The 63,506-nt window shown below is 42.0% G+C and overlaps 1 protein-coding gene across 6 annotated transcripts; it reads left to right on the forward strand.

Moving 5' to 3' along the window:
* Positions 1-12,597: 12,597 nt before the first annotated feature.
* On the forward strand, positions 12,598-58,815 carry esrrb (estrogen-related receptor beta). 6 transcript variants are annotated; one of them, XM_035994616.1, is made up of 9 exons: positions 16,533-16,578; positions 20,040-20,139; positions 20,398-20,466; positions 30,104-30,513; positions 36,492-36,617; positions 42,668-42,778; positions 43,322-43,483; positions 52,262-52,531; positions 55,546-58,815. In XM_035994616.1, exons 4-9 carry the CDS (start codon positions 30,117-30,119, stop codon positions 55,788-55,790), a joined length of 1,311 nt encoding a protein of 436 aa, XP_035850509.1. In that variant the 5' UTR covers positions 16,533-16,578; positions 20,040-20,139; positions 20,398-20,466; positions 30,104-30,116; the 3' UTR covers positions 55,791-58,815. The 6 variants fall into 6 exon arrangements, with proteins under 6 accessions (XP_035850511.1, XP_035850510.1, XP_035850508.1 ...); XM_035994617.1 differs by lacking the exons at positions 16,533-16,578; positions 20,040-20,139 and adding an exon at positions 12,602-12,885; XM_035994614.1 differs by lacking the exon at positions 20,040-20,139 and having other exon boundaries at positions 15,929-16,578.
* Positions 58,816-63,506: the final 4,691 nt, after the last annotated feature.

Below are 63,506 nucleotides of genomic sequence, written 5' to 3' on the forward strand. Positions count from 1 at the left end.
TGAGACAAGCTGGCCAGCCCACTGACCTCTGGGTAAAATCTCTAGCTGCGTTGGGCAGGCAGCCGGTGTGGTCCAACGATGGGGCACGAATGACTGAAGCAATAGGCTGTGATTAGCTGACACGGCGGCTAGGTTTTGCAAGCTGTCCTATTCTTGGGCATGGGTGGACAAAGGGGCAGAGCAGCTAAAATGAGAATGAATGTATTGATCCTGCTGCCGTTATGAGAATGACACGCACAAGCTATTTTTACATGATGGGGAACACATTGCTGGCGAAGGCAATCTGTCGGTGACGTAGGTAAGCTCCTGAAAGAAAGATGGACCCAATGGGTGGAAGAAAGATGCAGGCTTGACTTAAGGGACTAGTTTGCCTTTTGGGGAAGTTTGTTTTCTTGTCAAGAGTTAAAGGGGCAAAGATCAATACCACTCTCATGTCTGTACAGTAAACATGTAGCGAGAGCCAGCAGCTGTTTAGCTTAGTTGAACATAAAGACTGAACACAGCTAGCCTGCTCTGTACAAAGATACCAAAATCCATACCAGCACCTCTGAAGCTCACCAATTAACACATCATATCTCTTTGTTGTTTCCTTTAAAAACGTGTACAAAATAAAAAGTTGTGGTTGTATGGTGGTTATGTGCTGTACTATTTCTTGGCCGGGCGCAGTAATATCCTCTAGTCTTCGCTAGTTACCTGACAACCTCTGGTTGCACAGCCCAGAAATAGTCTCGCAGATAAACTCCACAATGTGTCATTTTTTAGAGGTGTTGGTAGCTAGATTTTGTTATCTTTGGATAGAGCTAGGTTAGCTGTTTCCCCCAGTCTCTGTGCTAAGCTAAGCTACCCGGCAGCTGGCGGTAGCTTTATATTTACAGTACAGACATGAGACTGGTGGTATCTTCTCATCTAATTTACGGCAAGAAGGCAAATAAGCGTATTTCCCAAAAATTTCCAAAATGTGCTCACACTGCTAAACAATGCAAAGCTTGAATTGTTTTTTTGGTAAATCACCATTCAGTATGAGCACATAACAATGAATCAATGTAATTATTTAATAATTTTACAGCAGCAGTATATGAATGACGCTAGATGGGCGATGTCACCCTGTCACAGTGCAACAAAGCTGTCCTCTCCCCTCTCTCCTCGCTGCCCTTTAGTGCCCATGGGAAGTGAGCTGGTCCTATTGAAATGCTGCAGCCTGCAAACAGCAAGAGTTCAGAGCAGGCTTATTCTCACTCACGCCACTCACTGAACTCCTCCACTCTTTTTGCATAAAGTAATTGCTGTCAGGGAGTGTGCACTGCAGAGAGTTGCTTGGGCTCCACAAGCACAGAGGGTGAGATTAGGGAATAAAAGAGCTAAGTCAGTGCTACTTAGGCACTCCCAGATCCTGCGTCTGTCATTGTGCTGCTATGGATGAGGGCTGACAGTGATGAATATTGGCCAAAAGTTGGTATTCCACATGATGATTTTCCCTAATGAGAATTGATGAATGCGGGAGGGAGGGACTCAGGATTGTGTGATGAGAGGAGGGACCACTCATTAGAAGCCAGTCATGCTAAGTTGAGCCGCTTTAAGGTGGGCAGGACTGCTGGGCTGAGCTATGCCACTCCAGCAGTTCTTCCATAAACGTCAGCTGATATCATTGATCAATACTGCCTCACACAGAAGAGTGTCAAATGAGATATATCCAAAGGAGGAACAAAATCAATAAGTAAACTCCTCCCTGTGCACGAATAGCATTTAGCAATACTGTCCACATAGCAGAGCATTTATTAGTTGTGTGTCAGCTTCCACATATCTTATCAGAGATCTATAGCAATCTCTAAAATCCATATGTATAAAGTTGTTGTAAACACCTGGGTGTGGGACAGTCACAGGCCTCTGCTGTCCTAGCTGCAGCCACATCAGCCTGGGAAGGGGAGCAGGGCCGCTGGTCTAGCAGATGGCAGTGTGGGCTTTGAAAAGCCATGGCCCTGAACGAGCCTCAGGCAGCCTCAGAGGCCAGCACTCAGCCAAAGCTCCACATGTGGCAAGCCAGGAAGGACATTAGATGGATAATAGTTAATAGTGAACCAGGTCATTTACTATCATGTGCGTACTTTATGGAGCACAACCCTTCTGCACACACTAGTGTGTGCAGAAGGGGCCGGGGCTAAGAGGTGTAACTTTTTTAGATAAAAGTTAAATGATCATGCAGGGCCATTTGCATGCCGTCACATTCTTGGATAAACATTGTGCAATAACTTCAGGTCATTTAATAGCTTGTTGTTGGGTTAATGAGAAAGCATATTAGTGGACATGGTCTTTCAGTCATATGACTGACCACAGAATATGGCCTTGCTCATTTCAACATTTTCCACCCTAGATGTTATTGTACCTCTCCTTTACAGGGCCTAGGGCCATGTGATGTGTCACTCCACTATAGTTAAGTACAGATGAAGAGATAGCCTCTTTAATATCCAGGAGCTCATTTCACAGTGGCTGGCAGGTCACAGCATGATGACAGCTAAACAAGCCAGTCTACAGGATGGAACATAAGCCTCACAGAGCATGTGGCCTGCACTCTCCTGCGTGTACAGAGGATACCAAACACTCAAGATGGATTGTTTTTACATACAGTTAGTGGTGAAGGCATACGTGCATTTGTTGTTTGCTTTGGTAAACATGTTTGAATGAAGATGCATCCAATTGCTAAAAATGCAGTTTTTGAAGTGCAACTGGCCTCCACCAGCCACAACATTTTGAGTTTCTCTGTGTATAACTTCACTGTTAAAGACAGTCAGAATGTTTCTCCTCCTTAGCCCCAGTGACAGACTTTGTCATTGGCAGATGCAAAGCAGGATAATAGGACACATGCTGTAATAGGATTGCCTTGTCTTCATTTTCTCTCAAAAGTGAATTAGGATATCTCTTTTCGTCACAAAGTGAAATAATGTATCCAAAAGGTGCATTCGAAACCATTTAACCTCCTTCTGCTGTATTTATAATTGGATTTTAACTGCAGGTTCCTTCAAACATCTAGCCGTCACCATCTCCAATATTGGATTTTTCAAATACTTCTATTCATGAAGCCCTCTCTTTATTCCCTTCCTGTTGAAATGACATGATTTTTAATCAGCCAATGCACAAAATGTCTGACTGCACTGGAGTCATTAAACCTAGCTCTACACAGAGACATGCACACATCCCACTGACTGCATTGCCTATTAGAGAGATGGAAGATTATGGCCTAAATGAAGCCATTAGTTACGCAAACCTAATGATCATCTTATTTGTATGTATAAATCTGATCCATTTCCCTTGCTCAAGTCAAATATTGCTTCCCTCAAATGATTTCGGAGGAATTGAGTAAAAACAACAGCAGCATCAACAACAAAAACAACATCAGGAGCCATAATGAAAGGAGTGGAGGCAAAGGCACTCAGGCGATTGCATCCATTACCCCTCTCCTCTATATGTACCCCTTCATAGGGATTACCCCTGGTTCCAGAGAGGTTGATTATTAGGCGTTCGCAAAGGTTTCGTTTGAATCGCCCCAGTTAAACGAGAAATTGCAGGCTGAGGAGAGAGGCTAATAACAGTTATTAACCCCGTGCGGGCGGCAGTGTAAAAGAGCGCCACAATAACGAGGTGCACCACCAAGGTTTGAAGCGCAGCGCAGCTAGCACACCCTGAGGAGAAGCTAACTTATTAAAATAATGAATTAGCCGACCAGATTACTGCAGCCTGCGGCAAAGGCAATTATCCCCCTCCAAATCCCTGGACAGGGCTCCCTAGCGCCACCATAAAACAAGTGCTCAGAAAGCAGGAGCCCTCTGCTCCACACAAATGAATAGGCTGTTAATTAGGATCTCTCCCGCTGCGGGTAGCCTTCCCACTGCCATAACAGAAACCACTTCTCTACGACAGGGAGAGGAGGAGGGGAAAAAATAATGGGATGATACTGAATGAGTGTGATTACAAAAAGATAGTGAAATATGTAAAGAGTGAGTAAAGAGTTTCAGTAGCATGAAAAAACGCATGGAATGACAACGCAAGAGCTATTTTGACTGATAGACAGCAGTAATCGTTGGTGGCCCGAACTTAAAGGGGTGTGTGAGGCCTCTTTGGAAACAGCATTTAATCCCAGCGCTGCGTCTCTGCTAAACGTTTGATGGCTTTATTGTACAAGGTCAGGTCCAGTGAGCCAGTTTGGCCTGAGAATCAGTGCCTTCCTTCGGTAACTAAATCTCAACATTAGATATGTTTTAAACAACAGAAATTCTCAGACAAAATCTGTGCACTAATTAGCTGTCTTGAAATCCCAAACATTTTCAAAACTTATGAAAATCACCTACAACAGCTAGGATTCCCTTAAAGTAAAAGTTAAAGTCTTCCTCCTGACGTAGAGGGGTTATCGGTCCTAGCATGTAGAAACAGTCGGACAAGGATAGAAGTGAAGTAGGCCAATGGCCACCCTAAAAAAGAGCTCGCTGTACTTCATGACATATATACAGCCCCTAATGGTTATAAATACTAAAGTATCACATGGTTGACATCATGAACCAAATCTGGCCACCTTCTGCTATCACCTTCCAACTGCACATCAGTAGAAATCACAAAGTTTTGAAGGCTGGACTCACCTTGTCCTGCATAGAGATACTTACTCTACACAGAACAGAGAGATAACTGTCAAAGTGGAAACTGTGCCAAAGGGATAACTGCTACACATGTTATAGTCCAGCTACACATTTAGATGTTCTATTTTGCATTACAGTTACAGAATGAGAAAAGGCCATGTAAATACTTGATCAGAAGTCTCTTTTTTCACTATGGGTAAGGATTAACTAGTTACATCTGGTCTACATTTGAATGCTTCAACCAACTTGGGAAGTTTATTTCCAAGCAGCTATATGCAGTGAGATTACTATTGATTCCCTATGGATTTTTATGTTGTTGTTTTTTTGAGGAGTATTACAACCTGTTTCGCAAGAAACAAAATTGCTTTGTTATGTAAATGTGTTTATGGGTAAATTATTCCACTAATTTTAATTAGAAAGGACTGCTATATTTACATTAGAGTGAACTGAATTTCCACAACATCATACAGTGCTGTATTTACTGTATATAGTCATTTGAAAAAGAAACATTAGTGTTAATAGTTTCTAAAGCATACTCTTTATGGTGTGATTTGCTCCCAAGAGGATGATTATATGGTCACACAGATATGCAGGGCACGAAACAAGACATTATGCCAGTGTACTGTATGAATATGCCTGCAAGGCTTGACATGAATGCAATTTCATGTAATTTGAATGCCTTTCAAGAGGCAAGGACTCTTTTGAACTGTCTTAAAAAGCTCATCCACCATAGTAGCTGCCAGTGGCCCTGGGTACAGAGGAGTCATGTCGACAGGCCCAATTAATGATGGGGCGTCTGAGAGGGAATGAATGAGGAGCTTTGAGAGGATTCCTCCACCTTAAATCCCCCTGTGCTGCTGCTCCCAGACTGCCTGTGAAGAACAATCAAACGGCAGCAACCCCCTCCTATTTATCACTTTAAGACATTAGCCAGACATGGGCCTGAATATTAACCAGCTCCTTTTCCAGGAGAGTTCCACACCAAAGGCTGCGTGTGGCAACATACATTTTTAATCACAGGGGAAAACGAGGCCTCTCAATCGCTCTCATCCATTACTGTGTGCTTAACTCTCCGTATTTTTTCTCCGGGTCTCTCAAAACAGGAAACAAGCTGTCATTGTTGTTGCTCTTTCCTTGCGGTTATTGGTTTTATTTTGATATTGTTTAACAACATTTTATCAAAACTGCAACAATCATGAATTTATACTGTAATCTATTCTGCGGTTTCTCAGTGGATCCCAGTTACTCCTTATCTAGTGCAAATTGTTTGTAAAGCAGAATCGAACTCTGTCAGTGACTATCTTGACTATGCTGACAGAGTTCATTTCCCTGGGTTTACTGTGTGTCTTCCTGCGCAGGACAACTGGGCTGAGGCAGTGGAGCGTGAGCCAGGCTTCCAGAGCTTAATTGGAGTCATGTTCTCCAGAGCCTGGAGCTGCTCCTCTCCCTGCACGGGCCTCTCTGGTGCTGGGCCTGTGGTGGGAGCAGGAAGGGTAGGGCACAGGTACCAGGCATGCAGGGAGATGATCTGTTCACCCCACCCTCTCCCTCTGGGTCCCTCCACTGTGACACATGGCACCCTGGTGACAAGGTCACTCCACTGTTGTGGCACCACAGGGGGAGCTGGCCTTATTATCAGGAGAGAGGACATCTTTAAGAAGAATCTAAAGGAGAATCTGATCTCCAATCACATTTATTCACGCAAGACAAGGTTTTTGATATCCAGGAGCTTTCTTTCTAAGTTTGTCAAGGGTAAAAATACTTAAAATGATTTATGAGCACAACCCAAATTATATTTTCCATTTTGATAAAAAAATGTCATAGTGGATCTTTTTTTTTTTTTTTTTTTTTTTTAAATGTATACTTTATTAGAGATAGTATAATGGGGAGACCCATAAGATACATTACACTAACCTTTCAGTTAATATAACTTATAGTATCCAATCACTTCTGAGACTGTGTCAGAGAGGTATGGATTAAACATTATGGTAATTTTAAAATGCAAGCTAGTACAACAAGATGACAATGTTGTTGTATTGGCTTGCATTTAAGGTGTCTACTACCTATACAAAAGGTACTTTTTTGCAATGAGACACAAAAGAGCTGCATCAACACATGACTGACACTTTTAACAAAACTGAACAATTTTAAGCTTCACTAAAATAATATTTATTGCAGGGCTCCTGCATTTAAGAACATTATATTGTACAAGTGTTGCTGTTATTGTTCACTCCCTGTTTTATTATAATTTATAACTTGGATGGAAAGGGAATGGTAGGCGCTAATGTGACAAAGGTCAAAACCTGAACACATAATCATACAAGCTCTCTACAGTATAAGCACCACAGCTAACGGTGTACCAAGTAAGCCCAAGAGTGTGTTCAAAGACTTTTATTTTGAAATGCTTTAGTGTTTTATCTTCATTTTGTTAGGAGGACTATAATAAAATGATATTAGTAGTTTGCAACACAGAAATACATTGAAATGTCTAACAAATCAGAAATCCAACCTGCAGTGAAACAATTAATACGGTCAAGGCATGATCATTATTCTAAAAAATAAGATGTTTATAAGACAAGCAATGCACCAGATTTTTGGTTAAGAAGTTAAAAAGCTTTCTTAGCAATATTATTTCAGCTTATGACCCATATGTTAAGGTAACCATTTATTCATCACTGTTTAGTGAGGAAATCACAAAAATTGGTTAAATGAGGTACACCATGCATGGGTTGGCACTGCACTGCCTGCATTTATCAATCTCAATCACTCTCACAGTGTAAGAAAGTCAACACTAAGGAAAGTCATTTTGTGCCCAATGAAAGTTTTCCTTTAGAAATTTTGCCTTCCATTAAGAATCAAATTAAGCTCTGGATCAGTGCTTTTTTTTAAAAGTCCACCCCCTCAAAATACACACACTTCTAATTTGTGATTTATTATGTTCTTGATGTGTTAGGAGCATTGGTGTGCTGTTGAGTGAGAGGCGGTTTATCCACTCAACAGTGTACTGTGTGCGTGGTGTGATGTGATGTGATGTGATGTGATGTGTGTGTGTGTGTGTGTGTGTGTGTGTGTTTGCCAGTGCATATGTGTAACAGAGGGAGGTGAAGCAGCGTATGCAGCCATCTCTCACTGCTGTGGGTCAGCCCTCGAATGTGACAGCAGGTGACCAGTGTCAGACAGGAAAGGTCACAGGCCTGCAGTCTGCACTCTCTCCCAGTTTACACAGACTTAAAAAAAAAAATCCTGCAGACAACCAGGCAAAATCTGACTCTATAAAACAGATCATCTGCCTTGCCTCTCACGCTGTCATGGTACCATTCTGAGTTTTGGATCATGGTTAAATATTCACTTAGCTGTTTGCCTCTTTGCCTGATGCGTTTTCTCTGTCCCGCTCTCCTCTCCCACTATTTCACTTTCTTTATTGCACTTTTTTTCTCCAGAACTTAGACAGCACATAGCCTTTCTTCTTGGGTCGTCTGTCTGCATGGACCCTGATGACAGTGAAGTCTGGAGGCAGTGTTTTTGAACATCTTTCAGCCTGGCTACTCTCTGTGGGAGTCCTCTGACTTGAAGGTACGTTATTTGTCTAATGTGTGATGCACATTTGACATTCACCTGTGTGTGTGTGTGTGTGTGTGTGTGTGTGTGTGTGTGTGTGTGCGTGCGTGCGTGCGTGCGTGCGTGCGTGCGTGCGTGCGTGCGTGCGTGCGCGTGCGTGCGTGCGTGCGTGTGTGTGTGTGTGTGTGTGTGTGTGTGTGTGCTTGTGTGTATGTCTGGACCTTATTCTTGTGTTCACAGGCCCATTATTTAAATAGATAAAATGCATTCCTTTTTAATCTCTGTATCGCCTAAGGGGTGTTTTTCCTTGAATGCAGTATGCTTTCCCTCATTAGTGGTAAGCATGTTTTAATTTCTTATTATAGACTATCACACAAATACATGCAAATGTTTTTTTGTTTTGTTTTTTGTCATAGCTAGGTAGCCAATTTTTTGTTTTTCTGGTTAAATTGTTTGTTGTTTTGGTTTTTTATTTTTCAGGGAGAATAAAATATGCCGGAGGAAGATTAGCTATGAAGTTTTACGTATCGGAAACCTTTGTACTAGCACCTCCATTGTGGGAAAAGGGCATTGATAGGAAGGCAGATATAGCTGATCAATAAGTAGTGCAGTTTTCTCCCCAGGCCTTCTTTCATATCTCTCTCTTGTTTGTGTTTTGAAAGGGTCGGGGGTAGAGTCTGGTAAAGTGGTGGCGTGGGTGGGCTTGTGCCCCTTTATCAATCAGGATTTTAATTACACACGTCTAGGGCGACAGCTAGATTAGAAACCAATCGACGCTATCGGCCACAAAATCTAATTACTGTTTATTGACAGATAAGGGCAGGCCCCCTTCACTTTTCCAAATAAGATAAACCTCCCCCCTCGTACACAATGAAGAGCAGCTCATACTGTCCATGAAAGACTCTATGATAAGTAAACCCCACCAGAGAATTCCTCAATGCTTATGGAGGGACGTTACCTCTATGGACTTCTCTGTTATAGATGACACAGGATCAGTGTAAGGGAGCCAAATTACACCTCTCCTTCAAACTGCATCAGCTTTGTAATAGTAGAATCCTTTTGCTAATACAGTACATGTGTGCTGAGGATTTTTTATACTCTCAGTGAAGCTCAACTCGGTAACCTTTAACCTCATGTTTAATAAACTCTTGTTACTCCCTGTTTTTGAAAGTTACTCATAAATCAATGGGGTCTTAATGAAGAGTAATGAGTGACCCTTAACCCACAGGTGAACCATTCTGTCTCCTGTAGACACACATCTCCCCTGAGGACAGTACATCCTTGCCCGCCTCGATGTCCTCCTCTCTCTGAGCTAGAAACTGCCCCCAAAACCCCCCAAACTATCACCCTCACCCATATCAGCCGTTTTATAGCCTCCGTCACCCTGCAATGCACTTTGCCTTTAAAGCCGAGAATCTGCCTCAGGTAAATATGGAGTAAATGATTAGATTATTGTTCTTTCATTTGGCTATGTAGTAATGGCTGGATTATAAACATTGCAGAGTATAGATTTCCTGTCACATTCTATGAATCAGACATCCTTATCTCATTTCCAGACTGCCGCTCCACCCAGCGCTGCCATCTCCCAGCCAGGGAGTCTGGAAGAGCATGGGGAAGCCATAGACAAGAGTGCACACACACAGACACATGCAGACATAAACATAAACAGACAGACAACCAGACACAGTCACACACACATATGGGTTAGAGGGAGAGTGAGAGAGAGAGAGAGAGAGAGAGAGAGAGAGAGACTGTTGTCACCCAGCACAGAACAGGCACTCCAAAGTCCATTCGAAGATTTCAAAAACCACTTAGGCCCCCTGTCCATATTTGTTAAGCAAGTAAATCTAAGGGCTACGGCGCACTGAATTCAAAGAGAGAGAAGAGACAGCAATGTAGAGAGCATGAGAGAGAGGGGGAAAGATGTCTCCTAAATGAAATTTAGGCGAGGGTGGGATGGAGGGTGGCTGACAGCAGGTGGAGGGAGAGAGGCTTTGGACCCTCTGATTTGGTTTGAATCGCGCAAAGAATAATGTTTGGGGTTGAATTATGCAGCATTTTTTGACCGGGGCTGGAGATTGATGCCTGATTCATCTGATGCTTGGACGTCATATCAGTAGTTGGGTCTGATATGTTTCATGTTTTTCTCTCTCTGCCTGCCTCTCTGCCTCTTCACTGAATTTCTTTTCACTGGATTACCAACACTGTAATTGGGTTAGGGAGCTGTGTGGACCAGTAACCGCCGCACAAGCATGCTTTTTGTTGGAATCTATCAAAACTCACCGCAGAACTATGGGAAGTCAACAAAACAACTAACACGCAAAACCAGTATTACAAAAATGTAGGGTACACGTATACCCCCATTTAAGCGGTGACATTGATTCTAAAGCTAAAAGCAACAAACAAAAATTTTAATAAGTCTGAGCTTTCATTCTTTTTAATTTAAAAATGCCATTACAGTGCATTACAGTTTAGCAATCAAACTACAATAGCAGGCAGGAGAGATTATAGGCCACATTGACGTTGGCCATTATCATAAATTATTTGGTGGTGACATTCAAAAAAACGTAAGAAAGCCCCATGAAATTATATTTGATGGGGATAATCAGTCCATAAATCAGTTGATTTCAATACTCAAGTATATGAATATGTTTTTGTGGACAATATTGCATTTGCAGAGACAAGTAACTAGTGCAACTCTTCTGTACGTATTGATTCAGATTTGTTAGGAGTAGGAGTAGAACTAACAATGACTGTTATTCGATTCATCTGCCACTTCTTGGTTAATCAACAAATTGTTTAGTCTATAAAATCTCAGAAAATAGTTAAAAATGTCCGTCACAATTTTCTGAAATCCAAAGAGATGTTTTTAAAGTGCTTGTTTTTCCCGACCAGCAGTCCTAAACCCCAAGATATCCTGTTTAGAATGATATAAAGCAAATAAAGGCAGCACATCTTTCCATTTGGGAGGCTGGAGCTAGGTTTTGTTTACATTTTTTAATAATGATGAATCAATTTTTAAAGAGGTACCGATTCATTTTCTCCCGCTCAAGTAATCGATTGATCGACTAATCGTTTAAGCTCTACTTTGAACTACGTTAAGCAAAAACCTTAAGTGTAGAAACTAAAGATTTTACAACTCCATAAAATCCCTCAATATCTCAATGACTTTACATATTACAGCCATCCTGTATGGATCCTGTATTACAGCCATCCTCATGGCTCCTACTTCTAAGAGAGGATTGTTTCTGTTAGCCAATAATAAATAAAAAAAAATCACATGTAAATTCATAAATGTATCGATATTTTCCTTCACAGTCTGGATAATATTTCTATGGGTTGTTGAGAGCCGCTTACTGGTAGTTAATACACCTAACAGAGGGAACTGAACAGGATCGCTGTTGTCATTCCTTAGTGCTGAAGCGCTGTGCCATTACATTTATAGATTTTCTCTTTGATGGGATAATTTGGTCTTTATATCTCTCACAAATGAAGTGATCCTCAGTGCTCCTTGCGCAGCTCAATGGGCAGGTCCCATTTTCAAATACAGTTAATTGCATTCGAAAAGAATCAATGATACTTTCACGGTGACAATATCATTCTTTTAATGTCACTTAATTTCCTTAGTGAAATGATTACATCAATAGCCTGGATCCCATTTCTATCTTTCAGCATGAATTAATCTATTAAGGACAATAATTACACGTTTGCAATGGATAGGTTTTTGTGCTCAGAAGTAAATGCAGTCGAGTCTCCATTGTGTGCCTGGTTGTTGGCACTGTCCTGACTGTCATTCATTCAGTTTATGAATTACACTATCACCCTGTGAAAATAAATAAAGGTACCTCTGCTGCAGCTCTATGGTGGCCCTGTTGTGAGATAGCCCTCCCTCTAGTGGAGATGACAGAGTTGGTTACTGCTGTCAGCTGGCTTCATGCTCTGGTCCACAGCTGAGGCAGTCAGTCAATGATGGAGAATGTACAATGTGTGGAGTAAAACCAGAAATTATATAGGCAATTAAAAATAAAACAATTACAATCACATTTCTTAAATTAAAAAAATGCTCCAGAAGTTGTAGGGTTAGGTGTACTGCTGAGAAAATGTATTTTAAAATTGTTTTTACATGTTGATGCTTCTCATATAGGCCTATGTGGTGTTTTTCCATAACACTCATTGGATCCCAAAATAGGGCCCGAGAACCACCAGGGGTCATGCAGAGGGGTACTGGGGACTAGTAAGTAGCCTAAGTTAAATTTCACTATAATGTAATAACACATGCATTGAGTGAGTTTTCTTACTGGTTGGTGTGCCTATAGGAATTCACGAAGCAGTGGAGTCTAATAATAACGGTCGAATAATAAATATGATCAAAATATGATATATTAATATTTTTTCACATAGGCCTACATCATTAAACAAAAAGTCGAAGTTGAAGTCACGAGACAAACAGGCGGAACGGTTTTATTGCCTAGTTCCTTGAATCACGTTTGACCCCGCTCACCCGAGTCCTGCTGCCGATGGAGGTGTTTGGTTTAGTCACAGGGCGCGTGCCGGAGGAGGAGTTGATAGTGTGGCTGTAGTGTGACAGTTAAACGGCGCGCTCAGACCCACAGAGCCACACCAGCACTACTACAACAACCTGGAGACACCACTACTACTGTTCGCTGTGCTCAGCCGGGGATGTGACATGACTTGTCCGAGGAAGGTACACTATACATTCATCAACCTAAGTTTATCTTCCTGTTACACATTCGAGGCACATTGTTTTGTTTTTTTCCAGATTTGTGTAGTGTTTTATTTTTATTTTTAAACATTGTTATGCTTCGACGCACCTGTAGCTACTGTAAATTACATCAGTGTGCACGCGGTTTGGCTAATTGAGGCATGTACAGTGCGCGCGGACCTGCTACACTGTACCTTTTCCTCTGGGAATGGTGACTGAATTACGTTATCGATTTGACCATTACTGTATGCATGAAAAGGTTAAATATGGCGACTTTACAACGTCTAGCTGTCTGTTTATCTGCAGGGAAATTGACGTAAAATTGTTAAATGCAAACCACTAATAAAGTATATTTATTTGTTAGTTCTTTTTGTCTCCCAGGCCAAACTTGTTTACACCAGACTTTCCTGACATTTTGTATAAAATTGACATGTCAATTAGAAAGTTCATTAAAGTAACATTTTCAGACCATCATGACGCTTCATCTTGCACGTGCAAGTTAATTTCAGCACTGTGCGAACTGGAAAACATTAGTTGGTGTTATGTTGAAGTTCTGCTGTATAAAAAAAAAAATAATTAAGGCAGTATCATTTTATGACACTAATCAAACAGACCATACTGCTTAAAGTTACTTTAGTCTGCTAATGTGACCTTCTGTAAAGTAACTTGTCTTCTTTATTGCACCATCCATACATGTAAACAAACATACACATGTGCACATGTGAGCTGTACAGGGTGAATAAATGCAGATTTGTCTGATGCCATAAAAAACAGAAATCCCAATCATTAAAACAAAAACATTAACATGTGAGATCAGATAATCAACTGAACCCTGCTCCTGGTTGTCATACTCCACTAACTTTGTCACACTATGTGTGATCGAGTGTTTGCCTAGTGCAGCTCTATTCTCTCTCTATTCTTTATTTGTATCAGATCCCTTCCTGTCAAACTGTCATATGCCGTGATTTTTTTTCACAACAGCTGATAAGAAGCAAGATAGCAGCAGCAGGGCTTTCATAGCTCACACTGCGTGACAAAAGTCTGTGTGGTGTCAGTCGAAAGCCTTGGGAGGCCAAGGGAAAATATGCAGAAATGTGATTTATCAAGTGAAGGCGTTTATCAATTTGAAAGACAGTACACAGGCGAGATAACAGGATAATATTGCAGTCTGTCATGAGAAAGGACCACCTCTTGTGATAACTAACTCTCTCAACTTAAATCATGCTGGATCAGCTATGGTACTACTAGAATTATGTCGTGATTTGTGCAGTGATTCGACTCAAAATGAAGGATGTTTGGTCAGTTGTCAGTTGTATCCCAAGTGCGATAGATTGGAGAGCGACCCCTTGATTAAATAGCTGAATTATTAGAATTCTGATGTATAAGGAAGTACAATATACAGTATACGTTGTGCCTTGTGAGGTGTTTGATTTTTTTTCTTTGTCCTGTATTTTGTGCAGTGTCTTATTGAAGTATAAGAGCTGTGTTTGCTAGTGATTTTATTCCTCTTTAAGGAATTAAACTGACAGGTGTTTGATTTGGCATCAATCTTAATTGGATTTTCATTTATTTAGTCATTTGTTTTTGTCACAAAAAGAGAGCAGATGCTGTGTGATCTGTGCCACTGTGGAGGCACTCTTGCTGCACATCAATAGGCCTGTGATGATCAATAGGGATTGCGTGATGTTTTTGCATTGATTATAGAAACGTGAGCCGATGAATGGAACTGGATTCCTCTCCAAGGGTTATACTGTTCCTGTTCAGCAGAGAAAACCAGAGAGCAGCTGAGCGACCTAACACACCTTAGATTGGTAGATCTCGACTCCTCCTCACTCACTCTTATTTTTACTGAAGTAACTGAAGACCGTTGTCAGCCACCTTGTGAGTTTTTGAGAAGTGGGCAAGCTGCTGATTCTTTCTGCTTGACTCAGCCAAGTGTCGGCCATTGTCGGACTGCTCATTTCTCCAATAAGATGCCATGGTAAGCTCTGTTCTTATAATGTGGGGATACAGTAACATGGAGACCCTCACTGGCTGTGAAATGGTATCTGCATTCTCGGCATTCTTACTGAGCTTGATCAACAGTGAAACACAGGCGGTTCTAAAGCTGGGGTTAGAGAAGACAGGGCTGGATTTGCCGCTGCTTTAGAAGCTGATGGACTTCCAGAATATGAGTTATGGCTTGAGATCATCTCTTACAGGCGGTGAAAGGTTCACAATGGTACCTCACATGTAACACCGGCAAATGGAGCTAGCGACACAGCTCAATAAATACATTTACTGTCCTTAGTGGTTTGAAAGCTATTGCTTTTTGAAAGTGAAGTGCTGCAAATGCACTTGCTTGCTGGAGCTTCTATAGTGTGGCTTAGGCTGGTGTCATATTTGACTTTATTATGTGTTATTTAACAGTACATGCTACATTTATATATCTTGCACAGAGTAAATTACAGTAAGTTTGTATTTTGTCATAGTCAAGTTCTGAGATGTCCGCTGCTTGGGAAAGTTATCTGTTGTGTGAAATCATTTTGCTTTGGCTTTCCTTTGGCTTTGTTTGATATCATTGCAATGCATAGTAATGGAAGCATACAGTACAAACAAGATGTAGAAACTGAGACAAAATGCTTTTATTTGCAAAGTCATCAAATAAAAAATACAGAAGGTTAATAAAAATGTAAAGATACTTTACAATTAAATACAATAAATGTCATTACAGAAATAAATAAATCGAGCTTTTTTTTTAATATATTCCACAAATGCTATAGTAGGTGCATGCACTGATACAGACGATCTCCTACTTCTATTTATTATCCCCATTTATGTTTCAATGGGAGTTTTGAGCATCCAGAATTTCACAACTATTTTTATTTAATTGAGACAGACACTTTGCGTGTTGACTGTTGTCCGAGTTGCGTTTCTGTTGTTCATGTGATAGGTTGTTTTGTCTGTGTGTGTGTGTGTGTCTGTCTGTCTGTGTGTGTGTGTGTGTGTGTGTGTGTGTGTGTGTGTGTGTGTGTGTGTGAGTATCTGTGCATAGCAGCGTGTGCGAGTGAGTGAGTGCGTTTGGATCCCTCCTCCCTGGTGCTCTGCCGGCCCCTCTGTCGCTTTAAGTCCTGCCCCTCGGAGCCAGCCAACAGCAGCTGTTCCATATTCATCAAGCCCTTAAGTCTTAAAGAGCCCTATCCCGACCATGGAAAGAGTCATTCTCCTCGCTCGCGCTCTCATGCTCTCTCCATCTTAACGCTCATCCCGCTGCTGCCTGCGCTTCTCTCTCACCCCCCTTTACCTTTCTGTCTATCTGTCCCTCCCCCCTTCACTCTATCCTCTCTCTCTCTCTCTCTCTCTCTCTCTCTCTCTCTCTTTAACATACACACACTTTCACTTACATGCACTCAGACACACTTTCTCTCCCATACATCTATACATAAACACGCACATACACAACACACATGCTCACGCACACACGCAAGTCTAACATACCTGTGCAGGCTGGGGGGAGCGGTGCTGGAGGGGGCTTTCGGCAGCGCTGTGTCTCTGAGGGTGCTGTGCCATCATTTGGGGAAGAAGCGGGTCTCAATTGTTTTCTCTTTCCTCTTCCTCTCATTCCTGGAATGCTAAAACTGGACTGATGGACATTTCAGAACTTTGTCTTCCAGACCCTCTCAGCTATCATAACCAGTAGGTGCACCTTGTTTCTTTCTTTAATTCTTTTCACTTTACCTTTTAACCCCTCTGTTGTGATGCAGTTTTATTTCTTCAGTTTCTTCCTCTCATTCTTTTTATCCTCATCTGCTCTTTAAACAGTGCCTGCTCTAGTTTAGTTTCCTGAACCCTGCTAGTCTAGGCACTGAACTTTTTTCTTGTTTTTAGCTGTGATGTACTTTTCCCAGCTTCTCTCTCCATATACCCTCTCACACCTACTCACACTCTTAAAAGTGCACTGTCTCTTGTTCATTGTTTTAAGGGCTCTTAAATCATGTAGGGCTTGACATTATAGAGCAACAGGGCAGGTGCAACTGCATGTGTGTGTGTATGAGTGTCTAGATTTATTCTGCGAGAACATCATGTATGCAAGTCTTTTTTATAAATTCCATTCAGAGCATGTCTGATTGATTTAGCTTGCCCCTCTGCAAAGTGTGTATTTTTTCTAAAGAATTTGGGGTACCTGTCCAGTTGGGTTAGGAGATTGTTTGCTGATGGCTTTGTTCCTAGATCGGGCCGCCCAGGGAGAATAATATTTTAAAGAGATGAGATTAACATGAATCCGTTGAATTGGAGAGGATAAATTACACAGTGTAATATTTGTAGCCAGAGAAAGACGAATGAAAGGACCCTGTAACCTCAGTGAGCTGGCAGGTCTGTCCCAGCCAGCGGCATACGAGGCAGGCTGCTGGGACAGTCTGAGCTTCCTGCACTTACCACACTTTAACTTTATATATCTGTCAATAGCTTACATTTAATACAAAATAAATCTTAAGTTGGGGGAAAATATATTTTTTTATTTTGTATTTATTTTCTTTAACATATCCCTGTTAATGTTTGAAAAACACAAACTCAAACACTGGGTTCATGTAAAGATTTGTTTCCATATATAGATACTTTTATCAATCTTAATTATATTATATAAAATGTTCAATAGATAAATAAAGACATTTCAATTACCTGTTACATTTGCCTGATACTGAATTTAGACAATTTCAATTTTATTCAGTTTCTTGTAAAATTAACAGAACATTCCAGTTAAAATTGTGCATTCTTATCATCTTTTAACTGATTTCATGTACTGCACATGTTTTAATGATACCATAATTGAGGAGTTTTCATTTTTTTCATTCATTAGATCTTAGAGCAGTTTATGCAGTGAAAATACTCAACAGAAAATAATTCAGTGTAAAATTAAACAGCTGAATGTTGTGAGTGTGTATTGCTTTACTTGACCCATTTGTTCACAGATATTCTTTACTGTGGGCTTTGATTGCTGCAAATTCAAAAAGTCATTCTAGAAAACATAATATCTTAGACATATATGCAATAACCTCCTTTGTTTTCCCTCTAAAACGGATTATAAAAGTTCACTTCCCTCACTGATACACCTTAATACAAAATAACTCAAACAGCAGAAACAGAGTGGGTATTTCTGTAACATGCCAGGTATTATATGTTCAAGTGTATTTATATTTATCATTGTAGTATTCCCTGTAAGTATTACCTAAATTGAAAGGCAAAACTACTATAATAAGTATTTAGTTTTTAAGCAGATCTTTACACACCACCACCATATATGTATGTTTATAATATTAATATATAACTATGCTAAAGTCTGAGAAGACATTGAGATTTTTTATTTTCAAATGGTTTTCCCTACAAATGCACTTTCCAACACATTTTGAATAATTGTCATTGCAATGAGGAGAAACATTATTAAACATGAAATCATTTTCAATTATGTTGGAAATTATTTGTTTAACATGTTTTGAGTTTCAGGTGACTTTATTTGACTTTGTCTTTCAGGTAATCTGGTAAAATTCAGAAGTGTATTTTTGATTTTACTTTTACTCTCAAATGTTACAGTATAGTCATTCATCAAATGTAAAATAATAGGTTCCTAAATTTGTACACACAAAAAAGATTTTTAAGTAATGCATTGCAATTTTTTATTTTTGTTAATTTGTTTTTTCTCCCCAAACACTACAGTTACATATTGACATATTATTAGATATTTAGGGATGGTGTGCACTGATATGGAATGTGTATATAATAAAAGAAAAACGGATTAATATTTAATATCATTCCACACAAGAACATTCCAACAGTTGAATTTCTGTGTCCCATGTTCATAATATTTGATTAATATGGATACATGTAGCATTTAAAATAATGGTGAAAGGAGCTTTTGCTCTTTCAAAGCTTAGTTGTGAACAGGTGTTTGATGTATAAATAACTTTGGAGACTTAATGTAGATGTGTTTAGAAATTGTTTGTGGTCATATGTGGGGGTAATAATATTTTTTCTTTTCTAACTACTAAGCTAAAAAAAAAAATCTGTCATAATAACATGATAATTAATGCTGATAGAAAATGATCTTTTCCTGCTTACATGTCTACCTACCAACAGTTAGTTATTTGTGGGATCTCTTTAGCATTGGTCTGGGTGTGCTGTTAATTTTGCTTCAGCAGTGGCTCTCCTCTGCTAATTGTACAGCGGTATTTGCAGCCCCTCACTGTGGGCTGGATGTGGCCGTGGCTGAGAGGATTAGTGAGACGTATGTGCTCCATGTAATTAGCACAGCACTGTTGTGGAATCACTGTGGTATACTCTCTATAGATTGACCTGAGGGCATCGCCACTGCCTGGGAATTAGATGGAAACAGAGTTTTGCCTTCAGAATAGAAAGATATGCTCCTCTTGTCTCTTTGCACACTGGTGATGTTTAGAAATCTGAGCGTTTGCACGTTTTCACCAAGTATTCAGATAACACAGGTTTTATTGAAAGTTTAATTTGTATGATATGTATTTTTTTCAAAATTAGGTTCTTACATTGCCACCGGTTTGTAGCCCGTTACACTCCACCTGTTATTTACTTTTGCTTGACTTGTTAGAGTCTAAATGTCTCTTGGCTCATGCAGTGAGACGCGCCATTTACTGTATGAGTCTGACAGGCTTATTGTTGATCTTGTATTATAGTGGCAGTTTGCGCCACTCAGAAATCAGCCAATGCTGAGGATTGTCAGTTTGAGTTCCTCTGTGCTCGCTAGAAAACACACACGGTCTGAGCGGCAGTGAATTGAGATGTGACTTCTATCTGCTTCTAAATGTTGCATCAACACCCTCGCTTTTCTTAAGCCCTGGCAGAGCTGCTGCTTTAAACTAACTAGTTTCCCTTCATGAAATAAGTGCTTTTTAATGTATTTTTTAGAGAAGCAGGAAGAAGTTAGCACACAATGATGAATTAGATTTCAATTTATTTGACTTCATTCCCAGCTTGCTGCATTAGAGCCTGCAAACACCCATCTCTAGCAGTCCGTCTGCTTGATTCTTATTAGGTTTCAGAAAACAAGGCGAGGGAATTGCATTAGTGTATCTTAAGTTAAAAGCTCTTTGCTCTTTGACCAAGTGTTTCATTGTTATTGGGTTAATCAGATTTTTGCTGTCTTCATGGAGATGCTATCGCAGGCTAGAGGCAGTGGTGGGTAACCAAAGCAGCCGTGCACAGACACTATCCAGATGGGATCAGCTTACGGTAATTTGGTTTCAGAATACATTACCAGAAGAGGCTCCTGGCCGAGAATGGCCACCCCGTTATGAGCCAGGAGCTGGTGGCCTCTGTAGCTGCAGCGTCCAGCCCCGCTGACCAGCCAACCCACCTGTCCTACTCCCACCCTCCTCATCTCCCAGAGCTTTTAGGGGGTGTCGGGATATGTGCCTTTTTAAAGAAAACCTAATGTTTTAAAATTCAGTTTGTCACCCAATTCTAAATACTTCTTCCTTGTACCAACAGGGCTTTGTTGTCCAATTCATTAGAGAGATTCCTGAGTCCACTGGCCACGCTGGAGCCCTCTCATTTCTGGTATCTAGTATCATTACTTTCACTGTAAATATGTCACTCAGCTCAGGCTGAGCGGGGGGAGGGTGGAGCATGTTGTCCCTCTCCAGGCCAAATGTGGATGCAGAGTATATTGACACTCTTTGGATGTTCACTGTTCTGTAGCTTCAGATGTATTTGGGTTCATACTTGTTAGTGCTTTGACTGACTTTTAAGGAGCTGCCACATCAATGCACTTATTTTTTTCTATCCCACCTTGAGTGCTTTATGGTAATTAATTAGGAAAATAAGAGGAAGAAAAACATGCAATATCTAGATTTCTTCTGTTCTGAAATATGGCCGCTTATATAATATTGTGCATAATGATCTGTGTAAAATGGTCATATTGCAAGTGAACTTTTTCTTTTCACACCAACCAACATTGCACACAACAGAAAGTTTGCAGAAAGTATACAATTGTATTATCGATATAATTGGTACATTTTGGAAATTTCTGTTATAAGATGCTGTCTATTGAGACGCCATCGGATGTTTGGCCTTTACACTTCTCAGTGATTAGCTACCATGCCTCTTTGCTTATTTCACAACATCCACCCGCACAGAATCCACCCACCGTCACCGCACGCGTCCCTCCTGATTTCTCATCCATGGTAACCTTGGACACCTCCACCGCAGTGTGAGAATCTGTTTAAAAATAACTAGGTCCATTAGTCTAGAAGGATAATGCTAGCCTACGTGGGCTCTCATGCCCTTGTGGCAGCAGAGTGCTATCACTGACACGGTGCGTCAGCACTTCTTCCTGTTGCTCCAACATTGAAGGGCTCCTCTTCATTTACACACGCATGCATGCACACACACACACACACACACACACACACACACACACACACACACACACACACACACACACACACACACACACACACACACACCATCTAGAGCACAGAAGTTTAGAAAAATAACCGAGTCAAGAAAAGTCTTAAAGTAACACACTTGAAGAAATACTGAAAACAGTAGAGTGGTATACTACAAGAAAGCATGGAACTGAAAGCACTTAATTGAAGTTTTCTGTGTTTGCCAAGTCTGCCATGTTTCTTATGGTTCACTCCATTAGTAGTGTGATAGATATTTACATTCCCTCTGTACTAAATGTAGTGGAGGGAAAAGTCCCCTAATTCACACTTGGTAAGGAAATGTGATGTAAGGTTGGTAACTATATGGGTGTTTATCATTGAAGGCTATTGGTATTGAATGGCCAGTTGTTTGAAGGTTATGTTTCAGAGCAGTAATTGAAATGCAAAATAACATTAGGATCGATGGTTAGCTTTGTTTATTTATGAAATCAATATGAAACCGTCCGTCACAGTAGCAGCTCTGATTCCCACTGACAGCTTCACCAAGTCTCCTCTGCAGCCTTGCACCCATTACTGCTTTTAGACCAAGCACGTTTTTTTTTCTCATCACTCTTTGGTAAACTGTGAATTAATATTTCAGGCCCATGTTAAAACACACAGTCCGCCATTTGAAGGAAAACTGTCAACATCAACTGTTGAAAACTGTTCAATTTGAAAGACTGATGTAGTGTGCAGACTTATAGTAGCTATGTTATGGGTGTGTCTTTGAGAGAGAGAGAGAGAGAGAGAGAGTGAGAGAGATCTACTATCACTCACCCCTGATATGCCCAAGGGAAGTAGATGTGACCAATAACCAGCCATTAACATGGCAGTGTGCAAAAAGCCAGCCACTATAGGCCTAGTTTCTCTGTGCTGAACAGGAATTTCTATTGACGTATTTGATTCTCTTGACCCGTGTCAACAAAACCCCTATTCGTTTGAAAGTGACTCAAACGTTAAATTATGTTAGAAAACATTGCTGTTAAATCCTGTTTCTAGAAATCAGAACTAGATGGTCTTCAAACTAAACATAATTGATACACATTTGATATAACACTAACAAACACGTATTCTTACTTTCTACCCTCTTTTTTTCTTTTTTTGAAAGATGGCCCGTTATTTTATTATTTGTTTAAACTGATGTTGCTTCCATCTCAGTTTAAATCAGATTATCAGACTACAGTAGATTAGAACAATATTTACTACAGGTAAACTTTGTTTGTCTCATGTCTCATAAATCCTCTTGTTTACAACTTCACTCTTGTAAAAGAATCATTTCAAATGATACCTGACAGATTTGTTAGTTTAAAAGAGTGTGTTTGTGTGTGTTCCTGCCTGCTAGCCTGCCTTCAAATTATACAAGCGTGTGCTTATGTGTGTATTTTCCCGTTGGTCACAAAACACGTTCACATTAAAATGCCTCCTTATGAGTGCAATCGAATGGTCACATTGAGTGGCTGGTTGTTGAACCTGCCACTTGGAGAGTCCCTCCCTCCCAGTACATCCAGCGACACCAGACGTGGTAAACGCTAAAATGTATGTTTAGATTGCCCCCTGAAGGAGACACATTAATTCAGGAAATATCCCCAAAGTTTAATTATTCCTGAATGGTGTGGTGGTGGACACTACCGTATAAATCAGTTAGGCCCACCCGTCTTTTTATTACCAGCACTATTTATGGGGAATGTGTGGCAGCTGGTAGAGATGAGCATGTAAAAAGCTAAAGGCTATTGCTATGACTTTGTCTGCTGCTGTGGCAGACAGTCAAAGCAATAGTGTTTTGAGCAACATCAATTCATTTTGGAACTGTTTGAATTGTGTGCTACAAACATCAGTTTAAATGTGAGTTGTATTATGCATGTTATTTAAAACTTACCTAGATGCCATGATTACACACTGTGAACCAACATTTACAAATCTGATTGCATTTAAATTATCCTGTAAACCTGATAAACCTGCTAATTTTGGCCTGTTCATTTGGCCTTGTATATTTGTATGTATGTGTGCATGTATGTTTATCTGATTGTATTTGTCCTTTCTTCTTATGAAGAGGACAATTTATGATGGAGGCAGGATGGGCTCTTTGTTTAAAGCAGGTAGAGTTCCCCCCTAAACCAGGGCGGCCTATCAGAAGAAGATTAATGAAGTAATTTCATGCATGGCTCTATGCCTCCGTCCTCCTGTACGCACAGTCACTGTGTCTAAACCTGTGATTTACACTGGACTGTGTTAAATAGCCTTAACCCTTTATAATAATATTTCTTTCGTGACACACACACACACACACACACACACACACACACACACACACTGCAAAACACATGCAACACAATCAGGAATATCCTTCACCTCTCTGTTGTCTCTTGGATTAGATCTTTTGCTCAAGTTTCCATCATTCATATTTTATAATCCCCTCTCTTTATTTTACATAAGGAACCCTACTGAGAGTACGTGAGAGGTGTGCTGTGGTTGTTATCTGCTGGCTTTCCACATAATTTATGGCAGTTAAACAAAACCTAGTCTTAAAAGGCTTTTGTAGCATAAAACTGAATTTTTATGACTTATTCCTACAGTATTAGTCTGGACAGGCCAGTTATTTGGGAGCATATTACCAAATTTAAAAGAAATTTTGGTTGTATTGAATCTTTTAATCTTTTCCTCTGATTTGATTCATTATTATACACAGACATTCAAGGAAAATCCAACTAGTTATGACTGGCTGATGTACTGTCATGGTATGTTGATATGTTGATGATGGCATTATGATGCAGGAGATTCTGTGATAAAACAATATCTTGCAAACATTAATTTATGATACATCACAGCCTCTAACTAAAGAGGAAAGCACACTGGTCCACTAAAATGTCAAGACAATTTTTCAAAAGGCAGAAATCCAACATATAATGTATTTATTTGGATTTATTAGTTTTATAGCCAAATAAGAGAAAACAATTGTGTTCCATTGTTAAGATGTTAAACAGTCATAAAGTGACAAAGAGCTGAATTGCCAGAAAGAGAATATTTTAGAGGATCCAACTATGTCTCAGTATTGCAAGAGAGTGTATGGTGATATTTGTGTCAGTGTATCAGTAACGTATCACACAACACCAGGTTGCGTCTGATGTCATTACCCACACCAACTTTGGAGGAGTCTTTTAATATAAAAACCTTGATAATTAGAAACTGTTTTTAAGGATGTTTTTTGCCAGTAGTGGACTATAATTACTTTTTCTAGTTATCAAGAGCCATTGTAAATTTATGTTGTTAAATTATACCATGGCCATGCCACATAATGGATGTAATGGAAACTAATCTTTTCTAATGAAAAGGCTGAATTAGAAATTTGATCCCAAATGTACTGTTCGGCAGACTAGACTTATCACTGAACTTCTTTTTTACATACAGTATGATGAGCTGTCCAATTCTGCAGGGAGCTTCCCCACTGGGTCTACATAGAAGACTGTTAACTCTTTGCTCTCCACAGTGAAAGTTTAGACACCCGTCAACTCTCTCACATCCCCCCACTGACAGTAGCTCTGTCATTAGCCATTTGCTTCCCTCAACATCCTGAACTCAGCCCAGTGCGGCCCAGACAGTTTACGTCAGACAAACAGCAGCGCCTGTATCACAAGAAGCCCTCTCATTCCTGCCAGCAGCATCTCTAGAACAGGAAGGAGCAAGAGGGGGGGATCAATAGATGTGATCTGCTTCTTGGCCAGCGCTATCTTGTGATGCTGCTGGAGCATGGGGCTCATGTTGTCGTAGTAGAGTGAGCTCATAGCTTTATAAAGACTACAGTGACATCGCTGTGGAGCAGCTAAATATAATCCTGTGCTGGAGACTGAAAAACTTAATTGCCCAGGCCACAGAGCAGCATGGTCCCCCCAGTGGTAACCCTGCACGAGCCCCCAGCCTACGGACTATTGATCCGGGGCTCGCTCTCCATTGGTGCCATAAACACCGCTCTCTCTATCTCTTCTCTCTCCTCCCCTCATGTATCACTTACTTTCTCTTTCCCTCTTTTCCTGTTTTTCTGTCTCCTCGACTTCCCTTTTGTTTGCCTCCATAGATCTGCACATCATAAATCTCTGTCAGCTTCTCCTGAGTGTCTGGCATATCCGTTATTAAAGAGGCCCCTCCCCTCCCTTCAGGTCCACCCCCTCCCCTCCGCTCCCTCCTCTCTCTGCCAGAGCAGGACTAATGAATGAGAAACTCCAAAATTAGGGGCCTCTCCTTCATAGATTAGAATGGGTCCCTATGGAGTGCCCGGCTTGCCTCCAACCAAACCACAGCCGTCGACCCCGTCTCCTCACCCCCCTCCCTGCCATATTTCCATCTTTCATATTCTGTCTGAAACACAAACACACACTTAGACCTATGAGCACATACGTAACGGTAGGTACAGACACACACGCACATCGCCCCAAGAGTCTTTTTTGCCCCTTATTCCCCTGATGGTCATTAACCTGGAACCAGTTAGACAGAGAGGCATCCTCCATATTTTAAGTGTGTTTTGGAATCTCCATTCCCTTCCTTTTTCCCAAGGGCCACCCCAAGCCCTACCTGAGCCCCAGTCCTTTTTCATTTCCATTTCCTCCTGCAAGAACACGCACCGAGCACCCTTGGTGGCATACACACTACTGCATGTATTTCTGTGACTTTAGTCGGGTTGTGTAGACATTTCAGCGTGGTGTCCGCTCTCCCAAAAATAAATCCCTGGCTGTGTGTTGGAGCGGTAAAAGGTGGCAGTGGCCCCTGGAGGAGAGGTCAGTGTGGCAGCTGCCAGTGGGTTCTTGCTGTGGCGGGAAGGCTGAGCCGGGCTGAGAGGAGGTCTGTCAGGAGCTAATTGAGTTCGTCCTACCAGCGCTGACTCTGGGGCCAGTGGCTTATCAGGCCACATCGCCTGGGGCCCTCCAGACAGATCTGCCCCTAACGGGGCATCTGATATCACCATCACCCTGCCTGCAGATGTCAACCCCCACCTCTGCCACCCACCCCTTCCCCTCCACTTACCCAGTCTGATCAGGTAGCAAGGATGTGACACTCCAGGATGAGGTTAGCAAATGTTCTAAAATGGTGTTTTTGGCATCTGGCGGCCTTGAGAGTAAAAAAGGACATCAGGAATATACTAACTGTTTGAGTTGCGCCTCTAGCACAGGTTTGCACTGTGTGCTTGTGATTTACACATGAAACGGGGAGAGAGCTGTAGTCACCCAGAGAACAGTGGAGGATGTCAGTATCCTCCTGAAGTGAGCAGAAAGCTCTCAGCAGGAATACTTACAAATTGGCTCAATTAGATCCTGAATGTTCTGCGTTCTTACAACACTGTCATCCAACGTTCGGAGTTTCGCTTGCAGGCGAGGGAAGTGTTGAGACGTGAGAGAATGAGTGCTCCTCGGTTCTTCTCTTGAAAGTCGAGTAACAGAGAGTGTGAGACGAGCTGCCAGATCATTAGGCCAACTAATCCTAGTCACAGCAGCACCAGTGGAATGATATTAGGGATATGAAATGCTGTTAGGAGGGCCAGGTGGAATCAGATTAAAACCAAACTGCGCAGTGTGCGTTTGCAGGCCCATAACCCACTACTCAGCATGAATTTTGATCAGTACAAAGGGAACAAAAGGAGGAGGAACAGAGAGAGAAAAAGAGAGAGGGAGAGATACTGTATCTTAGACGAGCACTGCTCCTTTGGCCAGCCAGGCAGCAGAATTTGAAATGCTCTTACCTTGAGGAAGGAAGTAAGACAGAACTATAGATTTTACAGCATCAAGTCTCAGTTAGTTCAACCCTTCAGCCCTTTCCTGTCTGCTCTGTCTGTGTAGCACACAATCTAATTAGCACCTGCCCCACATATTGAATTATTTATTACAACTATTGCTGCTGTCAAACTATTTAATGCTCATAATTCATTTTCCCACACAATGGTATTTATAGATTTAAATTGGACCTGTCCCATTAGAGATTACGAATATTTATAGAAATATTTTAGACTATTTGATTAATACGCCAGGTTCAAGTGGTTAGTATTCCCTCAGTACCATTAATCAATATATGCTGGCTTGTTAAAAACATAAGCATAGCAGTGGAATAATGTGTCATAGCAGAATGAGTTAAGGTGATTCTAGCCAGCACATTTATTATAAATGACCACATTGAGCTGGAGGGGAAACAGTTAAGACACTTATGCAATTATGCTAAGTGTCACCCTGAAGATGGCCTTTGAACCGGGGTTAAGCTTACTCTGAATTTGTGAAATAAAAGCCAAATGGAGCCATCTTGTGCTCATGTGTTTTAATATATAGCCTTTAATAAGCCAAGTGCAGGTGCCCTATCGCACAGGTGCACATATCCATCTGAAACAGAGAACATAAAGCAGATGAACACAGAGTCGTGCATTAATTTATGGGTATGCAATCTGCATTCATTATCAAGAGCGGCAAGTTCCATTTTAGAAAGGCATGAAATGGATTCACTTTTTCAATTTCTGTGTGCAAGGACATTTAAGAGTACAAGTGGATCATTTTTAAAACTGCAAATCTGACGAACCTCCCCCAATGCCACCAGTAGTATTAAATGTATTTTTTGCATTGTTTAAATTAAGAGTAGCTGAAAGAAAAACTGTACTTTGGACAGCTTGTTCTCTAGCACAATGGTAGTTGTGTATCAGTTTTATGTAGTGAAGGCTTTATATTGCAAGAAGAATTCCAGGAGTGCTCAGGCAAAGGGGTTATTCCACAAGGTCAACGGTTTTAACAGGGGGCATTTTTTATTATTTATTTTAGCAGTTAACCTTTTTGTGAATTTCTAGAAGTGGTTGGCACCTGGAACGCCGATGAATATACATGACAGCAGGGAGGGAAACCTGGGAATGAGATTTAATTTGACACGCTGACCCCCATCTCCACGGGCCCAGAAAGCCAGGGTGAGAAAATAAGGTTGACCCACTGACCCCTAGGCCTGAACCCCTCTGTCACCCACCCTCACAATTAAATCAGCCTCAGAAAGCAAGAGGCAGTCCGGCCGACCGATAGGGGACATAGTGGAGGCCTCTCGTTTCCTGTTTCCTCTGAAGCACTCTGAGACAGACAGCTATCGTCCAATCAGGCAGATAGACCCAAGTAGGAAACATCCTCCTCTCAGGGTGCTCATGGTAAACTGACATGTCAAATATGTAAACATTACCATTAGTTGGCAATATGCTAATGGTACTGATGTGCTAAGGCACAACTTCAGGCTGTCTAGCTGCCACTCACTAGGGGACCCTGTGTCTAAATTTGCATAAGCCACGCAAGGCTCAATTTTGTTAATGCAGGCAAGTGCAGGTGACCCTTCACCCCTTATGTGGCACCTAATGCAAAGGGGTGTGTATGTATGTAAGTGTGTGACCTCGCCTTGACCCTAAGAGGTCACTATGTCTACACGGCATCCCCAATACATTGAGTTATCCATCTCCTCTACCAGTCAACCCGTTCATTTTACTCCATTTGCAGACGGAGAAATGAGTTGAACATGTCCAGTTTTTTCCCCCTATTGTTCTCCCACTGCAATTTCAAGTTAAAAGGTTATAGAGCGAGACTGAAATAGATTTATATGGGCAAGGAAGGCTTCAGAGTGCATTTTGTGGCCACAGCCAAAAGGCTGCACTTTAGTCTGCACACGTTACAGCATCATATTGCATGTACTCCAAAATACAGTTATTAGGCAGACAGTGAAAAAGTCAATATCTTGCCATCATGTTTCTTTTTGGTTGACTGCTGACTCAAGGAGACAAGCCAAGGTCCACTCTGCTCTCTAAACTATGGAAATGCCCCAGACTTGGTATGTGTGTGTGTGTGTGTGTGTGTGTGTGTGTGTGTGTAAGTTATTTGAGTGCTCTCTCTTTCCCTCTTTCTATCCCTGCCTGCCTCTATATTTCCTTTCTTTCTGTCTGTGTGTTTGTATTGTTTGTGCATGTGTGCATCTGTGTATGGACATGGGTGTTGTAGTTGTTTGCAGTTGTACATTGAAGTGCTTTTTCAGCTGCCATGGCGAATGGCTAATGAAGAGAATAGTTAGGCCACATATTGGTTACGAGAGCAGAACATTGGAAAGACTTAAAAATCTGACACATGCACTAGTAGGGGAATTACTGGAATTGTTGGGTCTTTGTGTGTATGTGTGTGTGTGTGTGTGGTCTAGACCTACTCTATCTGTAAAGTGTCTTGAGATAACTCTTGTTATTATTTGATACTATAAATAAAACTGAATTGAAATTGAATTGAATAGTAGATGGTAGATACATTTAAATGTGATTTGGCTAATAGATTATGACTGTTTGACCACATGAAACCTACCTAATGTGTCATCTCCCATCTTTTCTGCCTCCTGTTCTAGAAATTGCACGTTTAAATTCAGAAACACATCTTTTTTTACTGTAAAGCATTAGAAAAAGATTTAAGCATGACATCAATCGTTTGGTATTTATCTACTCCAGAAGAGCATTGGAACTGTGAAGTCGAATATAAGCATATAAGTATGATTCATTAACTCTAGAAATTTTAACATAATGTCTAGTTAAATGTAAAGAGCATTTGTGTTGTAATTGCCACAGAATAATATTATATATTTTGTAATTAATGTAAATCAAGTATTTAGTTTAGGCATTTATTTCACTCCACTGGTTGATGAAATTCATTTCTACTCTCCGAAGACCTCTGCTAATCATTTTCCTCTTCTCCTCCTCCCTTTCCCATCAACCCTCCCCCTCGCCCTCTCACCCCACCCCTTAGGCTGCTGAATAGAATGGCCGCTGATGACCGGCACCTACCCTCCAGTTGTGGGTCCTACATCAAGACGGAGCCGTCCAGTCCTTCCTCAGTCATCGACACGGTCAGCCACCACAGCCCCAGCGGCAACTCAGACGCCAGTGGTGGCTATGTCAGCACCATGAACAGCCACTCCAACGGTCTGGACTCTCCACCCATGTTCACCCCCAGCGGGCTCGGGGCCGGCACCTGCCGCAAGCGTTATGACGATTGCTCCAGCACCATCATGGAGGACTCGTCCATAAAGTGCGAATACATGTTGAACTCCCTCCCCAAGAGGCTGTGCCTGGTCTGTGGAGATATAGCCTCGGGGTATCACTATGGGGTGGCCTCATGTGAGGCCTGCAAAGCCTTTTTTAAAAGGACAATACAAGGTATTTTTCTCCTGTCACCCCCCCCTAACAAACACTCAGTACAAGTTATTACATCCCATGTCACTGCATCACCAGACAGGAAAACACCCTCCATACAAGACACTTTTGGCCTCACAACAACATTGAAACATACTCAGTCCAGGCTATTCACTATGTAAAGAATAATCACTGGAGTGTGAAAGATGTTTTATCTACCTCCTGAGACCAGCCACCTCCATAAAACATCTTTGTTTTTGATTCCATTAGACTGTACAATACCTACACTACTATAGGATAACATTACAAAATGTGTAAGCTTATTTACTGATTATCAAATAACTGCATTTAAAAAAAATTGTACTGGCTTTTAAAAAACAGAAACCAGAATAATTCTTTTACATGGGACAGAAGTGTGGGTATGATTACATCATCTGTCATGGTTGGTGGTGTAAGGTGGACATGACATCATCACTCAGTGGTCAGATTTGGTGTAGTGTAGAGGCTGTTTGCCCAGATGCCTTGGGGGGGCTCAGAGAACGTGCTTTATTATTCCTGTCCTGTCCTGTGTGTGTGTGTGTGTGTGTGTGTGTGTGTGTGTGTGTGTGTACACGTGCGTGCGTGCGTGCGTGCGTGCGTGCGTGCATGCGTGTGCCTGGGGACTAGGGTGCGATTGGCTATCTGCAGGGCATGATGTATCACAGCTTCTCATTAGACAGACAATGAAAGGCCCCCCACTATGAAACTGTGCGCTCTGCTCCAGATTAATCAGGAAGATGGAGATATTGTTGAGCCTGGAAAAAAAGGAATCTGCACAACAGGCACAGCTGCCCAGGTCTAAGCTCTGCCGGCTTAGTAGTGCAATAAAAACAGTGGAAAAACTAGATAAAATAAGTAAAATGAGCCAAGGAATTGGATTGTGTTAAAATGAGATGATTAAAAATGGAAATCTTTAATATTTAAACTAAATGAGTCTTACATTTTTTATCCATTGCTTTCAGTAAATATTCATCAACAAATCATTGTTGATGAAAACAAAATCATTATACTGTCTGCTTGTTAGGTGTTGATTTTGGACATTACAGCCCTATCAGCTTTAGACAGTCTATGTACCTTTTGCAGGCAAACAAAAGCATTAGGCCAAATCCTCCTGTTTACCCATGCTGCCATCAGCAATCCTGTCTATTGACAAAAGATGAAATTTTTTTCTCAAGTAACACAACTGGGCCTTTGTCCCCTCACTAAAAGTACACTGACGGCAACACAATGGAACAGAAAAAAGGCATCGTGGAAGAAAGAGACGTCTTAAGTGAAGCAATGGCCCAAACAATTAAGAGGAAGGTACATGGAAAAAAATTGAAAGAGCCTCTTTTTTTTCCCACTCACTTTGCATTGTCGATTTGAAATCCCTCTCTTTCTCTACTTGGAGGGCTGCCTGTAATGGAGCTAATCTGCCGTCGTTTGTCCGAGCCACAGGAGTTTTGTCAATAACAATCAGCGTTTGGAAAGTGTAATTAAGGCCGAGGCTTTTCATTAGGAAGAAGGGAGGAGGCCGTCTCCAGGGACGGGCATGCCAATTAGAAACTCAGGCACGCGTCGCCGGGTAATTTCAGGGAAAGGAGGGGGAAAAAAACCCAGGACTTCTTTAGATTGGAGAGGGACCCTGCTGCTCTTTCAGAGGAGAGGAGGAGAGGCTTAATGGCATAATAATCAGACAGGGGTCCCAGGCAGAGAAGGCAGGAGGACGCAGGGACTTTTTGGGGGAGGTGAAAGCCATCCGAAATGATAAAAGAAACACATGCAGAATTGCTGGAGGAAAATGGAGGCAGTAAATAGCGGGATGTAGAGCCCTTGAAAGAATGAGAGGGTGCCGTTGATGAGAACTGATTAATTAAAGGAATAACGAGGCAGTCAAGGGTGGAGTGTGAGACGGCCCTCTCTAATGAGAGGAAAACAAAGGAACTGTCTTTTCCAGCCCTTTATCACATTGTTCTATAGCACTTAGGGCAAACAACATGCTAAGTTGATGTTCACCATGTACATGACAGTTTCTTTATTCCCTTGTGCTCACCTTGTGTAACTGTGTGCATTATCTCGTAATACAGCAGCTAATTCTTGATAGGAAATTTGTAGTTGTTTTTTAAATATATATTTATATATAATCTTTCAATTTAGTTGCATTTAAAATATTCTGACTTTTAATACATATTTAGGCATTTATTCACTCAGTAACTTACTATTTTTGTTCCGCTTCCCGCTCCAACCTCCACTTCTTCAGCTGATGCCCTTACCTTTTCAACAAAAGCAGATGGAAAATCCATCTTCTGTCACCTACTTATCCAGTGAAAAGCCCCTTGAACTCTTATGTGGAGATAGTTACATTAGTCAAGGCCAGGCACAAATTAATGTCAACCTGGATCTCCATCCATCCCAGAAATACCCCTGTTCTCATTGCTCCCTAATCATCCCGCCATTCCTGCACCTCACGTGCCCCACCAATCAAAAACATAAATCTCTTATTGAACCGTGTTTTCTTCCCATTTTGAACCCAAGTGTAAAATTGCTTGAAAACCAACTGAACTCGGTGGCCCCCTTTTATATGAAGTAATAGACCTTGACAGTAAGCCTGTAAAAGTCAGTTTAGATTTTGATGAGAAATACCTGCCATTTTACTGTAATTTACTTACAAGACCTGACTTTCCCCTCTGTGCCCTGGCATGGGTCCTGAAAAGCCATAAAATAGATTGAGACAGATACTTATCAAGAGAAGAAGGAGGGAAATCTTTTTCTTCTACCTTCACTCTGTAATGTTATTGGTAACCATACCATAACCTCTCTAAAGACAGATAAACCCGAGCATGGCCTTTGGGTTAAAGGGGTTCCTGCCAGTATGCTTCATTTCTGAAAGTGAAACTAGCCATACTATTACTCTACAAGATAGGATTTCCAGACATCATTTCTGAATGACAAGGTTATTGTAAAACATTCAATAGGTGCGCCGCTTTTAAGTCAATGTTTTAGTCTACTGTAACTACAAATTCTCAATTAAATCAGTACATGTGTCAATATGTGACACTTTGTTTAACTACTGTTCAGGAGACTGTAATGCTACATTAGATGGAAAAGTCATAGAGTAAGTTTAATCCATTCATATATTTCCCTTTACCCACTTATCTTGTTCAGATTCATAAAGTCTGTTAAATCCATTATATTTCAGTTTATTTTACATCTGTGGGTTTAGTTATATTCAGGTAGAAATAGTTTATTCAGGGATGAACATTTTGGTAACTGAAACAACTAGACTGCTACAAACAACGTCATTCATTCACACAAAGACAAGAAAGACACAATAGATAGAAAAATAATGCTACGTCTTACAGTATTAATGCCTATTCTGTTCAAAGTAAAAAGTTAAATGCATAGACATAAATATCTATTATTGGGCTTTTATTTAACAATTACATTCAAGACCCTAATTAAGCACATACATTACATGCATATGTTGCATATAGTGTAAATAAAGTGTTTGATATAATGATGACTTAATAAAATTTAAATTACCACTGCGGTTACAAATGTTACTGATAAAGACAGACATTTAACAGCATCAAACATTATAATTCCTTCAATGTGGTATAGTTGTAACAAGTTTCAATCTATGGATCATGGATTGTGCCTTTAATATTAACATGTATTGTATATTTTTCTTTTATCACTTTAAATGTATGTAAGTAAAAACAATAAGCCAAGAGAGGTCGGGGCATATTGTCATGTAGCTCAGCTAAAAGATGTTAGGCATGTTTTGATGTGGGACTTACTGTTTGCATACTGATACTGAACCCTCTCCCAAATATAAACCAAATGTAGAGATGAAAAATTAGTTAATCCACCCCTCTCTCTGCATTGAGCTATGAGAAGCCCTCTCTGACAGAACATCAGACGCACAGAGGACTTGACAGGACAGGTGGACGCAGTAGCACAGCAGTGTGTGAGCGTATGTTTGTTTTTGTTTCTGGAGTGTGTGCTATCAAAGGGCTAACTCTCCTAGTTAGCCACCAGGTGTGGTTCATGCACGTGTCCCCGTCACCCCTGAGACAGGGAAGGGAGGGGAGGAGGAAAGAAAAATCCCCCCATAAACAAAGAGTCCTCAGGGGACACACAGGGTCAACTGTGCCGGGTTGGGCCGCGCAAGCAAACCTGCAACATAGCATGCATATAATAAAGTGATAAGTAAAGATTTTTTAAATTTGCAATCAAAATCCATGTTTCTTTTATGTATTTAGTATTTTATGTCCCAGCAAATTGCTGATTGGTTAGTGCATAATGGGAACGCAAACCAAAAAGACCTCCAAGAATTGATTCTAGCACAGGGTGGCACTGATTGCCTCCTCCCAGCATATGGGAAATGGATAGGATTATGATGGTCTGGTTCTGCTATGACAACAGAGAAAACAGACAGAGGAAAGACAATCAGAGCTCATCAGCCGCCTTCCCTCACACCTTTATTTACCCCAATCCCAAAGAGATGAGGAGAATTAGCATAATGATTTCTAACCCAGATATAAGGAGGAATTTCTAATTATTTATAACATCTTGGGACCCTCCACTTGATCTGTCCAATAATGTTAACATAATTGCATAAGTTGTCAAAGGATGTTGGAGGGCTAGTGGAGGAACGCCAGTGGAATATTACACAGCTTTCTGTTTCTCTGTACAGAAAAAATGGAGTGAGGGTCAGAGCTCTACGTGTAGCAGCTACAGGATGTCGGGATGCAATCCTGATGTGTTTATGTGTGTAGATTTCTGTTTGTCAGTTAACACACTGCAAAATGTAAAAATGCTTTATCTGTTTAAGGGGTTTCTGTACAGTATGTGTGTATATAGTAGTTTCAACAGAAAGCATATTTGCTGACATTGTTTACTTGTTTACATGTCTTTTAGTGGATGAGGAAATAATATTGAGGTAATCATAATGATTAAATTGGATTTTTACATTACTCAACTATTAATTTCACTATACTGGCAAATACATAAACCCTAGGTTAAAATAAAAGTTTAGAAAAATCCCAATGTCAAAAGCTTAAAAGCTGAAAGCCCTTTCAAAATGAAGATAATTCAAATGCCTAGGCTGAAGCAACCATTATATTGAAACCCTTTATTGAAAACTCCTGAATACAGTAAAATGTAGGGAATCAGAGAGAAGCGGAGGCATTACCTCACATATCCTGCCCTTTCTATTGCTAATGCTAGAGTAGAGCAGAACCGGCTCTTTTATTGTGTAGCAATGAAACTCTTTTTCATTGCTCTATCCTGGAATCAGACGCTGCAGATGAATAATGCATAAGGCCTCTTGCCTGTACACTATGTAAATAGTCAACAATGGCAACAGTGGTAACAACAGGTTTGGGTCTGCTGGAATATTATGTAAAGTGGTCAGGGGCAGCATGCCTGGCTCTCTAGCCTGCTATTGAGGTGGTGGCAGGCCCCTCTGAGTGCAGGGGGACATGGCCTGCGCCCGGGGCCCGGAGGGGACATGCACAGAATTAATGAGGCCAATTTAGTGTTGGACTTTGGTGGTGTCTACTGATGGGTCCTGAAGGACTATTGTAGCTTTACCTCCACCCCCACCCCCACCCTTTACGTCTTAACCCAGCTTCTCCTCCTGCCGTTGCCCTCAGTGCTGGAAAGTTCTGTACTCATTGGAGAACACCTGAGTCTCCTGCACACTACAGATTCTATAGGAAGTGCCCATGCCTGGTTGGCAAAAGATGGTTTATTATAGACCATCTGAGTACACATGGTGTTATTACATCAGCAGCAGCAGCACCCAATTTACCATTAGGTTCTCTTTTGTGCCTGGTGAAATGCTTCCACCTCATATTCTACCCAATATGTGAATATTTCCACAAACATTTAGTTTTAAATTATAATTAATTGTGCCTTAATCCACTCTGGTTTTGTTAGTGATAACCATGTCTTCTTCTTCTTCTTCTCCTCCTCAGGTAACATAGAATACAGCTGTCCTGCCACAAATGAGTGTGAGATCACAAAACGGAGACGCAAATCATGTCAGGCTTGTCGCTTCATGAAATGCCTCAAAGTGGGGATGCTCAAAGAAGGTAAGAAGAGTAAGAGCATTTTAATTATTCTTACACCCACAGATACATATACTGTACATATTTTGGTTTACAACGTACATATAACAGTTATGCAAATAAAGAAACCTCCATTGATCTGATAAGGGATAAGGGAGCAGCTAGTGGAACATTACAGCATCACACACACCAGTTCTCATGATAGTTGTTATGTTAAGTCCCAGACTGCTTCAGCAATGAGTCCCACAGTATTTTTCATCTACCAGCCCAGAGTGAGAGATACATACAACAGGCTGGCCTAGACAACAGTTCCCAGCCCCCCTGTCCTCCCCCTATCTACACAGCAGTAAATAATGTGCAGTTGAGCTGGGGACAGAAATATGCTGAATAGGTTGATCCTGCCATCTGAGTAATAGAAATGTAACAGTATTCTGCCTGGAAAGGCTCAAGCCGGGTCCCTGAGCACACATTGGGCACAGTCTCAGCTCTCCCCGGCATATTGATCCACTAAATGTTTTCCGAACATCTCAGCTCTCTTCCTGTGGATGGTTTTTTAAAGTCACGCCAGCAGGGAATTCAGTGACAATTAAACATGCTTCCGATGGATTTGTCTGGCTGGGTTTCCCCCCTCCCCATCACCCTGACTGAGCCCCCTGAGACCCCAAGGCTTGGCTGCTCTTCCACGGGAGGCACCTATCCTTCTCCTTTACCCCATTGCATTAGTGGATGCATTCTCACCTGTCTCTCTTTTTCTCCCTCTGTCTCATTCTCACTTGTTGGTTGCTCCAAAAGGGCCAGACAAATGAATAATGAAAGATATGTGGCTTTGGGGTGAAGTTGCGGTGTTATATTTATTCAAGCGTCCTCTGGGAGCATCTCAGGGACTCTGTAAGGAAACATGTTTTCCTCGAGTGCTGATGAGTGTGGGTCAGGTAGCACTTATGTTGTGCGAAGTATGATTGTCCCTCATGTGTATACAGTAAGATAGATAGATAGATAGCCAGATAGAAGCTCTGATAAATTAAATTCTGTATAAACTTACACTTTTAAGTTATCTGTCAAACTCAGTGTGTAGTATATATATCCCACCATTATTCCTCCCATTATTCATAGGAGAGCGGGATTTATAGATGCATATATACCCGGTCGCCAGCTAAGGCCAGAGTCATAGCCCGTATGGATCTCTACCCAGTAACAGAATCCCTTGGACTGCATGCAGCCAGATAAAGCCTCGGTGCCAGAAAGACAGAGTAATCGCATTACTATCTGATGAAAAATTTATGCCAATATATCATCTTGGAGAATAAGAGACTACAAAAATATGTAGCCATGGCTATAAATGAATGACCAGTGTCAGGTCAGAGTAAAAAGATTGTAAAACTCAAATATGCAGACTTCGGCTAAGCCTGAGGTTCTAATGCTGCACACTTCTGTGTATTCAGCACATTCCCAGAATAAGAATGACCCTCCTCTTTTACACAGTGGCTGTCATCACCACACGGCAACTATTATCATAGGCTGATTGAAGTCTTGCACAGATGTTGTCATACTGTAGATCCCTCTAAAATAGCCGATTTCTGTCATAATCAAAATGTATTACTATTAAAATAACACATTTGTTATGATTAACACAGAGTGGTGTGAAGTGCATTTTTTGTGTAAGCTCTGCCTTGAGGCCCGGCACTTTAAAGTCTCACCAAGACGAAATGGAAAGAGAGACACATGGTCTCTGTCCACTGTAAGCTCTATGAAGCCATCGGCTCAACGCCATGCTCAGGCCCAGAGTGTGGAGATGGCCACCGCTCATGTGACTGAGGTTGCCACTTACTTTCATTACTGCAGAAAGGTCACATTGTGTCTCAATGGAAAATCACCTAATTATAACTTTACAGCTCCAACAAAGTACAGTGCTGCCCCCCAATGAAACAGAAGTTTAAATCCATCACTGTCTCTGAAAGAATAACAATATTAAACGTCTTCCCAGGAAAGTAAGGTTAGATATTTCATTTTTTTGATTCTCTCAGTAGTAAAATGCATACAATAGTAGTATCTACTGAGCAAGCACAAAAGCTGCAATCAGAACTTTCATATCTCAAAGGGGGGTAAGGAAAATGGTCTTCAAAGATCCACAGTCTGATTCCAGGAGACCTGCCTAAACCCTGTGTTGAGTTGCTGTACGTTCCCTTTACTGTATAAAGGAGGAAGTGATCAATAAAAGAATCCAATGTCAGGGGCAACAGGTTTTTCCTCTGATCAATGGAAACGGATCAGAGCTTAGAGCAAGAGAGAAGACAAGATACTGTTGAGAGATTACATTGACATCATTTAGTGGCAGTGACTTCCTTTCTCCATCGCTCACTAACACACAGATCCCTCAACATGCATGACCATACACACACACGCACACACACACACACACACACACACACACACCAGTACAGAAAAAGTTACATATATATATTTTTATCTGCAGCGTCGAGCAAAGACAATAGCTTTTTGTTCCATTGTCATCACTGTGTAACAGCACTGTTTGTAAAGGTAGGTGTCTTATTGTGAGAGGACAGTGTGACAGTCATGAACATTACCTGAGCAAAGTATGTTTGTGCTGATATACAATACACCTCTCATTGTTCAGTAGACTGGCATTCAAAGGACAACCACAACCCACAATAGCCCCATCATAGCCACGTACGCAACATACAGAACATACACACAAACCACATTACACTCAACATGTATAGTGCCTGAAATACTAGACGTAAATGTCCACATGTGCTGCAGGCCGTCTCTACCAGTAAGACAAATACAGTCTGCATCCAAGATGCAATAATGGCAATAGTAAAGTAAGTAATAAAGAAGCTTTTTCTGAGGCAAAGCTTACTTAAAATGTTTTTTTTTTTTTACAATACTGTAATTTAGAGCACTCTAAAGTGTAGTTTAAGTAGCACTTAGTCTTTTCAATTAGCAATACAAGCAGGGACGTCGGCTCACTGGGGATATTGTAGCTAACCTGTAAATGGACTATGTGACGAGGGTGTCAATATGCAGCCCCTGGTGTCAGCAGAAGGGGAGGATGGCAATGCGTGACAATTTTTCCGCTAGCCTCGCTCATCGCCACATGTGATTAAAAATGCTGCAACACACTTACAAGCATGCAAAGCTGGCAACAGGGGCCCTTTGAAATAGTGCTGACGACAGCGGGGCGGCTTCCTTGAAAGGTAAGGTTCACCATGCCTTGCCATGTGGCCTTCTGATTTTCCCAGCTAAAATAGGGTCCGCCTAAGCCCCCCTTGGCATTGCCAACCATCCCAGACATCCTGACACTTTCCCCAGGGAGAGACAGCCAGAACAGGTGAGGGACTCAAAATAAGGGCCCCTACCACGGCCGTCCACACAAAGTGAGTGAAGACAGGCCCTTTTGTAGGAGTGTACTCGGAAAGGGATTATTATTGTTTTTGGAGAGAAAGAAGAGCCCTAGGTCAGCTGGCCTCAGCCCCCACCCCGAGGTCTGTGCTAATCCGTGCACAAATGCCAGCCGCCTTGGCCAAAAGCCCTCTCCCCCTGCACCCTGCTTTGAAGAGATGATACCCGAGCTCACCCGCTGCTACCCTCACTGCACTGTGTAGTGGGCCATAAATCAGTGAGATGACTTTGGATGAGGTAGTGCTCAAGTCTCTTCACACATTTGTAACACTCCTACTGTTTACTTAGGAGGGAGCACAACAGAGTCAGAAGCTTCGGGATCCGCCAAAGGGATATGAACCTCACAAAGGCCCCTATAAAGTCCCAACCATGGTGCCCGACAGCATAAGTGAATGAATGCGTCTAGCTGCTCTTAATCACTCTCTCTTCCTCTCTGTCTGTATCTGGCCCTGTTGGACAGTAAAATGAGACAGGTTAGTGCCAATTTTTTCCTGTCAGCATCTGTTAATTATGGCCATTTCTAATTAAAAGAGGCACCCATCTACCTTCATCACTGGCTTTACACTGGCTGACACAGCCACATGACTCAACCAGCAGAGAGGATCATGGAGAACAGAACTGCCAACTGGCAGAGGCCGAGCACATCGCGAGAGCCGGAAGAAACTGTAATAAGTGGTGACATCACATTTGACAATGAAAGGAATTTTCCATCTCTACATTAGGAACGGCACCATCTTAGTTAGATCTGAAACTTTTAAAGCACTTAAACGCGAGCAGCAGAGGGTGTTTGAAGACTATTCTCAAGACGCCTTCACAGAGATAAATCTTCCTTTATATGTTACACATTAAAATAAAATTGTATTGCGTGTATTGTATGTGTGTGTGTGTGTGTGTAAAGCACAGGTAGTTGCCATCAGTTGATTCCCTGGTGCTTGCTGGGAAGGATGAGGCTCTGTTGGGAATTGGGGGTAATTAGGTTAGTGGGTTGTCAGTGTCAGGAAATTGAAAGACAATTCTAATCAGATTTGTGTTTCTAGGGAATCAAATAATTTATATAAGTAGAAGAAAACTCTATTCTACAGTTACATGATAATACAGTTTACTGGACCCCCTCATGCCTTGAGTGTGAGGGAGAGGGAGCTATGGCCACATAAGATAATTGGTGAAAATCAAGAAGATATTTTGCATAAATCCACCGTTGAATTCCTCTTTGTTAAATGAAGGCCACCTTCTGTCTTGCATCATCTGATTTTCCGTCCCCCCTCCCCTGTTCAACGAGCGACCTCAAATCACTGTGTATGGGACACATCCAAACTCATCCCCTCCAAGAGCACTTGCTGATGGGCAAATTGTATTAGGCTCATTTGCAGTGGCCACACAATGCCCAGGTTTGACACCGTCCTCCCTGTTATAAAGTGATGAAATCATCAAGGAAGTGCTCTGGCTGCGGGTGTTGTTCGCTCAAAGGACGTGGCTGACAAATTAACTCCTCCTCCACCGCAAGCATTTCATTGAGCCTTTTCTCATCCACCCTTTAGTATTAAATTTGTTTGGGAGGGGGTTACATTATGCATACAACATTAATTGAAAGGATTCTCCCTCTTGACAGGATTAAGATATCAGGGATATTTAGGCTGTACGGTAGCAGTGACACTCTGGTCCAAATATGGGGATGCAGGATATAAATGTTTGCATACACTTGCATTAAATAACCAAATACCTGCCCGGTGGTATCAAATAAATAGAACAGCCTAGATGAAATATTTTAACTATGTTGAAAATTAATAGAATAGAAAAGACATCCAAATGGAAACATTCTTATCAAATAATGAGATAATAAATAACTTATGTTATGATGAGGCCGTCTTGACATTTACAGTATCAGTGTGTAACCTGGCCCCCTAGGTGTGGCTGGGGGTGATAAGGCCTCAATGCTACTCCAGTGAAAGAGGGGTGAAATAAGGGTCTTTTATTGGAAAGCAATACCTAGTTATCTATCTGCAGTATGACAGCGGATGTTTTGTACAGTGTGTGTGGGACTATGTCTTTGCTTGTAGGCCGGTTAAGTTTATTTTTCTGGATACCGAAGAGCACACACCTGAGCTCACACACCCATACAAGCAAAGAGGCATGTAGCTGGAAGCTAATTAGTATGCAGTCTGCCTCACCCCAAAAGCTAAATAATTAGAAGGCCAGTCTGTGAGATCATTGACCCTGCGTTAAATATTCATATGTTTAGACCTGCTCTGGGCTCAGCTGTGTCACAGTAGACCAGCCAGGCATGGACCACATATGGGAAGGCAGCCGTGCCTCTGACAAATTCTCACACACACACACACACACACACACACACACACACACAATGGAGTGCAAGCTCACTCGCTCTCAGACACACACACTTATGCCACTATGCAGTCCTTTAACGCTATCGCTTTTACACATGATCTAGAATATGTTAGAGTGTCACCTCTGATCATCATGCTACATTTTTGTTTCAGTGTAATAGATGAAAGATTTAATTGCGGCTTTACTACTGTATCACCCTTTATCTGATATATTTATTAGCTCAACCAAAATTTAATTTCCATGTATTTTGATATCCCTCTATTGTGGAAAAAATACACTCTAATCTCATGTCCCTTTTGTCGTTTCTAACCCAGGGGTTCGTCTGGACCGCGTGCGAGGGGGCAGACAGAAGTACAAGCGGAGGTTGGATACAGAAAACAACCCGTACCTGGGCTTGACGCTCCCCCCTCCCACTAAAAAGCCTCGTGAGTACTGCTCCGTCACTAGCCCATTGTCTCCCTCCTCTGCCGCCCCTTTTCTGCAAGGCCAGCATGCAGGTGAAGCTGAGGCAAAATTCTAGGCCAGCCTCATGTTCTTCCTGTCTTTGCCATGTTTGGGCAGTTGAAAGATCATTGATCCGAAAAATGGGCCAGGTATTGTTCTGGTCAGAGCTGAATTATGATAAGTCTATGAGCAGATGTTAAACATTGACAGAGTGCTCGAGGACACTAGTGTCTCACATTTTCACACATACATCTTTTCCTACCTGTGTGCATTCTGTAGGGATAAGAGCTTTCAGTGCCTTCATTTCACTCATACAAATTCAAGCTCCATCCATTAGTTTGCATAATGAGACCGAGAAAGAAACTGTGAAAGTAAGCTCACCATTCTACCATGTGTTACAATTTCACCGATACCCAATGTTTATCAGCACAGTGCATCTTTGTGCCTCGCTGAGCTTTGCAGTGATATGACCTTTGACCTCTGCTTTGCTTTGACATCCCCCCTTCTTCCTCCTCTATCCTCAGTCACAAAGATAGTGTCTCACCTGTTGGTGGCAGAGCCAGAGAAGATCTATGCCATGCCTGACCCCACCATGCCAGAGAGTGACATCAAGGCTCTGACCACGCTGTGCGACCTGGCTGACCGCGAGCTGGTGGTCATCATCGGCTGGGCCAAGCACATTCCAGGTATAGAACAAATGATTTTTGCTTTCATTTTTCATCTTTTTTTTACCTTTCTGCTTTGTCCTATTTCCCCCAGTTTTATTTCTCTCTGTCTCCTCCCCACACACACTCCGTATGAAAAAACTCACACACGTAGATAATTAATGACAGCAGCTCATACAGCCTCAGGGTGTGTGGAGAATGGGGGGGTGCAAAATTGACATAGCCGTGCAAGAAACAAATCAATAGAGTGCATCTAAAACCCCTGCATTGAACGGAGAGGGGGACACAGTCCCAGTGCCAACGTATGTTGTAATCACCAGGGAGATTTAGAGCAAAGTTAGGGACCTGCCCAACCAAACAAGGCATCATATCACACAGACACACACACACACACACACACACACACACACACACACACACACACACACACACACACACACACACAGACACACATGCACACATGCACACACGAACGCACTCAAGCGCAAGCACACATACATTGAATTATTGATGGGCATAATCATGTTTCTTCCTTGCCCCATAGACATTCTGATAGACGAGGTGTTAGGTTATAAGAGGCTGTTGAATTAAGGATACAGCCCCTCACGTCAGCACAGATTTTGCTTCCTTCAAGAGTTTTCCTCTGATTTTGACAGAGAACACATTGTTTAGCAGCTCTTTTTTTTTTGCAACCAAGGCAGATTCTCCTTGATCTTGAGCTTGACCCCCATAACTCTATAACATTGCAACACTGTTATAACACTGTGCTGTAGGCATAAAGGGGTAACAAACTAAATGAATGTGTCCCTCAGCGGCACCTCCATAACCTCTTCTTCTCATCAGCATAACTTGGGCAGGCACAGAGCTGTCAGCATGCAGGAAATGTGCAACATCAGTACAGCACTGACACACACACTCTGTCTGCCTCTCTCTCACGCACACACACATATACATCCAAGTGTGCATGCTTTTGAATCATACCAGTTAAGATAAATTCCAACCCCAATTCATAGATTAAGAAGGTTCATTTATTTTAAGTAAGGTGAAGTGGACTCCAGCTGACCTCGGGCAGGTGCATTTTGTACTGAAAAGGTATTAGAGAAGGCGGGGTATTAATCAGGTACAGATCTGATAGTAAGGAGATTAGAGATGGATATGCTCCCAGCCCGTGGCCTCAGCCCCGGCCCCTTACGCATCTAAACTGTTTGGATCACTCCCTACGGGGCCTGCATGGTCAGCACACTGAGAGTTTAACAAGGAGCTTAGTCAGGACCGGATCACAACTGACCCGATAACACACTCTCATCGTTGTGACCCAAAAATTACACCAGTGCCGCAGACATGCACAAAAACAACTACATTCATGTGCTGGCTGCTGAGTAGACTGCAAGCATGGAGGCAGCACTCACTAAGACACGCATATGTACAGATAATAGATGAGTCTATCATGTTTTTATATTTACTGTGGAAGAAATTATTTCACAGGTAATCTGAGGCCACTGATTAGCCTGAAGCTGGTGTAATTAATGTAGCCACCACACACCATTTAATATACAGTCTGTGTTAAGGGCTTTAACTTGTATCCTGAAGTGCATCATCATGTTAATATGTGTACATTCTATCTCGGATTTTGTGTGTGTCATAGTGTTGAAGCTCTGTTAATCAGATTATGTTAACACGTATTGCACAGTGGATAGATTCATAATGTTAATGGGATTTGCTGCACATATTGTTGCAGAGGACTTGTCATTTCAACTGCGTTAATAATGTCCCAAAACCTGACGCAGTAAGCATGAGTGACTGTTCCAAATATGAGCGAGAACCTGGAACTGGACGGATACTTTAAACAATGTGCAGCACCTGCAAGATGGTAGACTTTAAGTAGATTATTCTGATCTGCTTCTGTATAAATACACACAGTCAAACTTGTGCTTTGGTTTTATATTTTATATTTGTTTGTCATCTGTTTTTACGTATATCATAGAATCACACATATACTTTTAGATTAAAAAGAAAATTTGACAGAATAAAGTCTTCCACTTCAGCTTTTCAGTCTGTCTGTCCTTTTGGTGCTGTCTGTATTAGGACAGTAGGTGTCCTCTGGCCATGAAATGGCTGCATAATTGAGTTGTACATAGCTGAACCTGATCAGAAACGGTTCACTGGTTGAGCGAGACTCCATGCAACAACGGTACCCCAGGGCAACGTACCCTGCTCACTTCTACCACATTTCTCCCTCCATCCGCTCCAGGACAAGAAAGGAACAGGGGAACAAACTGCTGATTGCATTCTGATAGATTTTTGCAGCCTTAGGCAATGGAATTAAAAAGATTAACAGTTCATTATGAAGTAGACCACATTGATTAGGCCATTGACAGATGGGCCAATAACTAAAGTCCAAATGTAACAATTTAAATGTCGTGAAAATTGGCACTTACCTTTTCCCAATTGATTTTTAATTTCCCCTATTCTCAGCTAACATTTGAAAATGTGTTTCAAAATTGGCATAATGTGGAGTAGGGTGGCCCTATTGAGTTTTAATTGGAGGGCAATTGGAGGATATCAAAGCTCTATCATTAGTGTAGATGGTATATTTGCCTTACAGGGTCCAATGTCAACTTTGTCATCCTGGCTCTATTGGGCATACCATGAAAGGTCAGTTTGCACACATGATGTGCTTTTCAGGTTTTACAGATTTTTGTTCTACGATTTCAGAAATCAAGAACACGATTAATCAATCAGATCAGGTGCACTTGTTATCTTAGTTTAATGAGGCAGATATTGAAGGCTGGTGTCACATATCAAGAGCCTATTCACAAGTTTGCCATTGCCAGACTGCAGCCTTGCCCTCCTTCTGAATCTGCCTTTGATTAATTGATAATCACTGCAGAGCTTTTGGACACTAGTGTCACTGCTCCAAATAGCACCATGGAGCAGAGTCTAACACGGCTGTTGCCTGAGGGGGGTAGGGTCATTAGGAGCAGTGTTAGGGGGATGCTGACAGATGGCTTGTTGCTCGTAAGGTGCTAACAACCTTTGACACACATAGCAGTTCACTGTCCACCCCTCTGGCCCCCTTCCATCCCGTAAAGCAGCATTTCACTCCGTCCTAGAGGTTTAGGGACGTATACTGACAGCTTCAATACCCTAGAACCTGTTTACCACCTTGACATTGCTGCCTTCTTCAGGAGTGGCGGGATACCAGTGTGACCCCTGTGGCCTCATGCCACCCCACATTGCTTCCCACCCGCGGTGGGAATGTCATGTGTTCATATGTAAAAACTGCCATGCATGCTGCTTATACAAGAGGTACTCGTTTGGTGTTTGCCCGCTCCCCATCATCCCAGGAGTGTTTTCAGCTGGGAATTCTCGGAAGGCTAAAGGGCCAAGCAAACATTGACTCTCTTTTGCTGCTTTGATCCTACGCAATAAAATATATATCTGCTCTGGCATGTCACCCCTAGAATGTAAAATATTCAAACAGCATGTTTACAACCTACATACATTTAGATTTTTTTAATACTTACATTTTTTTTTGTCATTGTGTGTTATTGCATTTTTCAGTGTTAGATTCAGACCAGATTAATCTAATGAAATTGTCTTGTTGGTGTTGTTCTATTCATTACTGGTGTTTTGGGAATAGTCATCATCTGTGCTTTATTGGATTGCAGCTCATCAGCTCCGCATTTGACAGACAACCGCCTGGTGGGTTAGTTGTTAGCATGGAGGCAGCGATGTTAAAAAGAGATCGTGCCTCTTGTATGTTGTCGTGTTTGTGTCAGCTCAACCCTCCACCATAATCACCCACCCACCCATCAGCCCACCCTCCTTCAGCCCCCTCCGGGCTCCTGTTTTCTCTTTGCCATTAAATTGTGAAATCTACTTACTGTGTTGCCAGCCTGATCCCACTCAAGCTGCGTAATCTCCTTGTAATAGTGTGAATACTGCCCGGCAATAAATCAGCACCTCATCAGTGCACTTTATTAAATATAGACACCAACAGACAGCTCTTAGTATATTCAATTTACCCTCTGACGTAGGCTTCAACACAGGAGATAAAGATAGATTGAGCAATCAGGTGGATGCTGAGGCCTGAACCCCGGCATGAGAGCGAGAGGAAGGCGGAAAAGCTGCAGGGAGATTGAGATGGGGGCGTATTGGAGGCAGACAGGCAGTCAGGAGAATGCAGGGCCAGGAAAGGGACATCTGCCAGGCAGGGTGGGGGAGGGCTTTGTTTAGCTACTGTGACACATGAGCAGGTACATCCAGCATCACAATTATGTGATGACAATGATGCACTGATCATATTGTCATCAAGTTGAATCTAAAATCTGAAACTGTAGCATCGGTGTCAAATTTTGTGTCATATTTTATATAAAATGCTTTGTAGGAAATCTTATATGCTGATGTGCCTTAAAGTGATCGTCAGCAGAGCGCCATCCCTCATTAAACAATGTTGCTTGATGGCAGCGGAGATAAATTATGTGTAATTATGGCAATGATTAAAGCCTGATTTGCCCCAGCCTATGGGTCTTAACAGAGATATGTAACGTCAGTATTGGGCAGTGGGACCCTAGGGAGGGCTAAAGACTTTTCTGTTAGGGTCAGGAGGTCATAGGGTGCAGATTAAAACAAGGGGATTACTGTATTTAATGTTCTTCAACCTCATAACGTTCACAGGCTACTGGTCAAATCAACCATTCCGAAGCTACTTACAATGGGATAATGGGCTGGTTATTACGTTGAAAGAAGGCAGATAGCAGACTCTCCTGAAAGTCAGCGCCAGAGCTGAAAGAAAAATCATCAACCTCTTTTTCACCCAGTCAATTTAGTTTGTATTGACATGATTTTGTCCCATATAAAAACAGCCTTTGTGTCATCAAATCAGTGTCCAGGGAAAGCTTGCAGCAAACTGAGCTGTTTGTGTTGTACATGTGGCTGGACTGCAGGTCAAATTATTTATGTCAAGCGCAGCAATTTATTACCAAGCTGCTATTGATTGGGTCCTCCTGACGCTGTCATGTAAATTCAAGAAGAATCATGGTCGGCAGCTGCACGCACACACAGATCCACACAAACAAGCCTGCGCACACACACTCACACTCACACACACACACACACACACACACACACACACACAGAGAAGCTGCTCAAAATTGCTTCATTCCTGTATTGGTCATACATCTTATACCGTAGTGTGCCACATCAGAGGAATCTATACATATCAGAGGTGCATACATTTCCCCCTTGTCCCCTTTTTTTTCAAACTGCTATTTAAAATAAAAAGCTTTGATAGAGAATAAGCTTATGGCAGCATGATCATTCTGCTCAGTTTGAGGTTAGAAAAAAAGAAAGACGTGCAGAACCTCTGGGGTCCTGTTAGGGGCAGTTTTACTCCAACTGGAGCCCGGAGAGCTCTTGACTTGGCTGAGGTGAGATTGCCGCTGGGCAGAAGTCTTCAGGGCCTGCTTGTCCTTCTGATAGCTAGCCATGATAGATCAGCTGCTGTCCAGCCAGAATTACTCTCTTTCCTCTTTCTATCGCCCTTTTCCTTTTCTCCTCATGCTCCCCTTTTCACTGCCTTCTGCTGCTCTCTTTCTCTCTTCCTTATCTCCCTCTCTGGTCCATATCTTCTCCTCTCTTTTATCCTCTATTTCTCTCTCTCGCTATTTCTTTTTCTTCCTTTTTACCCTGTGTCTGCTCTGTTGTCTGATTGAGGGTGAGTTACGAGGGCGCTGCAGCTGGAGGGGGCCACCGTGCCTCGTAATTACATCTCTTTTTATTACCTGCGCTAATGGCCCTCGGGGAGAGGGAAACAATAATAAATTAATAGAATATGAACTCCAGCTCAACAGAAATCTACAGCATTTCATTTTGGACCGTCCTGTGCTCTGGCAGATGAAACGGTGCTCTGATTAATCTCTGCGAGGGGTTTGAAGCAGCCGTCTGTGGGTTTGGGCTGCCCCCTCTTGCCCACAGCTGAGTGCTTTTGGGGAGATAAAGGGAGAGGTGATGGTTTTGGCTTCTGTTGTTGGTCTTTAGTGATCTTGCTTTCACCCTTTGAGCTATGAATGATAATGTAATGATGCAGTTAGTGGTCAGTTGGGCTGTTCTGTAGTGTTGTTTCTCTGTCACCTATATTTATATTTTTTCTTTTTGTTGATTATACAAAATTTCAGTCATGCCCATGCAGGATTAAATATGTCCCCTGTGATCATTTTGAAAGTGAAAATCCCTCTGAGGCATATGGTTGCTATATGAGCAGGGTGCCTAAGTCAAAGTGAACAAAGAAAAGCACTGCATTGTTATTATCTCTGTATACCTGCCACAACAGACTTCCAGACAGAAATCTGCCGGTGCACTCAGCAGTGGAGTGGAAAAGACCCTTCAAACGCACAGACAGGCTTCTCTGATTTGGTCAATATTGTGTCATGTTTGGTCAAACCCCACCAAGGCAGTGGGCTGGAAATGAAGATGTAAATATTGATATTTCATTAGAGGAAATCACCCACTCCGACGGCACTTAACCGGGCCACCTTCAGAGTGCGGCGGCCGGAGCGTGTGTGACCTGCAGAGTCGGGAAGTCACTTCATTACTCGATTAAATTGAGTGGAAAAAGGCGAGGCAATGACACAAGATCCCATTTGGAGCGATAATTTAGGCCCTGAAGAGAGGGGATGGAGCAGGGGAAAAACACCACCTTCCATCGCACAACACTGAATTAAATTCAAGGACTTTTAGCGTCAAAGGTAATTGTAGGCTGCTGGTCTGCATGTGTGCATATGGTTGAGAGGTGTCTGCTGTATCAGAACAACTCTAAAGCCTCTCCAACAAACCCTGAACAAGGCCTTCACACGAGCTGTCACATTGGAAGCAGCGCTTTAGTTCCGCTTCAGCCCTCCTTGGCATTAAAAGGCTAGAAAAGCCTTGCCTGGGATTGTGATGCCAACCTGATGCGGCAATCAAGACCACGTCCAAGCTTGCATGACAATTTTCCCTCCAGCCAGTCCACAGTCTGTACAACTTAATAGCCACGTATGCAGACAAGGAAATAACATAACATGATTTTAAGATGCAGTCTGGATATGTGTAATGGCACATGCCTTTACAAAATATGGCTTATTGCCTCCACTGATAATGGCCAAGTGTTTTGAGTGCTTTCGGCAGTTTGCTTTGTTGGGTCTAATTTGGGCTCGTCAGACCTCTGACCAGTCATGCCGGGCACCAGCACCTTTCTGTTAGCACTCTATTCTACTAACTATTGATTCCCCTTCAAAATGTGAAGGCCCTCACATTCTGATCACAATCAATTAATTAATGTATCCTCCAGCTCTTCCCCTGCAGTGGTCATCACCACGATAAGGGAAATTGAACACTCAGGTACTACTCTCCCTGGCTCTTCTTTTCTCTCTGCCTGACTCTCTCTCCATCGTGTTTCTTTTTCACTTTCTCTCACGCTTCCTCATCATGTGTCTCTTGTTCTTCTCAACCTGCACATGTGCGCGTGCGTGCGTGCGTGCGTGTTTTCATGTTGTCCTGGCAAAAGGCGATAAACATCAGGCTCCCCAGTGAGATCATGTATATTTAAGAATAGGTGCGGTGAGCGCCCTGGTCAATACTGTAATCTATCGCCTCTTAATCACGCAGTGGCAGGTAGCGTGGCAACAGCAAACTTGTAAAAGCAATCATATTAATCAGGGGCGGAGCTGAAGAGCCTAATGTGCTGTCAGAATGGGCTGCCTGCAGGCATGCTGTGCAGGAGGTGGGAGATGGAGGGGAAAGAGTGGGGGGGTGTTCATGCAGTTTATTGACAGCTGAAGGGTAGTATGGAGGAAAAAAGGATGAGATGGCTATCTGCTCCTTACTCTCTCTTCCTTTCTCTTTTTGCCTTTACCCTTTTTAATTTGTTTGAGTTTCTCACAGCTCATCTTTTGGGGATCTCACCGTTTGTTTTATTTAATGTTCTATTTTGAGCATATGTAGTGGTGTTGAAGGGGAAATGACAGTGGTTTGATGCGCCCGAGCCAATTTCTGCTCATCCAGCTGCTGTTGGAGAATGAGGCCCTGGGTTTAAGCAGGTCTTCAGGCTGGGCTTGAACCATGTGACCCCTGTGCTCTGTGTGTGTGTGTGTGTGTGTGTGTGTGTGTGTGTGTGTACTTTTATGTGTATGGATTTATGTGCTTAAGTATAGGTGTCATGATCCGCATGTGCACGTGTGTCAGTTTTGTTTTCCTGGTTGACACATGTTTGTGTATCTGTGCGTGTTGCTGTGTGTGTACGTATGTCCTCTCATCACCTCCTCCTGCGACACAGTGCGTGTCATGTCCTCAACCCCTCCAATGAGAATGTGTCTCAGTGCTAATCCCCCTGCACACCAATAGAGGTGTGACAGGATACACGGGGTAACCATATGGCTTTGTGTATCCCAGACCTTTGCACCGATTTACTGTCCTCACTTACAGTAAAGCCCACTCAAGTGCTCTGACATCGGCTTCAAAGAGGAACTTCCACTGTGCATTTAAAATTAAACACCACTCTCCAACATGTGCCTCGACATGTACTCCAAGCTACCTGGGCTTGACAAGTCGTGTTTGGTTTACTGATCAAGTCGAAGTTTTACTTTGAAATACTTTCTTTTACTTTTTAAAACTCTTATGAAAGAAGATGTCTGGTTGAAGAGGCACACCTATGCATGTTTGAACAGAAATGCATAAACACAAAGACTCTGCTCCATTTTTATTTCCCCTCTGTCATGCAGTCCTCCTGTCCTCAAACAGTTTCCCCCTCTGTCCCCCCAGGCTTTTCCTCTCTCTCTCTGGGAGACCAGATGAGTTTACTGCAGAGCGCCTGGATGGAGATCCTCATCCTCAGCATCGTGTTCCGCTCACTGCCATACGAGGACGAGCTGGTGTACGCCGAGGACTACATCATGGACGAGGAGCACTCGCGGCTGACGGGCCTGCTCGACCTCTACGTCTCCATCTTGCAGCTGGTCCGCAAATACAAGAAGCTCAAAGTGGAAAAGGAGGAGTTTGTCACCCTCAAGGCCATCGCTCTTGCCAACTCAGGTGGGCCGTCTTCAGCACACTGACGCATTATAAATACCATTCAGGTGGCAATTTAATGAAAACTGCAGTATGTCTTAAATGAGCATCAGGAAAAATATTAAATAACCTCAATAAAAAAGTGAAATGATTTATTTCATTTGATTTCATTATCACGAAAAGTATTTTTAACATCATAGTAATTTATAATAATAATGTAACAATTGTGTTAATAATATGAAAGCAGCAGAAATCACTGTTACTCTAATTTAGCAGTCATCTTATTAACCATATATGTAAATAATCTATTTTATATATTTATTATATTTATAATTATAGTTACTTTCAGAAGAACAAACCCGTCAATATTACCCCTACTGTTTCATTCCATGATGTAATTTATTTTTGTTTTAAAAACATCTTATTATTCTAACTCCGTTTTTCTAATTAATGTTGTAAAAGCATTATTGCATTCAGTGAAATATGACAAAATAATAGTAGATTTCTTGCACAATAAATGCAAACCAAAAATCAATTTCACTTTACTGAAATAACAAATTCATATGCACACAATATATGAAGAATACACTGAAGTTGGAGTTATTTTTTTAAATAAAGACATGAAAATATTTTTTTATATAATTGTTTATAAACTTTATTATAAATTGACTGGTCCTAATGCACACTAGACTACACTAGTGTATAATATCCACAAACAGTAAGGTATTGTCTGACACAGTTTCAGAAATGACATTTCTTAGTTTTTCAGTGTAACCTTTAGTTTGGGGCGTGAGATGGAGAGATGGAGGGAAGATAAGGGCAGTGTACGAGAAAGAGGGATGGAGGAGTGAGCTTTTTTTAATTGAACACCTTCCATGTTGTGGTATTTCTCCAGCGCTCCCTCTCCTCGCTCTTTCTCCATCTCCATAACAGTATCTGCAGGGCACAGCAGCCACGGGAGATAAATTTAGCATTTCATTAGGAGCACAGGGGCTGTCAATAAAATGCGTTAAGTCGAATGGAATGAGTATCAGGGAGTGATGGGCCTCGTTTGTTCCAATGCGAAGACAGCACGCCGCTATTGACAGGCTTCTTTTGAGGAGGCAGGACCTGTCCCGCTCTGATCAATGCACGCCTGGGTCACTGGGCCGCTTTCCCTTGTTTTGTCCAGGGCTGAAAAATGAAAATGCTGATGGTGGGCCTTTGCTTTCAGACAACAGAGCTTTGATAGGGAGGAGGGGTGTGGGAACGAGGAGAGATGGGGGTTGAGGAGAGAAGAGGAAGAGGAGGGGGGGGGGTGTCCAGAATGTTAGAACAAGGTCTCTGGGAGATCGCTCTCCCGGGAGCCCCTCTGTCTGACAGCTGTGAAAATTCATAGCGATTGATTTTGTAATTAGCAGTTTATCAATCGGATCGACGTGGGCTCACTGATGGATTGCGAGGAAATTGTTTCTTCAAAGTTGTTTTTTAGTCTACCCCTCCTCCAAAGACTACACGCTGCATGTTTGCTGTCTCCTGCATTCTTTTCCTGCCCATCTCTTGAGATGTCTCTATCTCTGTTTTTATTTTCTCCTCTCTTTTTTTCCTTGCTGCGAAACATTCAATTATAGTAGGTTCAAATAAGGTTTATTGCTAAAACATGTTTGTGATCGTGGGAAATAGAAGAAAATATGACTTTTGATTTGTAAAAATGCAGCATGTTGTGAATCCAGCCTCTGTGAAAAGAACAAGAGATAATTATGTCACACCATGTCCTCATCTGAGATTTTTTTTTTTTTTTTTTTTGCCTTTTGTTCTTCCATCCTCCCCCTCTCACCTCCCTCCCTCCCACATTCACTTAACAAAACGACCTACTTCATTTTACCACTGTGGATTTGAAAACCGTCAGGGTGAGAAATGTCTCAAGGTCTTGGGAATACAGTTGTTCCAGTCAATGAATTTGGGGCGAAGTCTGAAATCTGTTTTGCCTTTTATTGTCCCGTGTGGTAAAATATGCACCGCCAAGGTGAGACGAGTCAGGCAGCCAATGACATGCCGCCACCTGAGTGCCAGACACCGGTTAACCAGTGAGAGATACCATGACCCCGAACTGTCCCTGAGAGGGGCTGGGAGATAGAAACTGAGGCAGAAAAGGGCGAGAATGAGAGGGGAGTGCTGTAACATGATGTACAGAAGGATCTGTAAAAAACAGTGGCAGTATAGGAGCGAAGAACAGAGAGAGAAGCCAGACTGAAACTGTAGACTGCTGTAAAACTGGTCAGGACGTGGGAAAGAGATCTGGGATCACTGTAGCAGAGTGTGTCACAGTCTTTGTTCAGTACAATATAGAAATAAAGTCAAATAACACAGAACATTTACAGGAAAATCGAAATGTTTGTTTTTAAACTGCTATATGAGTTGTTGCGTGTAGCTGTAAAATAACCCCATCTGTGTTTGTTTTCCCTCCACTCTGATGGTCAGAAACTCCTTTAAGAGAGAAGGAAGAAAATTAATTGAAAGGAAGTGTTGTATTCATCTCAGGCTTGTTTATGGCATCCAATTCTCTAATAGAGCCCCTTTTTTCCATTGTTTTTTTTTGTCTGTAAACAATCAGTCCTTTGGAACAGTGAGGTGTTTAATCTGTGTACTCGCTCAGAAAAGATTGGGTGCTATTCATGCCATTGTTACTGGAGGAAAACATTGATTTTCAGTCTCTCTGGTCAAGGGCCGTATGAATAGCCCGCCCAGTCCACCAAAGACTAAATAAATGAAATAAAGCAGATGTTGTATTTTTGTTTAGTTTTTTATGATCTATTCTTTATCTTGTCAGGGTGTGAGTTATAATGATAATGTGTTCCCTACCTTACTGCTCCTGGCAGAGCAGTAAAGATCAATCATGAGATTTAATTTAGTTTTAGAAAAATCCATTTCCCATAACTCCTGTTATATTACCAGTCTCAAAGTGCAAACTACATTTCTTACAAGTTACTATTTTTCCTCTTGTCAAATTTGAAAATCCATCAGTCTTCATGCTCCTTTCTCTGCTCTCTTCCCATCAGACTCCATGCACATAGAGGACATGGAGGCGGTCCAGAAGCTTCAGGACTCTCTCCACGAGGCCCTGCAGGACTACGAGAGCAGCCAGCACCAGGAGGACCCGAGGCGGGCAGGCAAGCTGCTCATGACCCTGCCTCTGCTGCGGCAGACAGCCACCAAGGCGGTGCAGCACTTTTACAGCATCAAGGTGCAGGGAAAGGTGCCCATGCACAAACTCTTCTTGGAGATGCTGGAGGCCAAGGTCTGATCGGAGGGTGGCTTATTGGCCACGGCAACAGCGGAGTGCTGCATTAGCGATACAGAAAGTGACTTGAACCAAGGCTGAGGTTACTCAGGAGAAGGAGACCCCCACTGACTGTGCTAGGCAGGAGAGGGACTGAACTCTCTCACTCCTCCTCCTGGAACCCTGGGACGCTAAATAAAAAAGAACAAATGCAAAACTTGGTTATTAGTATAAATATAAAAATGATGCAGATTAATTTAAAATATATAAGAAATACTATGTACAGTAATAATTTTTTTGGTTTTTGTTAATCGTCAGTGGTCATGCTGTAAATGAAGAAGGACCCCTCTGCCCCTCAGCATCTTCAGAATAAATAGTTGCCTGTTCTTAATAACAAGAGGTTACTTTTTTCAGAGAACTAAAGTTCCTTAAATTTGTTCTGAAGACAGCAGAGGTGTCAACAACCATAAACAGACTCACTTGTCTCACAGTTATGTTTTTCCTGGACTTGACCAGGACATGTATATATTTATTAATGGAAGACTGAGTGTACAGTTTAAAGTCTGGTAAACTTGGTGGCCATTTTCTCTTGTTCTCTTCCTGGAAAAAAAATAACTAAAATTGTTACCTAAATGTGAACTCTTATCAGTTTAAATGTCCTTGGATATACCTCTCCAGAGCAGTAAGCCGTGTGATCTTTGTGGATCTGTCTCAGACTGGAAGACTTGCTGGTCCCGTGTTTAACCAAACTAGCATAGGCAGGTACAATTAGTCGTCTTATTCTGTAGTAACTCAGCAATAAAGGGAGCTGTGGGGAAGCCAGGCTTAACCTTCTATCTTTCATGTGCTTTTCAATGCTGCTGTTGCTAGAAGACCATGCCTGTGTATCTCAGTTCCCACCAGTGGGACACACCACTACACACTAGTGTTCCTCCTCTCCTTGTAGTGGTTTGTGTCGGTGCTGTTCATGTAACCCATTGAACCCCAAATTTGGTCATTGTTTAAGCCCATGGAAATTGCCACTTGGCATGCAAATAGATGACCTGATTCGGGCTAGGTGAAAGATAATCAGCGTGTTTGGTGTGGCAGTGTCAAAGGATTTATGCAGAGTGGCAGAAGTCCAGGAGATTCCTTGTTCAAACAATCAGAGACCCATATGTCAACCACTCTATTTTGGGCCCCTTTAAGCCCATGGCAGAGTCATCCCACACACAGGGAGCAAGGTGCCCAGCATCTGCTCTCACCATTTAAGACACCTCGTCTTTTAATAGCTGTGCCTGCATTTATAGAGCTTCAACCAAGCAGAGGTAAATGGCAGGTGCAGAGCGGGAGTGGGGCACTTAACACTGGGTTTATTTTTAACCTAGCAGGAGGTTGTTGTCTGCCCGGCCTCCCTCCAGGAGTACAGTCGACGCGAGGAACACTTCTTCTTGACCTCATGTTGACACAGTGGCTAGTGCGGAGTAACACCCTTCCCACCGGCCAAGAAGCAGGCAGGCATCTGTGAGGAGACCTCCGGATGCCCAAGCGTGGACATGTGCATAGCTTTGCAAGAAACAAAGTGTTAGCACGCTCCTAAGTGTAACAGCAACCCAACAGTGTGTCAGTACAAGGTGTGATCTTTGGTGGGAGAGAGAGACCTCATGCTCCCTTCTCCCTGTGTTCAGCTACATGTCCATTACGCTGGGTGTTAGTAGTACTGTAGTCCAGTCCAGCAGATTCGTGCCACTCTTCTCCATATGAGAGAGAATGTGTTGGAGGTGAATGCTTATACTACTGAAGGATTTTATGTAATGTGATAAATTGTGGCGCTGTCACAATAATATGATACTGTGATCAAAGGAATCCGTGACATTGCAGTAGGGTAGAGTTGTCGCCATGCTTTGCGGTATCAGTGGCTAACACTGATCCAGCGACCGGCATGCCTTTTATACAGCAGCCTGATTAGCCACGTAAGGGACGAAGACTACCCACTCCAGCACCCATTCAACCCTAACTTAAACTAGCAGCTGTCCAGTTAGCAAGCTCCACAGTAAAGGGTGACAATATAACTTGAGTTATTTTACTGTTGGGCAATGCAACAGGGACCAATTCTGACTGGAACCATGCTAAAAGCATGCTTTTACTTAGATTTGGAAGAATGTGTATGCTTTAAGTGACATATTCTAAATCCCTCTAATCAGAAACATGTATCCTGTATAGCAGAAGAACTATATTTGATTTGCTTCACTGATAAAAGAATTGTGTGCTTGTTTCAATAAAAGTGCAGTATAAATGAAAACTTTTGCAGAAAATCTTTACAACTAGAATTTTGTAGTGGCCCAAGATGATCAGCCATAAGGATCATAATAATGGGAATCCTCTCATCTCCCTTTTTTCTTTTTACCTTGCAATATGGCACTGTGTTAAGTAAAAGAGAACATGTCTTACATTACAAGCTGCGTCTAAGTGTGTAAATATATCAGCGTCAATACAGTAGGTTGCCGAAATACCATCGAAAATAAAGTATGCAGCGCCCTGCTGACTACTACCTCATTATCATATTGTCAATATTTCTCTGATTCAACACGTTCTGCTCTTTATCATCCTCACATGTCTGTGACATACCTGAGCCATCCATGTTTTTTATCGAAAACTGTTTTTCTCCCTCAGTGCTCCTACCAAAATAGGCTATTTGTAATTGTAGTTACTGATCTTCTCTTCCCACTTATTCTTCATAGATCTGTTTGTAAAGGTAAAGCATGCTTCACGTTGACCACACGACTTGGCCATCAGTGGGTGTGACCCCCATTTTGATCACTAAGCAGGTATGCGTTTTTATGAACATCAATGTGTCAGAATTGGTCCCTTGATGACAAAATGCAGACGGGGGCAGGTAACTGATTTCCTGCTTCTGTGCTATGAGTATTTATGGTGTGAAATATATCATTTGGCAATGGTGTACAGTGATATCTCTGATCGTTGAATCACCAATATCTGTGTAACTTTTACGTTTTGATTTTCAAAAAGGTAAAGGATCAATGAATTAAATACTACCTGAACTCTGTGATTCTTTTGTGTTTGAACTTAAAATCTGTTGTCAAGCAAAATACTAAGATGAAAAGTTGTATAGATCATATTCAACCAGTACAAGCCAATAATGTTTAAGGTAACAGCTTTTAAAAAAGACGTTAGCGGCTCGGTGAGGTTGCTAACGTCAACATGCTAACACAATGACAAAGCTAACATGCTGACGTTTAGTAGGTATAGTGTTTACCGTGTCCCCCATCTAAGTTTAGCATGTTAGCATGCTAACAATTGCTAATTAGTACAATAGCTGAGGCTGATGGGAAGCCATTAGTTTATCTGGTATTTGGTCTTAAACTAAAGTATTGGGCAAATTGAAATGTTGACATGATGAAGGTGCTAGAGGGAAAGTTAAGGAATCGTCATGTATTACAGTTCATCCTGAGGGGAACATGAGATCATATGTAGCCTACCAAATTTCCTGGCAATCCATCAAATCGCTTCTAGACATGTCAATAAAAACAAAAGAATGTCAACCTCATAGTCATATATATATATACATAATCTGGGAACCATGAATGGCTGTACAAAATGTAGCCCCAATATAGTCAGAAATTATTGAGATTGACATTTTTTAACTGCTGGTGGTGCTACAGTAAAAGTCAGGGATCACCAAAGTCATTTAGATACATCATCTGGGCACCGTGATTCACTGTACAAAATGTCAATCCATCCAATGGTTTTTGAGATATTTCAATCGAAACCAAAGTGACGGGCTGACCATCAGACATTGGGTTAGCATGGCCAGAAAACACACTCTTTACTGTGTTTACCATCAGTATAGTGTTTCTACTTAGTCATTCACCCAGTAGAGCAAACCTTACTCTCACCTTGCCTTCTGCTCAGTGTGTTTACCCATTCTACTATTGCACAGTCACACACACACACACACTCACACACACACACACACACACACACACACACACACACACACACACACACACATACATAGACACACTGAGCAGCATGGTGGCACAATAGTTAGCACTGTGGCCTCACAGCAAGAAGGTTCTGGGTTCAAATTCAGATCGTTCCGGGCCTTTCTGTGTGAAGTTTGTATGTTCTCCCCATGTTTGCGTGGGTTTCCTCCGGGTGCTCCGGTTTCCCCCACCATCAAAAAACATGTATTAGGTTCTCCAGTCAGAGCCCTTGATCAAGGCACTGGCTCCCTGGGCACTGTAAATGGCTGCCCACTGTTCCCTTGAGGGATGGGTTAAATGCAAAGAATTCATTTCGCTACATGTATGTGTATGTGACATGTGTCTAAAAGTACGTTTACCTTTACTGACTGGGGAGTTCAGCAATGAGACAGAACAAAGAGCAGATCGGAGCTCCCAGCAGAACACAGATGGGTGGCAGTAAGTGAAGCAAGCCAGTCAGAGATTCACACAGGCCACCCAACCATCCAGCCATCAACCGCAGCCACTGCAGGGCCAGTAGCTGTTGAAAATGGATCCGTCACAGGAAACAGGCAGACAGACACGCTAACGCTGATAGAGGTGGGGGAGTGAGGGGCTGCAGCTCCATTATTTCAGGAAGCTGATATTCCAGGGAGTTAAAGTATTCCCTTCTCTATATAATTATAAGAGCCAATTTCCCTTTTTGAAATAATGTCTTGCTAACCAATTAATTGTAATAATCCTCTTCATGGAAACAATGGCATCACAAGACAAGATGAAAAAAAAAAAGATCTGGAGCCCCACACAAATATAATGTAGAGCACAGTTGCCAGGTGCTGTATTTTTAAAAGCAATGTGCTCCTCGTTTCTCATGCAAATCATCCAGTTGGACCGGATATCGCCATCAATACGTTTCCCACAGATACAGTAGCAAGGCAATCATTTACCTCCATTGACAGGTCAAAACACCTTTCATTAGAGTTACGAGACATCTCATCAAGATGCGGCCCCGCTTGCAGCTGTATGACTGCTGTGTATTGCTTAAGTGTGTTTCATTATTCCCAAAGCAACGTTGATGATAGTGAGGGAAAGGATTACACGTCAGAGTGAGTGATTGGGTTTGAACAGAGCTGCTGCATACACTTTGTATCAACCCAGGGCTCAAATTACACTTAGGTTGAAAACGGAGCACGCAAATGCCCAGGAGAGCTTGTGGCACAGAAATGAAGAGTGGGCCACCATCTCTCTCTCTCTCTCTCTCTCTCTCTCTCTCTCTCTCTCTCTCTCTGTCAGTTTATCTCTCTCTCACACACACACACACACACACACACACACACACACACACACACACACACACACACACACACACACACACACACACACACACTTTTCATCTCTTTCCTTTGTCAAATTTTCTTTTGACCCCTCCTTCCTCTCACTTTCCCTCCCCACGCTCTCTTCCTTGTTTTTGAGTCACAACCATCCTTTATGGGCATTCTTATTGTTCCCCTGATTCTGTTATGTGTATTTATTGCTCCATTTGTGAAATTGGAGGCACTGGCCGACAAGCCTATTACTATTCAATAACAGGAGCTGGGCATTTTCACAACCGTGGGCTATCAATGTCCCAGACAGAAACGTTACGTCACATCAATTTCAAACAACCGACGGATTGCTATTTGTTGTTGTGTATTATATTGGAGGAGAAATTTCACCCATCTCCACAGAGGAAACTGCAAGTGTGAGCAGTCAACAACGCGTCTGATCTTCAACAAAAGGATAATGTAACTGGCTCAAGAGTGGATCTATTTCCTAATAGATCCTGCTTACTGCTGTCCTGTACCTGTCCCACTAGCGGTATCTGAGCCATGCATACTCACACCTCTGACCCTGCCCAAGACTCCCTTTGGCTGATCAATAGGCTGTCAAAGTGCCTAGCAGGCACACAGGCTGGGGCCATCTGAGATTTCGCCCTCTCATTGTCCATCTTCACTGTTTTAAGTGCGTTTATCAGGTTACATGCCTGCTAAGCTCACCACTTAATGCATGGCTGAGCTGCTGTCCTAAAAAACCTAGTGGCATCAGTGGACCTTTGTCCCAGTTTGTCAAATTACTCTGGTTACATTTTTCATCAGACCATTATGCAATCACACAGTGAAAGGCGAGACTTTGGGCATAAGTGCAGTTTAAACACTCATTTTCTTATCTAATATCAATCTCCTGCAGGTGTCAGACAAAAATCTATGGCAAAGAAATGAAATGAAATAATCAGGTCCATAAGTTTCTGGGCCAAACTGTGGTTCTGGTACTTCAGAAGGCGATGTATGAAAAAACTTCACTGTTGCTGATATAAGAAATTAAGCAAATCCACAAAATCCCCCTGAGAACAAGTCCCAAAGGATACAGAAAGGCGCACCACCAGGGCGCCGCCAATGCACACAGGATGCCTGTTAGGATGAGAGCACACTGACCCTCCAGCCAGCGCCGCAGAGAAAATACTGCTTTTAGCTAGTTGTTCCCTAACGCTTGAACATTGCAGGAACACAAGCGCTGTGAGAGAGCAGCGGGCAGGTAATAAACTGCACATACACGAGATAACTGCATGTGAACGGTTTTCTTCCTTCATTTGAGATTTATTTGCCCAACTGTATCTTTATCTGTGCTGCTCACTGATATGGAGCTGTGGGGGAGCAGAAATATTTCCAACTATCTGCTGAATGTATCTCCCTCCACCCAAGGCAAACACTGTTGTGGGATGTGGGGGGGCTCTTCTTCCCTGCTGTTTTATTGCCTCTGCCATGTATTCACGCGTTCTTATGGGCTTTTCCAATTTAACCACTGGTTTGGAAATAATGAAGGGAGATAAGGAACATTGATAAGCATGGATACGTCCATCAAATAGAGAAAAACTCACACAGGGTTTTGTATGTGCTCACTTCACAGGCGTTTAACACAATTACCCTGTTAATACTGAGGGTTGGGCCTGCATTTTGAATTATATGAAGACATTTGCTTCATCTGAGTGTACAGGTGTGATTGTTCAAATTTTCTGGTCATGTTTAGGAATATTAAAACTGAAAACAAATATTAGAATTGTTTATATTCATAGGTTCATTTTCCTTTTTTTCTACAAAATATACATATTGGTTTTAGTTTTCTTATTAATCCTACATTTATTATGTGGCAAAATATCCCAACCAGGACTTCAGTGAGTGAGCTGTGATTTCGGCAAAAAGACACATTTTGTCACGTCATTTGCCAATCTGTGCTATCTTGTTGGTACCGTGGATCCCAGGATTTCCTGGGAGTCCAAGAGAGCAGCAAGGAAATGGTCAGGCTCAACTCCTAAGGGAAGCCACGGATGGGCCTGACCTTTTCGGCATGTCAAGCAAAGGTTAGAAATCTCCACTGGCCTTAAAGCAAATGCACTTGTTTGCCATAATGGAGGAGGCCCCTGCCTTTTTCAGCCAGAGACCAGGTCTGGTCCCGAGAGAGTTCCCTCTGATGGAATTCTCTCTGCGCGCACACACACACACACACACACACACACACACACACACACACACACACACACAAACACACACACACACACACACACACACACACACACACACACACACATACACACACACACACACACACACACACACATACTGTCTTTATCGCTGCACGCTTGGCTGTATAATTAAGTTCAAATCGGTGTCAGGCTTTCTTGTATCAAACCAACCAAACTCCAACATGTTTATAACAATAAATTACATGAAGAATTCCAGGT

The sequence above is a fragment of the Sander lucioperca genome, chromosome 18 (assembly GCF_008315115.2).
Source record: "Sander lucioperca isolate FBNREF2018 chromosome 18, SLUC_FBN_1.2, whole genome shotgun sequence".
NCBI classification, from domain to species: Eukaryota; Metazoa; Chordata; class Actinopteri; order Perciformes; family Percidae; genus Sander; species Sander lucioperca.

Coding starts and splice junctions, on each gene's coding strand:
- esrrb (XM_035994614.1), top strand. CDS start 16,529: ATGGACATTTCAGAACTTTGTCTTCCAGACCCTCTCAGCTATCATAAC. Junction 30,514..36,491: donor TTTTAAAAGGACAATACAAG/GTATTTTTCTCC, acceptor TCTCCTCCTCAG/GTAACATAGAATACAGCTGT. Junction 43,484..52,261: donor CTGGGCCAAGCACATTCCAG/GTATAGAACAAA, acceptor CTGTCCCCCCAG/GCTTTTCCTCTCTCTCTCTG.